Genomic DNA, 72,089 nt, shown 5'->3' on the forward strand with positions numbered 1-72,089 from the left:
ATCAAGCTACTGCCAGCCACTGCAGCATGAGTTCGATCCCCAGCCAGACAGGGAGCCAACCCACATGGCGCAGCTCCCCTCAGCAGTGTATTTCAGTGGATCTGCCTGTTCTGCTCCTCACTCTGTCTCTGATGAATCCTCTCACCCCCCCACACCTCTGGCCTACACCCCATTTCTTGTATGCATACATAAATAAATCTTTAAAAAAAAAGTTCCACCTTGAAAAGTGACTACAGAATTGAAACATTTAAAATGAGAAAAGGGTGAGAGAGGAGCAGGAAGAAGGAAGGAAGCACAACAAACTATGGGTGATTGGGTGATGATTATCCTGTGGTGGTGATACCTGATGGAGAGAACCCTAATGCTATCCCAATTAAAAGAATTACTATTTTAAAAACGGAGAAGAAAAAGAAACCAACATTAAAGCTAATAGAAAGCTTTAGGCTTTGAAAGACTTGTTGACTTGAAGGCTGCCTTGGATGGGGTTATATAGGTATGATGGTTCACTTTATGTGGTCACATAAACTGGGGCACTGGGCGCCCCAGTTATGTGGTCAAACATCATTATAGGTGTTTCTGTGAAGATATTTTTCAATGAAATTAACATTTAAATTTCTAGACTGAGTGAAGCAGATTACCATCCAATTGTGGGTCAGGTTGCTTCATTTAATCAGTTGAAGTTCTGAACAGAACAACAAAAAATTAATCCTCCCTTGAGTAAGAAAGAATCTCCTATCGCACTCCCTGAGTAAGAAAGAATCTCCTATCGCACTGTCTTCAAACTGAGACATTTGCGGATTCCTCTTTGAGGTTGAGACTGAAATATCAGCTTTCCTGGGAGTCAAGTTTGCTTGTCTTTAGACTATTGATACAATGTCTATACCATCTGCTCTCAGTCCTTCTAGGTCTCTAGCTTGCCAACACACCCTGATGATCAGTCTCCATAACCATGTGAGCCAAGTCCTTGTTATCAATCAGTATAATAAATCTCATATATTTACATCAGATTTATTATATGATAGATATCTATACCTCCTATTACTTTTGCTCCTCTTGAGACCCCTAACTAAAACTGTGCATGTGTGGCATACCTACTATTTAGGAGGATGTAGTATCAGCGAATAACAACATAAAGTGGGAGTAAGGGGCAACAAAAGCAAATGAGGATGTTGAGTCATTTTCAAGCTTTTTTCCTTGACACTCTTCCATCTGTTCTTCAGATAATCAACATGGTCTGCCTGCAGGACTGAGTTTTCTTACCTTTCTATGTCTGCAAAATCCTCTGATTTTACATTTTGTTGACATTTTTAAGCTCACCTCTTATGTATCTTGTTCTTCCAGTTCTTGAATATTTTCTCACTTTATTACACATCAGTGATTTTCAGCCTTTTGACATATTTAAAAACCTAATTTTTATTGAAAGTGTGTTAAAATTTTTCCCCTGAAAAATATCTATGTTACACCTTTCCTAGAATTTCAGGGACTCCCTAAATGCTTGAACTCTTAGGAGCTTACGGACTTTGACATAAGGGCTCTGGTGTGAGGTAAAACCACTGTTCAATAAATCTTTTGTTCAAAATGTTTAATATTTGGGAATGGAAATACTTTTTTTAAAGAATTGGGGGCCTATATTTGTGAAGGAGTAAGTAGTTAGATCTTATAGATGATGGGAACTGCTGAGAAGAAGGAAATTCCAACGCTCTAATTCCAGCCTTCTTTTTTCAACACAGCTGGAAAATAAATTCTCCCTAGCTTTAGAAAAGTGAGTAGTCCATGGAGTCATTTCCGTATCAATTTCTCTTCAATGAAAGAAATTTAGCATCATTAAGACTCTACACCATTACTTTATTTTTTACCAGCTAATAATATAGGAATTAGTATTCAGATGAAAAAGTAGTTGTTAGATAAGTTGTTCAAAGTCATGCACTAAGATTATGGTACAGCCATTCAACATTGTGATTCTCAGTCTAGCATTCTTTGAGTACACCACGTGAGTGCCTATATTCATTCATTCACTTCCATACTCATCCAACAAATATACATGGCATGCTCAGTCTACATATTGACAATGTTCAATTCAATTATATTACATGCATTTTTGGATGTTAAACCTCTCAAATGCCGAAAGTTTCATTCTATTGTGAACAAAACAGAGTTCATTTCATTCACTCATTGAATATTTGTCGAATTCCTATTATGTACTCAATATTAGGAAGATTACGGTACCACAAAGCAGATAATTTAAGAATCTGGCAATGAGGACTTTAAACATTTAAGTATAGTATACTATTAAGGAATACCATAAATATCTTTTAAAAAGTTGGTGTATTCTTGGGTTCAGCAAAGACTTCCAAATCAGAAGAGATACTTTGATATCTGGAACATGCATAGAATTGTCTGGTTAAACAGGCAATGAAAGGTAAAGGGAGACAGATGAAATAACCTGTCTCGGACCTGACAATTTATATCAACATAATAAGAAACATCAAGTTACTGAAATAATTATTAAACTTATTTGATATGAGGGGGGAACACTAAAAAAACACAGAGGTGGGACATTGTCTAATTTGAACTGGAAGAATAAAAATAGAAACTGTCATTTAAATTTTTCTAAAATGAGTAATTAGAACTTTTGACACAGAAAAACTGAATGAACAAGCATTCCAATAAAAATCAGTGGTTGATACCCCAGAGACAGGGAAGTATAGGTCATGTGTGAGAATGAACTGGGATAGCCAAAGCATAAAGTCAGCAGTACCTGTAGTGAGAAGAGAAAATGTGTAAAGCAAATACATTATTAATCTTGACAGCAAAAGGAAAAGTATACTAAATGCAGTTGAACAGTTAACTGATAATTGAATTCACATCACAGCAAAGAATAGCATTGTAGGAAACCTAAATTTTATTTTAATGGCAATGAGGCTTCAAAGTTTTTGAAGAAAGAATAAAGGTATCTTATCTCCTTACATAAATCCATTGGTAATGTGGAGGGTTATTGGTCAAGAGAAGAAAGTGGAATCAAGGAGTACATAAGGAGTCTCTTGCAATAATTAATGCAAGAGGTAAAAAATCAGAATGTATCAGTAATGATAACAAAGGAATGGGAGAAAACGAATGAAAGTAGTTTTTCAGGAATAAAATAGACCTGAGTTAACTCACTGAGTTGAGAGGAAAAAGTTGAAAATGTGTATACACTTGAGTTAAAAGAAATTAGGGAATCAAGAATGAGTTTAAGGAAAATGAGGGGCTTGAGTGTATACAGAGTGTGTACAGATAGAAATAAATGCCTAGTGAAAGTCAAATGGGAGGACTGGAAAGCCAGGAAGTTCTTATGGAATGCACTGCCTTTCCTCTAGAATTGGTCCTGGGAACTCATCAGCAGGTAATTAGAAGAACCTTTATTGGTCTAGCATCCTATAGTTTAAGACTTAATGATGACTTTAGATCAAAGGAATATTCCACTTCATAATCAACATTGCTGAAATAAAAGTATTTATAATAAATAAATCTGAAAAGTTAACTCATGTAAATATAAACCACACAACATGAAACATTAAAAATTGGTGAAAAAACACACCTAAGTTACAAAAATACATTGTGGGATGAGCGGAGCAACATGGCGGCGAGGAGACGCTGCGAGTAAGATCTCCCATTAAAAAAAGTTAATCGGGAGGAAAAGCGGCAGGTCCCAGTGAGAACTGGGACACGGAAGATAAACTGGTGACGCCAGCAAACTACCCGAAGAAGAAAGTGGCCATAAAAGAGGACTAGAAGGGAGGGAAGCGCAGAACCCTGCTCCCCTCCCCCGCCCACAGAGGCGGCACTCTCCGACCGGCAGAGAGGAGGAAAAAAACAAACCAAAACAACCAACAAGAACAAACTAGGCAGCAAGCGGGACTGTGAGTGGAAAGGAACTATTGCAGCCACCACACCCCGTGAACGGGAGCTGAGGCGAACCCTGCAGGATCCGCCGCGGGGGTGAGTGAATGGCTCCGGGCACCATTAGAGAAGAACAAAGACCCCGGAGACGCGCACACAGCCTGGGCTGCCGGTAAGCTGGCGCGGAAACGCGGCGCGCTCGGCGCACTTGAAAAGCAAGTGCAGACCGGAATCGCGGCTGCCCAGGTACCCGCGCCTGCGACCTAGGCTTGCGGGGAGACGACCTAGGCTTGTGGGGAGACGCGCGGAGGTCCTCACTGAGGTGAAGGTCCCTCCCTGAGTGAGCAGGAACCAGGCGCCCAGGCACGGGAGCAGTGCAAAAGGCTCCATTCCTGCGCCACTGAACTGGGCGACAGCCCGCGTCCTGGAACTGAGGGCTTTGAACTGAGACCCAGGGCACGAAAATTCGGGGCGTGGGTTCTCCACGACGGTGGGGCACAAGGCAGACACAGCACCCCAAAGCTGTTGAGGTGTACCCTACCATTCCCGCTCTGCTCCCTGTCCCACGGGGTTGGGGGGACGAAAAACAGCCCCCCAAGGACACTAGGAGAGATCTCTGGCGCCACCTAGTGACCAGGAAAAAAAAAGTCACTAACACCCCATAGAACAGGAAATTTCTTAAGACTGCTTGAAAAGGGCAGAAGGCTTCTGCAGTGGCCAGCCGGGAAGTTATTCCACGCCAGGCCCCTTCCGACCAGCAGTCTGAGCCCACAGAGGGAGCAGGCACTCACGTCCGGGGCAGACCGGGGGCGCAGAAGAGTGTGCCTGAAACCGGAGGCGCAGGGACTGCATCCCGCTTCGCCATTTGAGAACAGGGACATTTCTTCAGTAAAAACTGCCTAAAACCAGCAGAAAGCTCCCCCAGAAGGCAGAGATGGCTCCTGGAAGAGCCAGAGGGGAGCGGAGAAGTTCACCCAAGATGCCAGTCAGTCCGAGCATCACAGTGTCCCAACGCATACGACAAATTAGAAAACAGACAGTAGGGAGTAGAAGAACCACACGCAACCTAACAACTCCTCAGGAAAGAAGCACACCACAAAAAGAAAACCACTCCCCAGATTGCAACGACAGCAACTTGGAAGAACTTCTGAGCCTTCCAGAAAGAGAATTTAAAATTGCCATGATTAAAAAAGTGATAGATCAGAAGAAGGAAATTGAGTCCCTAAAGAGGGAAAACAATGGTCAGAAGAATGAAATTGAGTCCCTAAAGAGGGAAGTAAAAGAAATGCAGGAGATCAAAGAATTAATGGAGGAACTAAAGAACTCCGGGAAAAGCAAGGAAAGCAGAATAGATGAAATGGAAGAACGAATAAGTTCTCTTGAAGACACAGAAATAAAAAGAACCAAAACAGAAAAGGAAAGAGAAGTACGAAGGAAAAAGAATGAAGAAAGACTTCGAGAACTATCTGACTCCATGAGGAAAGGAAATATAAGAGTTATAGGAATTCCAGAAGGAGAGGAGAGAGATGTAGGAACAGAGAAAATATTCCAGGAGATAATTGAAAAGAACTTCCCAAATGCGAAGAAGGAGCTGAAAATTGATATACAAGAAGCAAGAAGAACACCAAACTTCCACGATGAAAGGAAAAACACAGCAAGACACATAATAGTAAAGCTCCCAAGAATCCAGGACAAGGAAAAAATAATGAAGCTGACAAGAGGAAAGAAACAGATAACATTCAAAGGAAAACCAATCAGGCTGACATCAGACTTCTCTGAAGAAACACTACGGGCAAGGAGAGAGTGGAGGGACATAGTCAACAGACTCCAAGAAAACAGATGCCAACCAAGAATACTCTATCCCGCAAAGCTCTCTTTCCTCCATGAAGAAAGAATATGGACCTTCCCAGACAAAGAGAAACTCCGGAATTTCATTACGAATAAACCCCCACTCCAAAAAATACTACAAGGAATCCTAAAGCCAGAACCTCAGAGGGACGAATAACAACGAAAGAAGACAAAAAAAAAAAAGTTATTAAAAGAATAAATAAAATCAAAGGAAAGACAAACATAATGGCAAATACAGATGCTAACATATCAATATTAACTCTAAATGTAAATGGACTAAACTCTTCAATAAAAAGACACAGAGTTGCAGCCTGGATTAAGAAACAAAACCCAACCTTTTGCTGTCTCCAGGAAACACATTTAGCTACAAAAGATAAAAATAGGCTCAAAGTCAAAGGATGGAAAACAATCCTACAAGCAAATGGGCTAAAAAAGAAAGCAGGAACAGCTATACTTATATCAGATAAAACAGACTTCAAACTCAAAAAAATAAAAAGAGACCCCAATGGTCACTACATTATGATTAAGGGGACAATACTTCAAGAAGAAATAACACTCATTAACATATACTCACCAAACGAAAGAGCACCAAAATATATCAGACAACTGTTGTCCTCTCTGAAAACAGACATCAGAGAAAACACATATGTAGTGGGAGACTTCAACACACCACTATCAACAATGGATAGATCAACAAGACAAAAAATAAGTAAAGAAACTAAAGCTCTAAATAAGGACCTAGAGCATTTGGGCTTAACAGACATCTATAGAACACTAAACCCAAAAAAAACGGAGTACACATTTTTCTCAAGCGCACACGGATCATTCTCCAGGATCGATCACATACTGGGGCACAAGACAAACATCAACAGATACACCAAGATTGAAATCATACCAACCATCTTTTCTGACCACGAAGGCATCAAACTAGAAATAAATCATAAAAGAAGGCAAGGAACTATCCTACCTCATGGAGATTAAAAGCCACACTACTGGAAGACCACTGGACTAACGAGGAGATCAAAGAAGAAATTAAAAAATTCTTTGAATTGAATGACAAGGAGGACACCAATATCCTAAATGTATGGGATGCAGCAAAAGCAGTAATAAGAGGAAAATATATAGCAATAGAAGCTCACATCAAAAAACAAGAAAGAACTCAAAGAAACAACCTAATCTCGAAGCTCAAAGATCTAGAAAAAGAACAACAAAAAAACCCCAAATCCAGTAGAAGAAAAGAAATAATAAAAACCAAAGCAGAAATAAATGAAATTGAAACTAAAAAAACAATCCAAAAGATCAATGAAACCAAGAGCTGGTTCTTTGAAAAAATAAATAAAATAGACAAACCCCTAGCCAGGCTCACAAAGGAAAAAAGGGAGAAGCACAAATACACAGGATCATAAATGAAAGAGGAGAAATCACAACGGACACAGCAGAAATCAAAAGAATAATCAGTAACTACTATGAACAGTTATATGGAAACAAGTTCAACAATCTAGAGGAGATGGACAAATTCCTACAACTCTACAATCACCCAAAGCTAGATAAAGAAGAAATAGAACACCTAAACAGACCAATTACAAGCAGCGAAATTGAAATGGTAATCAAAAACCTCCCCAAAAACAAAAGCCCAGGACCTGATGGATTTACAAATGAATTCTACCAAACATTCAGAGACGAATTAGTGCCTATCCTTCACAAACTCTTCCAAAAAATTGAGAAGGAAGGGACAATACCAAACACGTTCTATGAAGCCAATATTACACTAATACCAAAACCGAATAAGGACAACACAAAAAAGGAAAACTATAGGCCAATCTCCCTAATGAACACTGATGCAAAAATCCTCAATAAAATTTTAGCTATCAGAATCCAACAATGTATCCATAAGATAATTCACCACGACCAAGTTGGATTCATTCCAGGGGCACAAGGATGGTTTAACATCCGAAAATCAATCAACGTTATCCAACACATCAACAAAAAGAAATATAAAAACCATATGATAATATCAATAGATGCTGAGAAAGCTTTCGACAAAGTGCAACACCCATTCATGATAAAAGCCCTTGAAATTCTTGGGATACAAGGAACATACCTCAACATCATAAAGGCCATCTATGACAAGCCAACAGCCAGTATCATTCTCAATGGTGAAAAGCTGAAAGCAATTCCATTAAGATCTGGAACAAGACAAGGATGTCCACTCTCACCACTGCTTTTCAATATAATACTGGAAGTCCTAGCCAGAGCAATAAGACAAGAGAAAGACATCCAAGGAATCCAAATAGGAAAAGAAGAAGTCAAACTATCACTATTTGCAGATGATATGATAATATACATAGAGAACCCCAAAATCTCCACAGAAAAACTAATTCAACTCATCGGTCAGTTCAGTAAAGTGGCAGGATACAAAATCAACATGCAAAAGTCAGTAGCCTTCCTATACACAAACAATAAATCTGAAGAAGAAGAAATCAAAAAAACCACCCCTTTTATTATTGAAACAAAAAAAATCAAATATTTGGGAATAAATCTAACAAAAGAGGTAAAGGACCTATACAAAGAAAACTATAAAGCACTGTTAAAAGAAATAGAAGAAGACACAAAGAAATGGAAAGACATCCCCTGCTCATGGATTGGAAGAATAAACATTATTAAAATGGCCATCCTTCCAAAAGCAATATACAGATTCAATGCTATTCCAATCAAAATTTCAATGTCATTCTTCAAAGAAATAGAACAATTATTGATGAAATTCATATGGAATCACAAAAAACCCCGAATAGCCAAAGCTCTCCTGAAAAAAAAAGAAGGGAATGGAGGCATCACACTCCCAGACTTCAAACTCTACTACAAAGCCATAATCATCAAAACTGCATGGTATTGGAACAAGAACAGACATACAGACCAATGGAATCGAATAGAAAATCCAGAAATAAACCCACAGATTTATGGTCAACTAATCTTTGACAAAGGAGCAAAGACTATGCATTGGAGCAAAGAAAGTTTGTTCAATAAATGGTGCTGGGAAAACTGGGTCGCTACATGCAAAAGAATGAAGCTTGACCACTACCTCACACCATACACAAAAATCAACTCAAAATGGATTAAAGAACTAGACATAAGACCTGAAACCATAAAATACATAGAAGGAAATATAGGCGAAACACTACGGGATTTGCACATCAAAGACATCTTTACAGACACATCACCCAAAGCAGTGATAGTGAAGGCAAAGATAAACAGCTGGGACTACATCAAATTAAAGAGCTTCTGCACAGCAAAAGAGACAATAACAAAAACAAAGAGAAACCCCACCAACTGGGAGAACATTTTTGCACCCAACACTAATGATAAAGGACTGATCACAAAAATCTGCAAAGAGCTGATGAGACTCAGCAACAACAAAGAAAATAATCCAGTCAAAAAATGGGCAGAAGAGCTAAAAAGAAACTTCTCTGAAGAGGAAATGCAAATGGCCAACAGGCATATGAAAAAATGTTCAACATCACTTGCAATCAGGGAAATGCAAATCAAAACTACCATGAGATACCATCTCACACCAGTGAGAATGGCACATATTAAAAAAACTAGCAACAACAAATGTTGGCGAGGATGTGGAGAAAAAGGAACTCTTCTGCACTGTTGGTGGGAGTGCAAACTGGTCCAACCACTATGGAGAGCTGTGTGGAGATTTCTGGACCTACTAAACATAGAGCTTCCATATGATCCAGCAATTCCACTCCTAGGTATTTACCCAAAGGACACAGAAACATCAATTCCAAAGAGCACCTGCACCCCTATGTTTATAGCAGCACTGTTTACAATAGCTATAATTTGGAAACAACCCAAATGCCCAAAAGTAGATGACTGGATCAAGAAGATGTGGTACATATATATACCATGGAATATTACTCAGCATTCAAAAAAGATAAACACATGCAATTTGCAGCAACATGGATGGCGCTGGAAGGGATCATGCTCAGCGAAATAAGCCAAAAAGAAAAAGAAAAATACCGGATGGTCTCACTCATAGCAGGAATCTAGAAAACTTAAATAAGGGACCAGGAAAATGAATATAAGAAAGTGAAAATCAAAATCAACAAAAAACTATGAACCAGAGACACTTTTTGGGGGTGGGGGCGGGAGGGGAAGGATTGGGGTCAGAATGGGGCGTTTGCAATTGTATGGGGGAATATAAAAATAAAAAAAAAAAAAGAATTCTGAAAAGACATAATAAAATATATGTGAGATGAAAAAAAAAAATACATTGTGTTATATACTTTTGCCTGTAAACACTTGTGGTTACATTATTACCTTTAACTGAATCAACCACCTTATTATGCTGAAGTAGATAAAATATAAATCAAAACTAAATTGACAGAGGATAATAATGACTATAAATAGAAGACTATTCATTCTAATTCTGAGTTTTTCCTACTTGAATCAAAACTATTCAGGATCAGCACAAAAGATGGTAGGTTCCCAGGAACTCCAATTAGATGGATGCATGTTAACAGATTTTATCCCCAAAACCCAAAGATGTCCATCTTATTTCTTTGTTTGGCATGTACATAGGTACCTACAGAGGTAAATAAAGAAGCAGCTTTATTTTTGGGAACTGTGACTCATATAGACTTGATTTTGTATGTGTAATAGAAGAGGCTACATCCCACTTTCCAACTCTGGGGGATGCTGGTAGTTTTAGAATCATAGAGGGGAACATGACAAGGTGACAGTTTAAAAGGTAAGAAGTTCAATTTAGCTGGATAGTGGCAGTATATGGTTATACCCACGTCACTCAACCAGGAGTAGACGTAAAACTGGAGCACAGCTGAGAAATTACATGTTGGGATAAAGACTTGGAAACCATCATCATACATAAGGTGGGAGCAAGTAGGTAGAGAATTAACTGATCAGATTTCAACCCTGGACCTTAGAAGAAGAAACTATTAACTAGAATATAAAAATAGCAACTCAAAATGCTGATGCATGAAAAAGGATTCAAGAGAGAGGTAGTCAGATGGCAGCTTACACACTTAGAAAGTTTAGACCACTAGATTTTGCAGAGAGGACTGGAGATTTTTGAAAAGTGGTACATGAATGACTTACTCTATTTTCCGAAATGTTAGGATAGGAAATACTGTCTATTTCTTTCAAAAAAATTTTCAGGAAGGCCTAGATCAAGATGAGGTTGATTCTATCTGCTGTGTTGAACTTAGACTCTAGTATGTTCATTTAATAATGAATCCTTCATAAGAAAGGTGCTAAAAAAAAAAAAGGTGCTAAAAACATTTAATGATTAAGCTGAATGTAGTATTCATGTAACATATACATTTCTTCTTGGTCCTCAGAAGACAAGATGAATAAATCATGGTTCTTGTTCTCAACTGGTTCATAGTCTAGCTGCAGAGAGAAATATGTATAAGCATAATGCAAAGCCAAACATGTTGTTTTATTGAATATAAACAGACCCCTCCTCTGGTTATAATATGGGAAATGAGGTACATTGGATGAATTGTGGAGAATTTCAGAATTGATGGAGGCTGCAGAACCAGACTAAAGCACTGAGAACCACTAAGGTCAGACAGGAGGCTAAGATGTAGAGCTCACAGAGGAGTTGGAGAAGAAGGCTCTGATGAAGGCTGTGCCTGCTCAGGTGAAATGACATGTTCTGTGTAGAGAGTCAGCACATGACTGGACTGCAGTAGATCAGGTACTCTTGGAAAGAGGAACAGAATTCAGAGGACTATTCAGAAGGAGCAATGGATATTGGGCTGATGGAATACTGATCAACATATACATTTTGAAAAAGCCACCTGAGACTCAGTAGAACATCTCCAAAGAGATTAGAGGAAATATTGTAGTATCTGGAACTTATAGATAGGAAAGGGGTCTTGTTCTCTCTAGCCACACTAGAAAACCTCATAATTTATGAGATACTCAGGTAGGGACTCAGCAGAACGTTGTCTCAGTCACTAGCCATAGGCTAAACTCTGTTCCTGTATTCCCGAACAGTCCTAAAAGCAAGAACGACAAGGATATGTCTGTTTCTAAATAATTTAACTGAAATATAAAGTGCCTGTGCCCAGAAATCCAAGCGAAGTTTTCTATTTGGGATCAGTACTGGAAGTCCAGAGGCAAAAGCACAAATACATTACAAGTAGGCAGCCCAGGTTCCCATGTCCGTTATCACTATTGTATCTCATTCCTATGGCTTCATGCGGGTTCCTTTATGATCTGATAATGCAGACAGAAAAGATTGGTTTTGGTAAATATGGACTGAAAATGGATCATTATTTGTGTGTAACCAGGTGAAAATGGACTGTCACTGAGAGAAGACCCTGAAAGACAATGTAAGGGGAAATCCTCACATTTCAGTGGTATATTGGTGATCTACATTGTGTAAAAACAGATGTTTCAAGATAAAAATATATATGGATCCATATATACCAGCAGTGGAGAACGTATTGACTGGCTGGTCAAACACCTAGAAGAGAGTACATGTCCCACAGAAGAAGGACTCAATAATAGTTGGGACAGAACATCTCGATTGTATTCAGCCTCTACCGATGGCCACTTCAGTGATGAGACAATGGGTGCAAGACTGGAGTAGCTAAGATGGTGGAATGAAAATTATGCATGGAGCCATCATGGCTATTCTTTTCACAAGGCTGAACCTAAACAGTGCTCCTACTGCCAAATGTTCAGCCACCCAGTAACAGACCTACTAGACTGTTGAGAAATGAATACTGGTCAGATATGGCACCATCACTCAAGGAACGAAAACAGCCACTCAGTGTCAAGTTTTTTCTTTGGACCCTTCTACTCTGGAAGGACAGTTATCTATCTTGACCAGAACGAATACACATTCCAAGTATGGGCTTGCCTTATTATCGTAGGGCTAACAGAGTGTTTGACCTATCAGGATTAAATTCCATCTAACCTTGCTCCAGACCAATAAACCCATCTGACAGGAAAGGAGACATGGCAGTGATTATATATGACTATGGGCCTATCACACATGCTGTACCATTTGGAAACTATTGACTTGATAGATACAAGTTTTTTGAAGGTACCTCTATGAGATGATTCCACACATGGTTAGGACAATATCCATCCTAAATATGAAAAGCTTACATTGTTGTGCCCTCAATAAATAAAACATACGCATCGAGAAACCAAGAACTAGAAGTAGAAGTGGTCCCACTTAGGGAAATTATGCTTTTCATTGTTCAAACTCTTGGTTTCAGAGGTTTAGTGTTCTAGTACCCAAAAGGGGTTTGCTTTTACTAGGTAACAAAACAAGAGCCTCACTCAACATTAAGCTAAGGTTATTATCTGGTCACATCAGAGTCCTCACATTCAGAGGTCAGCAGGGAAGGAAAGGCAGGGTTTTATTGTTAGAGTCAATGGGCACTAATAAATAGGAAATGATAAGGCTTCTTTTAAACAATGGGGCATATGTTTGGTATTCAAGTGATATCCTCAAGTGTCTCATGTTATTCCCTTGCCCACTTTATTAACAAACAGATATGTGGAGCAGTCAAGGGTATACAAACCAGAAGTCTGATTGCTCGGAATTAAAGTCTCGATCGTCTTTATCAGTTCAAATGATCTAGACCAAAAGAGACGATAACCAAAATTGGGGAATGGGTGGCAGAGGGTAGTTAACACAGTGAATATCAGCTGCAGTCCTGAGACCCATTGCAGAAATGAACTCGTGATGCATCCTCCTGCCCCCACCCTCCAATAAGAGACCAATCAGAATCCTTCAGGAGTTGTTTCTAGAAATTAGGCAAAGCAAATGGATCTAAGATTAATAGTGGACTGTAAAAATCACTTTAACACTCATTCCTTCAACTTCTGGGAGCCTCAGTTAATAGTTCAAGATGTTCAGATAAGTTGTCTGCTAGTAATTGCTCTTGGCAGAAGAGAGCATTGTTCTAAGGTCACCTCCCCAATCATAGTGTAGGGAGGAAAAAATGTCAGGCTTTTCTGCCCTCCTGCCATCAGGATAGATGATGGATCCTTCCGGTCCTGATTGCATGCCTGATGGCGGGCACCTGGAGTAGGATGTGGGCATAGGTAGATGGGATTCACCTGGGCTGAGACTGGGCTTTTAAGGGCGGCATCATGGGGACGCGAGGAGAAGCCAAAAGAGAAGACGAGAAAGCAGCAGCAGAAGCCGAGAAGTGGAAAAGCAGGAAAACAAAGAAGCAGAGAGAACGCCAGAGAGCCCAGATAGAGTGAGGATTTGCTGGGGGCTGGGAGGACTACCAGCCTCCCAGGCCCCCAGCACCCCTGCCTGCCATATACCCAGTAAATCCCCAATAAAAGCCTGAAAAGCCACTGAGGACTCTGACTCCTCCTTTACCCAGTCTGCATGGGATCAGAAAACCTGCACTGTGCCCATTCCTGCCCCTACACAGAGAGCCCAAACAAATCACCATTTTGATGGACTGTACTACAAACCCACCTCTGAAGAACCATCCCAACTCCAGAGCTCCCTTTAGGATCTCCTGAGGTTTAATTGTGAATGTATCACAAATCAAGCACTCCATCTTCCCATGCTTTCGCTCTACCACAGCTGTTGATCCCTCAATACTCCTCAGTAAACCTCCTGTATGTCAACCTCTAATTCAACTTTTATTTCCCAGGTGACTCAATTTAAGACAGTTTTCTCTTTAGATTCAAAAACCAAAAAAAAAAAAAAAATAGATATATTCTGGAAAAGTTCATTATTTGCCTTCTAATGACAAATGATATAAATTCTGCTTACATTATGAAGGTGCTCAAGGTTACAGACTCAAGGTGCAACTGACTTCCTCAATCAAAAGATTTGTAACTGCACTTGGGGTATTTTTGCCCCAGGTGGTAGTTGGTATCTTGATGAGAGAGATCTGAGCTGTCAAAATGCTCCAAAGTGTGATTATATTAAAAGATTAATATTTTTAATTCACAAATAAAAAGAGATGAGAAAAACTATTCTCCTGCAGGATTCTTAAAGCTAACACAAAGATAAACTTTAAAAAAATTAAAACAGAAATGAATTGCTAACATAAACATTTCCTTCTAAATCACCCTACTCTCACACAGGAATCAAACTGCTTTCAGCATTAATATACTTTGGTTTTTCACCAAAATCCTTCTAGACAGCCTTCATTAGCTGCCAATATGTCTCCATCACAGACCCAAGTAGTCTGTTCACTCTGATTAGACTGTTGGAGCTAATTGAAAGTATGGCCTTTATTATGTCTACAGCAGCCTAATCAGCTAGGAAGATGACTTTGACACCCTGGCATCCAATCCGTCTCCATGTCACTGAAGCAGAAAGACAAAGATTATGGCCATCAAAGTATATCTTCAGGCAGAGATATAACTCTCCAAACTAGTGCTTTCAAATTGCCATGTTTTAAAATCACTGCAAGGATATTCAGATTTTTGATAGAAATTCCAGGATGCTCAGAAGTATCTCAGTTGTCTCATCTTGACTAGGTAGCAGTTCCCCAACTAGAGGGTAAGCTCCTTGAAGGAAAAGATCATAATCTTCTCAATATTCCCTACACTATCTTACAGATAGCATGGATTAATACATATTTATGTAACAAGGCAATTTATTGAGAAAGTTCCTGGCTGCCTTAATTTTGTTGTGATGCAATCTCACCAGAAAGTAAGGAAGTTCTTCTCTTACATCAGTAAGGATAGACTAGAATAGTGCTTTGAAAGTTTTAGGTTCTGCCTTACCACCACTCCTTCCCCCTGAAGGAGAATACTACTTCTTCTGAGACAGAAGAAAGAATGTGCCTGGCAAAGTTTGGCTCTTTAAAAAAAAAAAAAAAAAAAGATTTATTTATTTAATTAGAGATTTATACAAGAACTGGGGTACAGGCCAGATATGCGGGAGGGTGAGAGGATTCACCAGAGACAGAGCAGGGGAAAAGAACAGGCAGACTGACTGAAACACACTATTAAGGAGAGCAGCAGGTGAGACAGGAGAGGTCTGCTATGCCACGTGGGTTGCTCCTTGGCCGGCCGGGGGGATGGAACTCGTGCTGCAGAGGCTGCGGACTGCTCCACAGTGCAGTGCTCAACCCCCTGCGCCATCACAGAAGCCCCAAGGTTTGGCTCTTTTAAGGAAAATGCTCACAGAGGCCTGTGTGTTAAGAAGATGCAGGCTGAGCTATCTAAAAAAAGGTGGAAACAGAGGGCTTGGAAGAGGGGTTGGTGCAAAGTCAGAATTCCTGGGTTGGAACTTTATGACTAGGTAAGAAGAACTTTGGATTTGAGTTTCCTGAATTAGTCATGGTCTGACTCAAATAAAATGATAGGCAGAATTTGACAGAAATTGCTGCAATTTAGGAAGTGCTAGAAAGCCTTAAAGAGGCCCAATTGGGGAGTGGAGCCACCATCTCTGCAGAGCCCACAAAGGGCTGGACATAAGCAATTCCTCTCCTCTAATTTAGGAATCATAACCTCTAAACATATATATTCTAAAGGGTGGGAGTGAGACCTCCAGATCAATCAGGTTTTTTTTTTTTTAAACCAATCCTTGAAATGGGTCCAACTTCATTTACAATAAAAGTCATTTCTTGCCTCTAGAATAGGGAAGCAATTTATACCTCTAATATTTGTTTTAAAATGATAAACAAAAAAAGCTAACATTTGTTGGACACTCACTATGGACTAGTCACCATGTTGATACTTTATATATGTCATCTTGTTTATTACCCACAAGCTCAGAAGTCATTATTATTATTATTATTATTATTATTCTCATTGAGTTAACCAAGACACTAGAAGGTTAAAGAATATTTCTGCATTTATCTAGTTGATGGCAAACATGATAATGAAACATAGTGTGAGCCTAGGATTTTATCTTCCTATTTCTCAAGTAAGGGAGAATCTCTCAGAAGATTCTCCAAAAGTAGAGGGGTTTGCTCCTGGATACAGCACAAGGAAGTAAGGGAACTTCTTTCCTGGGCCACTTATTGTAGATTAATTTTTTTTTAAAGATTTATTTATTTATTTATATTTTTTATTTATACAAGCACTGGGTACAGTCAAAAACGCAGGAGGGTGAGAGAATTCACCAGAGCCAGAGCGGGGAGCAGAGCAGGCAGAAGGACCGAAGTACACTGCTGAGGGGAGCAGCGGGCGGCAGGAGAGGTCTGCGCGCCATGTGGGACACTCCTCAGGTGGCCGGGGAGCAGCCGGGGATCGAACCAGCACTGCAGAGGCTGCGGGCAGCTTCGCAACCCAGCGCTCAACCGCTGCGCCACCAGGGAGGCCCTTGTAGATTAATTTTTAATCAGAGAATGATGAGGATTTTAAACCAAGCCCTTCTACCGATGTTTGTCAATTTAACTAAAATCTAAATGTTAGCCCTTCCCTATTCACGTCTTCCCTGCTTCACCTTCAGCTATTTTTTTTTTTTTCTCATTTAAATTGTCTTCAATCCCTGGAGGTGGCATGGTATACAGCAAAGAGCAGGAACCTGGGAATTGGAGGAGCCTGATTCCATTACTGATTGTACCATTTACCAATTGTGTCCTTGGGCGTAGTATTTAAAATATTTGCATTTAGTTTCCTGTCAGATGAAGACAATAATTCCCACCACACAAGCTGTTTTGATGATTAAATGACATGGCATACATAAAACTCAGGGCCCATGGACAATACCCAGCAATTGTGGGTTCCCTTTGTCCTGTTTTGATGGCTTTATTCTCCTGACGAAAGGATATGTGTGCAATCAGGCACCAAGTCTTAAAAGTCTTTCCCTACAGCAAGGAGCAAGGAAGAGCTGCTCAAGCTGGAAATTAAATATTTCCTATGTCCCATCTTAGAATTGCTTTAATTGAGTAATTAAGAAAGGCCCTCAATTACATTGAAGTACTTATCTTGATACTTTAAATACTTGTGTTAGTGCTTTTGTGTTTTAAACCAATACCTTTATTGTTTCAGTATTTGAATTTGGGGATAATGCTTAGGTTTAGAATTTGATCCACATTTTAGAGACTTTAGGGCCCATTAGGTCAGATTCTATAGGTTTCTTTCTAATAGTTCAAAAGACCAAGGTCCTTATGAACCTACTATAAGTCAGAGGTGCTACTTTGCTTGCATCACTGTCCAATAGTCCCTCTCAATGGATTCACTTCATCTGTATCTCTCCAGTCTATAACAATTCTTTCTACAACTATTCCTTCATCCATTTTATTTTCCTGTGAAAGAAATTCTCCAAATGTCTACACTATAATCTAGTTTAATACTTACACATCTTTGTATTGCTCTTCTGAGTTTGACCCTTGCTCATTTTCAACTTTTGCCAACTACCTTTAGTTACATCATTAAAACCACAAGCCTATAGAATAAGTCTATAAAGAATAGTTTTAAGCAGAAATATGTAACAAGTTTTCTAAACGTAGTTGTAAACTGACTTCATAATCTTCTAAATCTCTAAATTTCTTTCTTCTAAATCTCTAAATTTCTCTACAAATTTTCTTTTTTATATAACCTCATTTATAGTTTATTGCCAGATCTAATATTTAAATTCTCAAATAAAAATAAGCAGACACATCTGGCCATACATAAAAATGGACCCTATGTTCACTAAGCATTCCACTCTATAATAACTACTCAGTTATTATATATAAATACACAGAAAAGCACTACTAATCATGTGTTATTCTTTTTGCTAAAAATCTCTTTGTATATGAAATGAATTTATAAGTTATTGCTAAAATCTAGCTACATTTATAAAGTTACCTGCATAGACTTCATCTTCAAGGTTTCTATTACTAATATTTGAAGATAAACAAGCCTTTCCTGGCACTGAGAATTTCAAATTCCTCTCACTTTTATGGTTCTGTATATTTCATTCACTCAAGGAAACCTGGTGAGTAAAGAAGAGGACAGCCTCAAATCTGTATTATCTGCAATATACCCTTAGTCACTATGGAAGTTAATTACCGGCACTGTCAAATCAACAATATAAACTTCAAATGTTAGTGAGCAAAGTTCTTGCATTTATATTCAAAGAAAAAAGGCAAGAAATATGTAAAGAATAGAATATCTAAAAAAAATAATGGTACACATGAAGAATATTAGAATATGCTACCCCAACATGCTGCTCTAGTATATTGACTATTTTGTGCTACAGATCCTTAGAAATAGCAAATGCAAGATTGGGATTTCTCTGAACTCCTCTTATCTGCCTCAAGACAGATTCTCCAAAAGGAACTCAATTGTCTTTAATCCCTCCCAGGGAGTCTCATCAATCAGGCAATACTGACTCCAATCACAGCAGAGGAGACTAGAAGTCTGCCCACACCCAGACAAACTATCACAAACCTTTAGCACCTCCCATCTGTTCTTCTAAGGAGCCACTCAGCTTTCCACAATATTGTTCGCTCTCCCTTAGGAGTTCTACATCGCTCCTCCCCTTTCCCTATTGAGCCAGTATTTAGTCCTGCATATTAAGCCACCTGAGGAAGTTACTCACTTTCCCCTGGGTATCGCCCATGCATACTCAAAGCGTACAGTTAAACTTATATTCATCCCTTGTTAACCTGTTTTTTTATTACAAGGTCTCAGCTGAAAACGCAAATATGGAGGGAAAATAATTTTTCTTCCCCTAAATGTAATTCAAAAAAAGGTACTATCAACTATGAAATGTAAATTTCCTATCGTAAATGCTAAAACATGTAGAAATAATCAAAATATTTTCTTAAAAATAACCATCTCGAGGGCCTCCCCTGATGGCGCAGCGGTTGAGCACTGGGCTGCGAGGCTGCACGCAGCCTCTGTGGCGCCAGTTCGTACCCAGGTCGCCGGAGAGGGTCCAACAAAAAAAAAAAAAAAAAAAAAAGGCTAGGCTTCATCTTGAAGCCTAGAAAAGTCAGGTAAACGTGAATCTTGCATTTATTTGAACTTAAAAACAAGGTTTACCAATTTGTTGTGTCTGACCTGTGAAGTCCACACTTTTAGGTTACAAAATCATAAATCTGTATACCCGAAACTAAAAGTTAGTAGCTAGGATAAGTGACCCCCAAAGTAATAAGAATATTGTAGCCTAGGGACCCTTAGTGTCTTTGGGGGGCACTAATATTTCTTTTGATAGAACTAGCAGCTCCTCTTTCTTGCAACACCATTCCTAAGCCAAACAGCATGTTCTTTCTGATTTTATTTTATTTGGGTAAGAAAGGCATTAACACCTCATAGTTTCCAGAGTTGGAAGTCTAGGTAGGGGGAAGAAATTTTACAGCAAAACATACAACACATAATAATAAATATAACATTTGGATCACATTTTGCCACTTAAAAAGTTTACACCATTCCTTTTAAATGAAGATATTTAAATGTTAAATTGCATACTGCAGACTTTACTGAGGTAGAAATTTGGAGAAGAAAAACAGTGTGAGTACTTGTAGTTTAGAAAGCTTTCATTCACGGTAGATTTTTAAATGAACCTTGAAAAATGACAAAAGGATTGCCCTGGCCTAGAACGTTTGCAGTCTCTGAAAGGCATTAACACTGGCAAAGACATCTTTTAAAACATTTAGCAAAGCCGCAAAGATCTAATGTCTACAACTGAAAGGACTTTTGTTTCCTCCAACCTTATGGTGCATTTGTTGTGCAAAACATCTGCTATGAGAGGCGAGACACACACACACAACCTGGAGTATTAAAGCTTGAATCTGGAGAGATTTTGGAACTTGAAAAAAAAAAAAAAAAACACAGGCAACTCCTTAGATCTACTGAAACAAATCTCTGCAGGGGTGAAGAATCTTTTTCACAGTCCCCTGCTAATTACAGTAGTTAGGCAGGCAGACTTGGAAGTTACTGGATTTTAGGTTAAACTATATTTGCTAAGGTTTTCTTAAAAGTGACAACAAATAATGAAATTTGGACAAGTTAACAGGACCATTGTCAGGAACCTCACAGTTAAACTCACCCTGTCCGCACTCAGCAGCCTTGGACTTCCGGCCTCCTCAATGTCTTCAGGGGTGTCCCAGGTGAAGGCAAACAGCAGAACTTACCTTACATGGAAGCTGAAGTTTAAACATCTGCAGCTGTGTGAGTGAGGGCCCCAGGGAAAGCAAGGCTTGGTTCTGGGAGGGAGCAAATACATGATAAATAGAGGAATAAAAAAGAACTGACTCCCCTCAATATAATTCCCTTACTTTAAAAAACGTTACTTCAGCAAAAATAAATACAATTTAATTTTATTAACAAAAGAATGACAATATGTGACAGTTCTAAAGGAATAAACCAAAAACACTTAAGTACTTTGGCTCAAAACCACATACTACCAACAACTAAGTTGAACTTATAACTAGCAACATGGATGGAGCTGGAAGGGATCATGCTCAGTGAAATAAGCCAGAAAGAAAAAGAAAAATACCGGATGGTCTCACTCATAGCAGGAATTTAGAAAACCTCAATAAGGTGATGGAGGACAAGAATAGAAAGTCTGGAAAGGAGGTGCTCCAAGACCAGAACCTGACTCACAAGGAGGTGGGGGTCGAGGGGAATAACAGGATCATTAACCCAGCTGTAGAGTTCGTGACCCTCAGGCACCAGTGCCTTATCACAGGGCATGAGACCCAAGCATGATCAGATGCCATAGGAAGTGGAGCACAGACCTGAGTAAAGATATGGAGATTGGGCCCACCCTGGAATCTCTGTTCCTTCCTGGTTTTGCCTAGTTATCCCAAATCAGCAACAAATGGGTCACTCCACGGATGAGTGACCCCTCACAACGAGAAAAGGACGGTCTCAGTGCTGTCTGAGCACAGGCTGGGGGCAGCACTCCCGCTGCCCACCTGTGACGACGCAGGTGCTGTCTTTTCACCAACTCTCTCCCTCTGCAGGGCAGCAGCTTCCTGTCTGCCGGTGACCTGTCAAGGCCCCCGCCTGCAACCACACAGGCCTCTCCTAACAAAACCTGTCCCTTTCCCTTATAAACCTGTTCTTTAAATATGACTACTGTCTCTGTCTCGTGGAGAAACGCGCCTGAAGAACTCACCGGGAGCTCTGGTGACACCTTTCCCAGAGTGAACCCAAGGACCCCGCACTCTACAAAACCCCATCAAAGGCACCAGGAACAAGACTAATTAAAATAACGTAAAAATCAAAATCAACAAGCAACTATAAACCAGAGACACACTAAGGGGGGTGGGAAGGGGAGGAGAGAGTAGGGTCAAAATAAGGGGGGTGGGAACTGCATGGGGAATATAACCAAGATGAAAGTGTATACACTGTGCAAAAATGAAAAATGATGTAAAAAATAAAACAAAGGACACACAGAATCTAAAACCACACCCGCGAGTAGCAACAGCAAGAAGGGTTGGATACCACACACCCGGAGGAAGGAGGTGGGGCGGCGCGGGCTAGACGCTCCTGCTCCAGCCGCCCCGCGGCCTTTAAAGCTGCTGCCGCAAAACCCGCGCGTGCAGCGGCGCTTTCCGGCTGCCGTAAAAGCGGAAGTTTCTCTGGATTTCTTGTCCATTAGTGCAAACAGGTGAAGTCCCTCTTTCATAAAGGGCTGAGCGACTTAACTTTGGAAAAGGGAGGGATTTCAAATGTGGGTAGAGTAGAATGCCAGGCTTTTTTTTTTTTAAAGATTTATTTATTTATACAAGCACTGGGTACAGTCAGAAGCGCGGGAGGGTGAGAGAATTCACCAGAGCCAGAGTGGGGAGCAGAGCAGGCAGAAGGACCGAAGTACACTGCTGAGGGGAGCAGCGGGCGGCAGGAGAGGTCTGCGCGCCATGTGGGACCCTCCTTTGGTGGCCGGGGAGCAGCCGGGGAAGGAACCGGCACCGCAGAGGCCGCGGGCTGCTTCCCAACCCAGCGCTCAACCGCTGTGCCACCGGGGAGGCCCGAAACACCTTATATTTTTTACATAAGACAACAGGGCCACAGCTTGTACTAGGTAAGCATCATAAAACTTTGCTATCATGCACACACTTTTCAGAGAACTTAAATTCATTCTGATTTAAAAAAAAAAAATGCTGCAGAAAGTAAACCTTAATGTTATGTCTACCAGACGGGGATAACCTTACATTCATTCATTCATTTGGCAATTGCTAAATGTCTTCTATGTACAAGGAATTACATGCTGGGGATGCCAAGATTAAAGACGCTATTGATTGCATAGTCTAGAAATGGAAATAAAATGTAAACAAATATTGGCGACATTCTATAGTGTCCTAGAATGACAAACTATAGTGGTTGATCCAAAAAGGAGGAGGCAATCCATACTTCCTTGGGAATGTATGGAAAGAATTAGAAGTAGGTGAGCCATTTGAGATGTACTGTAAGGATAAGTAGAATTTGCTTTCATATCCTGGGGAAGGGGTAAAAAAGGATTGTAATGCCATGGGTACTTAATACCAGTCTTTCTCGATCAGATACCAATGCTGGAATAGTTCTCTCATCAAACTATACAGCCATTTGTTGTTCCTGGAGTCATAAATACCTGACCCATTAAAAAGTGGGCGATTTGTTCATGATGGAATTGTTATGGATAAACCAGTAAAATTCTTGAGCACTGGATAGATGTCTTTTCTGGTGAAGCATTCATAGCATGCAGATAGCTGTGAATGCAAACCTTTCCTTTCACAGGTACACAAGCAACAGCTAACAAAGTTCCTGACTAATTAAACCAATAAAGTGACATGGTGGTCACCAAAACAGCAAAGGAGCATCATTAGGCATCAGCTTAATATCTTCACAAACCAGGCTTGAAAAACACCAGTGATAATGGTTGTCTTGATGGTAATTCTCTGACCTCATCCACTCTTCTCCCTCCTTTCCTTTTAAATGACACTCATTGATTAGCCACACTACTCATGCCCAAATTAAGGACCTCTACCACCAACACAAACATTAAGGGTAGAAGGCTGAGGAGCCCCCTACTCTATTTCCAGTTTTTTAGCATGGCATATACTCTAGGTTCTGGTTCCTTCAGAGTCCTTTTTTCTTAAATCTCAAGAGCCCTTTCTTCTCTCCATAAAAATTGAATCTTCCAAATAAGAAATACTATTTTCAAAATTACCACTTTTGATGAAAGTTACAAAATTCTATTCTGGAAGTCAAAAAGGAAATGTTGGTAGGTTCTTTCTCTAAATTCTCTAAATGCTTGTTATCTACAATTCTAACTCTCTTCAAAGCAATGAATGCCCCTGACCAATTCCAACCAAGCAGAGATAAGGACAAAATGCATTTTTCTAAATAATATCTCACTATATTTGTCAACATACAAAATGGTAAAAAGGAAGCGTAGGCGATCGGAGTGGACCACTTATATTATCTAGTATATTTGATAAGCTTAAAACAACTTTCTCAGGTAGATTTTATCATGTCCCACATTGTAAATGTATTTGTTAAGATTTAGTTGGGCCCATGCTCACAGTTACTGGGTTGGACTCATGCCAGATGTTCTGACTTCAAGTCTAGTGTGCTTTAAGCACAGGACATGTGAATCTGGATATTCACAGCTGTGTGATTTATAATAGCAAAAACTGGAAGCAATCTAAAGCTTTATAAACTGGATAACTAATAGAGACATATTAATGTAGTAGATTACTATGGAAAACTAATAAAAGAACTATACCATTAGGTTCTGACTGGGTTTGAGTTGACAGTTAACCAATACAGTATCAAGAAGTATAAACACACTATTAATGTTTAAGAATAACAACTATTTTTTTGGGCTAATGACATAGGAAGGAAAACATGAGGGTGTAGGTAACATAGTAAGTACAACATTCCTATCCCACACTGAAAAGGTGGGCTAGTTCTAAATTTGGTCAACTATGCAAATCAGGGTTAGAAATCCATCGAATTATGTTTGGTGGCCTATTACTTTAAGTAACCTAGAAGTCAGTTGAGTTCCAATTGCTCCAATAACAAGCAAATCAGGTAGAACAGTGACTGGCTGCTTTCGATCCTGGGTGGCCTATGGCTGGGGGCTTTGTTTCACCTCCTTCCTACATAGGAATGTGTCTGAGCCTGCCTGGACATGCCTGGGGCCTGACAGTGGTTTCCCATCAGTTTTAGTTATCCAGAATTAATTGCATATTTCTTGTCAAGTTTCATCAAATTTAAGACCTGTATAAACAGGAAGGTTTATTCCTGATTGAATGGTTTCAATCAGGAAGTTTGTAAACTATTGACATCCACTTGGATTTGAGGGTCATGGGGCTGAGAAAAGAAAGGAGACTAAGATTCCAGACATTAAAACCCTCTTTCATGTCCTCCTTTGTATGAAATGCTGCCTCTCTGCTGATGATTGCTATACTCGAGTCATACTGCTCTCCATACCAGAGCAAGGGGAAACATGTTCTACCAGTTTGGAGCAGCTTGACTTGACCTGACCCATGGAACCATAAACAATAGACAAATCCACTTAATTATTTCAATTCAGTAACTTCATGGTGTATATGATTTTCTGTGAGTAAACAGGAAACTTAACCACCACTTTCAACATTGTTTTTAAGGCAAGTTGTGCTCTTGCATTACAAATAACTGACTTAATAAATGATTGTTGGGATGAACTGTTGGTGCATTGAGTAAACAGACTATTTGTTTTCATGTTGAAGCTAAAACTCCTTTGGACTCTTTCTGTAATTGGAGCCAGCTGCTGGGTAAGCCATCACACTATCACTTAGGTGTCACTGTGGCTAATTATGAAAATGAATCCAAGTCTGTGGTATTTACAATTCCTATGAGGTCTCCATTTCTCTTCTAAAGTACACATGGCCCTTTACTGGACTCACTCAATTTATGCAAGAAGGTTCAGAGACTGTACCAATTCTCATTCCCTCCCTACTGCTGTTGTGTCCAGGGTTCACCCATGTTTTCTGTTTAAAGTGACTGCATTCTGAGATACAGTAGCTCAGTGGATGGCCAGGCCTTCTGTTCATTTCAGGAGTCTCCATCCAAGTCTTCTAAGGTTGCCCTCAGCCATGACGTTTCCTCACGGCACATGCATTCTGAGTCAAGGATGTAGAACTAAGCGTTATGATGATGCTTGGCCCGTGCCAGTGCCATTCAAAGTGTTATCTTCAGACCAGTGCAGATCTATTAGCTGTTGACAGTCAATGACAAAGTATATACTGAAATTGAGAATACATATTAAAAACTTTTCTAGTCCTCTCCGACCTTGCCCCATAATGTCATGTCCAAGAACATAATTGGTGAACGGGTTTCAATAAACGGAATGCCCAGTTTTGGTGTTCTCAAACTCACGAAATGAGTTTTATGTTGTATAAACTGCAGATTGGTTATACACAATAAGGCCATATATTGATCTGCAAGAGATCAGAAATGCAAAAAATATTTTTTAAAGCTAGTTTTTTTGGATTGTTTTTGAGCTTCTGTCTAGGCTGCTAAGAATGGAGGCAGGGAAAGTCTAGGACCACTACAGAAGTCGTGATTCTGCAGTCTCAGAGTAATTTTCAACTTTGCCAGGCGCTTGTGTTTCAAATCAGAGCACTAGGGCGGAGGTGTGTGGGATCCTGCGTGGATGACATTCCATTGCAAACTGCCTCTTCAGAGGCTGCAGAGTGCTTTCCTTCTCTCCAGCAGAGCAGAAATAACTTGTGTGCACAGCTCTGCTGTCCAAAAGAAAAGCCACACAGGGACATCTAGTGGCAATGGGAAATCACCAAACTGCGCCAAAGGAGTCCAAACCAGGAGCTGTTTGGAGACTTTCGATTCATTTGTTGAACTTTACCTCACACCCTAGTAATCAATCACTGCATTTGTAGGCATGCAGAAGTTGAGGGGAACTGCAGCACCTGAAATAAAGCTGGGCATGCTGGCCTCTACCCCACCCTAGTGGCTGCGCAGCCAAATGAAGCAGAGTGACAGCAACAGGCAGCTTCTTCAGGTCAGTGTGCTGAAAGAAGACAGAGAAGAGACCTCATTTTATGGGCAATTGCTTCAATACTCTCTTTCTAGTTGGCTGTAAAACAGACCGTCCCCCTGAGAGATAGAAGAGAAACAAAGCTCCAAAGTAAACAGAATACATTAAACACAGTCCTCAAACTTGCTGCTCTATTAGCATCAGCATAACTCTTGATGAGAGTCACTTGTGAGTTACAGCAAGATGACAAAGCCAAGCCAAGGCTAGCCGCTCAGATTACTAACACAAGGCCCTTCTCCCCGCCTTTCATGGTAGGGCTGAAGCTAAAGTAGACACAGTTGCAGCTGATTTTCATGTCTAATGCTAATTCTTTCACAGGCAGACAAATGTACATACTGAGGTCTAAGTTAGGTGGTAAAAATCATAGTGGATTTTATGATGAGAAAAATATTGAAAGTCTATAACCACTGATTTTTGCCATTTCTAGGTATAGCAAGGTCAAATTTTATATACTGTTTATGCACCCTAAAGTAGCTTTAAAATGTTATCTAACTGATATAACCTCAAAGTTTTGCCTTAAACTCTCCTACCCCCATCTAAGGACAACAAAACTCTTGTACTTGCTCATTCATAATCAGCAAAACCCTTCTTGATTAAGTGATTTCATACCTCCATCTCCTTTCTACCAGGACTCAAATCATTCTTTTCCATGATGCCAATATAATTGCTCATTTGTTTTATCCCACATTACGTAGGTAATGGTTTCAGAATAATATTGACAACACTACCAACTATCTGTTTTAAGTTCTTTTGCTCCAGTAGGGATGCATAATCAGACTATTACCTTTTAAAGTCACTTCAGATAGTTCCTCGGTGGGAGGTTATGCCATCAACAGAACACATTTTGAGATTTCTTTTCCTTTTTATTTTAATGTATAAAAATTTCTCTTTGCATCATATTGCATTTTATTATACAAAATACTTAGGATTTCCAAAGTCCTATCTTCAAAAAAAGGACAGAAAAAAAGGTATTTAAAGAAGAAAAAAGAGAATACTTTTCTCCCTCTCCCTTTCATTCTACTATGGTTTGGTTTGTCTTTTCACTGATTTTTAAAACATAAGTATAAGCACACCACACAGGTACACAAACACAAACACACACACATATTCTTATATTTTAGAGATTATATTGTACTGCGGTAACATGGGTTTTTCTCACTCTTTTTCATAGCTGCATAATAGTCCACAGTGTGAATATATCATAGTTTATTCAGCCATTTTCTCTTGGTGAACATTATTTTTCTAATTCATATTTTCAAATATATTTAAAAATTCTAATTCCAGATTTTAAAGATAATGGTTATTATTTTTGTTTTTGGTAAAAGGATTTAGGGTGATTTTTGAATTAGTGGATTTAAAATATGTTTGTGTGGTAGAGCAATGAGAAATTGTGATTTTCCTAGTGGAACAATATATTCTTTCTCCATAAAACAGTAATAAATTTAAAACCATCAAAGAAAGTAGGAGCAGTTTTAAAAGCAATAACTATGACTATATTATATATGTATGTGATATAAAATCACCACCATGAACATAAATGTCCCAGGAAAAAATAAAGATGTTAAATTAGACATCATCAGTTGTTTCTCGGTTTTCCATTCAGCTTCATTTGGTCAGAGTTCATTCTGCTTTCTGTGTAAACTATTTGGCACTGGGTATAAAGCAATGAAACATTAATGGTTTTAACTACTATTTCTGAGAAGTGAGTGATTGAAGTGTTACACTGGAAGGAATCATGATATATATATATATATATATATATCAATGAATATATATTCATACATATATGAATATATATATATATATTCCAAGCAAAAAGAGACTTTTCTAGCTAACGACTTTTAAACTTCAATATCCATCATAGTAACATCCAGAGTACTCAACCCGGAGAGAAAATTCAGCTACCAGAGTAGCACATACAGACTCAATACAGACTCAAAACATGCGGATCAGAAGCTGTGTTTTCACGGAAGTTGATTATCAATATCTCAATCCTTTAAAAATTAAATAAATGCTTAAAAAATGATGAAATACTCAAGCACATACCATATATAAGACATAAAAATTAGAATGAAAATACACAAATTAAGTAAAAATAATAAGAGAATCAATGTTAAAAAATGTTATTTTCTTAGTAATTTTTATGAGATTCTGGCAAGGTATTTAGTGAAAAACAACTAGAGAAATTTCTGTATTAATTTATATCCCTTCGTATCCAATTGTATAAATCAGGAATTGACTTTTTTTTTTTTTTTCTATAAAAGTCCAGAAAGGGCCTCCTTGGTGGTGCAAGTGAGTTCCATCCCTGGCCAGGGGGATAATTCACATGGCGCAGCAACATTCCTCTCCTGTCTCACCTGCTTCTCCCCTCAGCAGTGTGTTTCAGTCAATCCGCCTGTTCTGATCCCCATTTTGTCTCTGGTGAATCCTCTCACCCCCTGCACCTCTGGCCTATACGCCAGTTCTTGTCTGCATACATAAATAAATCTTTAAAAAAAAAAAAAGTCCAGAAAGTAAATATTGAGACTGTGAGTTAAGAGGCAAAGTCAACCGTGTTATATAGGTGCTTACATAACAAGAGAGAAAACGAATTTCCACATTATTGATGAAATTCAAAGGATAACAATAATAATGGAGCACAATATTGTTTTTGTAATTTAGATCTACTAATGAGAAGAATGAAAATTTTATTCAAAGGATAACATTTTGCTTACTTGGAGTTCAAGATTAGTATACCCAATGTATTGCACATGTTCGTTAGTAGAAACCATTTTTAGTTTGTGGACCAGAAAAAGTAGGTAACAGGTCAGATTTGGCCCATTGATCGTAGTGGACTGTCCTCTGGATAGGTAATTCCCATTATAGTATAAGTTCAGTTCATTTAACAAATCTTTTTACAAGCTCCAAGTTAATGAATTCCCAGTAGAGTGGAAACTATACAAGTCAGGGCTTTGTAGGACTATTCATTGAAGCATACCAAGTACATAGGATACTACCTGGCATAGAGGAGGTCCCCAGTAAATATTTCTTTCATGAAAAAATGAACACAACATTTCCTGCTATTTTATATACAGATATTTGGAGTTAGGTAGAACATAACTAGTTCTCAAAGTCTAGATCTAGGAACCCAAACTTAAAAATACCATGGAACCCTATATCACTTACTTTGGGCATTTGTCCCACAACCAACCAACCAACCAACCAACCAACCAACCACTGTTACTAGTGATTGGTCTACCCAAGTGATAGCATGTTCAATATTTCAAGAAAATTTAACAGGAGATCTTAAAATAAGGGTGAGCAAATGCGCTTATTTATTTATTTTTCAGAAAACTTGCAAACTATTACTTGATTTTGGTGCCATCACATTAGTGATTTAAAGAATATTAACTTAAAGATTAACATTCTAAGACATTAGGCCACAAAATGCTACTTAACATACACATTTAGCTTTGGCCTCATTAATAGAGGTTATAAGTTTTTCTACTCTAATTATTCCCACATCTTGCTCTTCATACTTTATCAGTGGAGAAAGAGGATACATACCAACACCTGCCTCTGGAACAAACAGAAATTTTAGACTCAGAGGCTATTTCAAATACATTTTTTTAAAGATTTATTTATTTATTTATACAAGAACCAGGGTACAAGCCAGATTCGCAGGAGGGTGAGAGGATTCACCAGAGACAGAGCAGGGAACAGAACAGGCAGACAAATGAAATACACTGCTGAGGGAAGCAGTGGGCCAACAGGAGAGGTCTGCTCTGCCATATGGGACCCTCACCAGCCAGCTGGGAATGAAACAGCACTGCAGAGGCTGTAGACAGCTTCACAGCGCTGTGCTCAACCGCCTGCGCCACCAGGGGAGGCCCTATTTCAAATATTTTTTTTAATTCAATCTTTATTTTAAATAGGTAGAAATGAAGAGAGCAAGAGTCTATGATTTGCCTTTGTGTTTAATGCAAGTTTCTGGCAAAGCTATTGTTAGAACAATTACAAAAGTAAGTTACATTCCATTAGTTTTCAGGTTTATAGATTTAGTAGTTCAGACAAAGATTTAGTACACCCCTTATTTTCACGATTAATATACTCCACAGAAAGAATATATATATATATATAATTATTTAAGCAAATACTAACACAAAAATTTTACAGATGAGCCAGAAATATCGTCTGTTCTACATTCAATGCGCCAATAGTCAGAAATTGATTAATTTTGATGAACCACTTGTTTGGGAGCAGGGTACAGATGATAATTTCAAGAGAACAGACTGGGCACAGTTTGGGAACCAACTTGATTATAGAGGCGATAAGGCTATCCAAATATTTGTTCCTTGTCCCATCTGTCTCCCTAAGGCAACACATTGCAAATAAGAGGGAGAAGGCCAAGTTCACAACCCAGTATCACATTTTTTATTTAGTTATAACCATTGCTATCATACTAAGCATATAACAGATTACCACCAATATGACACATTAAAATAAATGCTTTTTTAATCACATAATGATATAGAGTTTATAAAGATGCTTTGCATGTGCCTGAATTGAAGCTCATCACAACATCATAAAGTGGGCAGGTGTGATAGATTAATTGCACAAATAGCCTAAATTTTTCATCTCTCCTGCGTCCATGCAACTGTACCACAAGACTTTGCAGTTCCTCTCACTGATAAGTTTGCGTCAGTTTCCCAGCATTTAATTATGGAGTCAGTCACGTTGACCTTCTTTGGCCAATGGCATGTTAGTGGATGTGACATGCAGAATCTTCAAAAGGCGCTTACATGTTTTCATTTCCTCTCTTGCTTGCTTATTGTCATATCATAACACACCCTGGCTAGTCTACTGAAGCAAGAGTCAGCAAATTTTTCTGCAAAAGACCAGATAGTAAATCTTTGGGGTTTTTAGGCCACATGGTCTCAATTGTAACTACTCAACTATTCAACTCTGCCATTGTGGCCTGAAAGCACTCAAAGAAAATCTGAAAATGAGTACACACAGCTGTGTTCCATAAAACAATATTGATATATTAAAAAAAAAAGACAAAGGCAACCTAGGAGTTGGATTTGGCCAGTGAGGCAGAATTTGCTGACCCAATACTAAAAGATGAGACACATGGAATAGAGTTGAGTTACCCTGTTCATTTTAGTTGAGATCATTGCAAATCAGTCAAGTGCTGATTCATTCCCAGGTACAGCAACAACCTGGACACAAATCCAGGTTTACAACAGACACAGGATCAAAATCAGCCAACCGCAACTCAACTCTGCAGAATCATTTGCGAAGTCATTAGGTGATTTGTTTACAATTAGTGATGCGACAAAGGGTTAAATACCTTGGTCATTATATCTTGGGTGGCCAGGAAGTGTCAGAGCTCAAGATACAGATGATACAAATCTAGTACTCTATTCACTATAAAACACTGCTTCAATCTTTTACTTTTCTCTTTATTTTGGGTAGTTTTCTTTATATAGAGACATAGAAATGTATAATTTAAGCTAAAAGATCAAGAATTTCAGTTAGCTTCTAACTCTCTACTAAATCTCCTCTTAGCCGTTAGCTATTAAACATTATGTCACCCAGGCTTAGAGTTTGAATTATTTTCCTAAAATTGCTAACACAGACCTCTTCATGGTGTCTCATAGTCTATATTGCCCTGGTTCATATTTTTCAAAACTCCGGTAAAAAGGAAACAACTTAAATGGCCTACTCTTGCACACAACCTCTCTCTCTCCATTTTACAGCTCCCATTTTATGCAGGGTTGTCGGCGCTTTCTGAATGAAATGTGACTTAGGGCCTGCGCTTTCTGACTGAGGAGGCTCATAGGTCCTATAGCTCATCGACAATCTTGTACTTGAGCTGCCAAGTATGAGCGATGGGCACCAAATTCAAGCCAACATAGCCCTTCCCAGAAGTCTGCCTTTGACAACTCCTCCTTGTCAAATCCAACAGTTTACATAGGATATATAGTGAATAAAGGGCTCTGAAAGATGAGAATGTAGAGGTGCTGTTTCCGCTGATAGCAGGAACACCTATCAACTTCCCACAGGGCTGACATTTCAGGCTGGCAGGGGGGAGATGATCACAGAGTTTGGGCGCTGCTGTTTCTGAATGGATGGCAGAGACTCTCAAGGCAAATCGCCTCACTTCTCACCACCTGCCTCCAAGAAGAGTAAGCGCTATGCAATGATACAACTCAAAAAAAAAAAAAAAAAAAAAAAAACCTTTAAACTTTTTTTTTTTGAGGATGTGGGGTTATTTGCAAAACAGGATCAGGGCCCTCAGGTGAATGGTTTATGGAACTCATGCAGGATTCTCCAGGCTTGAGCTTCTAGGCATTCAAATTTAATGCTTTAGGCACCAGAAACTCCATGATTTTTTTCCCCACTTCTGGAGAAACAGTTGGCTTTAGAATCACCGAATGCAGAAAGGAAAGGTAGTTGCAAGCAGCACATAGGTGCGCCCCCCCCCCCCCCGAAGCAGAGGCAGTACAGTTACCCTTTGATAGGAACATCCTCATTGAACATGCATAGGTAGGCCAAGGTACTAGCTTCCAGGCAAATAAAAGCCAAGACAAAGCCTCTTTTTGTGTTACTATGATGGAAAGAAGAATGCTTTGGTCAGAAAAGAGATTAGATAGTTAAGGAAACAGAAAAAAAGGACACAGAGATAAGCATTGACTGTACTTGTCTAAGTACCCCAAAGGTGAGTGGTTTGCGTCATTATTCTTGGTCTTGCCAGTCCTACTTGCAAAACTCCTCCATGAATGGACATGAAGGCAAGATGCTGTCATCCCGTTTTTAGTACCATTCATGATATCATCTCTATCTTAAATTCAATTATCAGATTATCTTAAGTCGTATATCATTTACATTTCACTAGTCTTTCTCTGGTCTAAATCCATGCGTACCAAACATGCTTTTGTTGCCACAAAGATTACTATCATGTGCAGAGCAATGGGTCTGGCATAACTTTGGTGATTTTCAGAGAAAATCAACAGAAGCTTCCTGATTATGAGTCAGTTTCCACTGGTAGTTTGCCCACCAGGGCAGAATGGCCTGAACCTGGGATTCAGTCACCTGATAACAAGAAAGTTAACACAACAGAGTTTCAATGAATTCCCTGCCATTCTGGTTTATACCTCTGTCTCATCTATAGTTGGTTTATTGTAAGTTTATCTCTCACAGACTACCACACCTATACCCTGAAAGAGTAAGTCTCTGAACCTTCAAAGCAGAGGGGTTCATCCCTGTGGCATTAATTAGACAAGATTCTCCTCAACCTTATTTTAAGCACAGAGCCTTTGAATAATATATGAAATTCTGAGGTTTCACTGTCATCCTTCAACAGGCCCAAGTCAAACAAAGGTATCTTATAGATGTCACTCACTACCTGCTAAGAAAACTCTATTTTGCATGGTACTATATAAAAAAATTGTTTTAAATTATATAGATCTGATACACACACACACACACACATGCAGAAATACACACACGCCTGTGTATACCCCTCAGTTTCAGAGATTTTGATAAAACATGCTCCACCTGGTGATGGTGATGGAGCTGACCATATGTGGTTGTGGGTGCATGCACACACAAACATGATTTCTATGCCCCTGAATGAGAGTGCATGTGCAAAAATAAATAAAACACAGGGAGAGAAGAACACAAGGGACTATGGTGATGGTGCACAGGTAAATCGGTGGTGGGAATTTTATGGGGGCAACACCTGAGAGGAGAAAGCAAACATTGTACAAAAGAGAACAAGGATGTAAAATATATATAAATAAATAAATTTAAATAAAAATAAATGAAACAAAATCTTTGCTTTCAAAGAGTTCTAATGAAGTGTAGATACATGCATTTATCCATGATACCACTCCCCTGCTCTGCCCCACATAGGCATCAGGGCAAACCGTGCAAAATCTTTCCACATCTTCCCATCACAGGTCAGATGCACTTACCATACAGCTGTCACTCTAGAGCCCAGGGTATCATGTGGGCAGGTCCCTTGGTGCAGGAGACTACAGACCAGTAAATGTTCTTCCCCTTCATCTGCTTTTTCCCCCTAAAACAGCTCCATAAGGACTCCAACCATCTATCTTGTCTTGTCTTGAGAGTGAAAATATAGTTAGAAACCATTTAAAATTTTCTTTATAACTATTACTCAAACTTAGAAATTGAAGCAGGAAATCTCTAGACACTTTCAATGTTTTCTTAAGCATTTTCTGCATAGTTCTTACCTCTGATAACACAAAAGTTAAGTTTCCCTCTCCCCCTCACCATAACTGTATTAGTAGGTAAATGGATAATCACTACCATAACCATAATCTATTCCAAAACTGTTGTGAAAAGCATTACCAGGGAAGTAGAAATTTAAAAAAAAAATGAGAGAAGTAATGATGGTTAAACAAATATCTCTTACAAAACTAGCATAAACTCAGTTAATCAAATCTTTATGACTACTTATTCAAACAACTTGTTCACGGAGAACATTTCATTGTTTAGAACACTTTTTTTAAAAAAAAAAGATTTATTTATTTATACAAGAACAAGGGTACAGATGTATGGGAGGGTGAGAGGATTCACCAGAAACAGAGCCGGGAACAGAACAGGCAGACTGACGAAATACACTGCTGAGGGGAGCAGCGGGCGAGACAGGAGAGGTCTGCCACTCCTTGGCCGGCTGGGATTGAACCCATACTGCAGAGGCTGTGGACAGCTTCACAGCACTGCGCTCAACCACCTGAGCCACCATGGGAGGCCCTAGAACACCTTTTTAATATGCTTCACATACGTAGTAGATCATTTAGCCTTCAAATAATGTTACAGTTCAGACAGGCTGAATAGGTTGTCCCAATTGAGAGCAGGGAGGAAGCATGTGTATGTTGTTGGGGACGGGGGTTATGTGTGTGTTTACAGAGACAAATCTAACCTTTGAATTTTGAACTTTCACTTCTGACCTTATGGTCTTTTCCATTTATCACACCACACAGCTTTCCGGAAGCCAGACCCATGATCTGCAAAGTGCTTTCAATAGAGAGTAACATACCAAATCCTTTCTAGTCTATTTTCCAACAGATTTTGTTCAAAGATTAAAGAGTTGATCAAATATGAAACATTACACAATGACTGTTCCCTTGTGTGGTAACCTAAGTCAACAATTATGAGGCCTACTAAAAGCCCAATTAAAGAGAGATATATTGAAAATTAAGACTAATGAAGACCTAGAAAGAAAACTAATAATATAAATTGGATGGGAAGCATAAGAAAAATATTGATATTTTCAAAGATCATTCTTTATTATAAATACACATAATTCCACTTAAGACAAAAAAAGATGAAATTTATATGACTTATTTGTGCTTGTAGGTTTGTGTACTTATACATCTATTGTGAATTTTTTTTTAAAGATTTATTTATTTATTTATACAAGCACTGGGTAGAATCAGAAGCACGGGAGGGTGAGAGAATTCACTAGAGCCAGAGGGGAGCAGAACAGGCAGACTGATGAAGTACACTGCTGAGGGGAGCAGCAGGGGGCAGGAGAGGTCTGCGTGCTGTGTGGGACGGGGATGGAACTGGTGCTGCAGAGACCGTGGCAGCTTCGCAGCCCAGCGCTCAACCACTGCGCCACCAGGGGAGGCCCTATTGTGAATTTTTATGTTTACATATTCATGTTTTAATGTAGAAGCAAAATGAAGTATCACTGGATGTTAGGTCTAAGTCTGAGGAACATTCTCAATTTATTATTCCACATATGATTACAAAGGTGTAAAGATACCTTTACGATGATGGCCAATCTGGTGATACTATCTTACTAAGTGGATCAAATTTTACATCACAATAATGTGGCATTCTGAGATTATATATTTATGATATACTGTAATGTGAAGGACACATGACCAAAAGTGGTTTATCTGAATCTAAGAATGAAAAGATAATAGATAAGACAAAGACAAGTCAAGGTCTGTGAACCAACCAACCCATACTCTTCAAAAAAAAAGCCAATTATATAAAAGAAAAAAATAATGAAAGATTGCTTCTGTTTTATTGAAAGCTGGGAATGATAGTAGAATGTAGTGTTGGTCTTTGTTTAATTTCTGGATCAAAACCAAAATAGTTATAAAAGATATTATTGGGAAAATTGGAGGAATTCAAGTAATGACTACATATTAAAAGTATTGCTGTATTACAATCAAAAAAGATAAATACATGCAGTTTGCAGCAACATGGATGGAGCTAGAAGGGATCATGCTCAGCGAATTAAGCCAGAAAGAAAAAGAAAAATACCAGATAGTCTCACTCATAGCAGGAATTTAGAAAATTTGAATAAGGGACCAGGAAAAAGACTAATTATAATAAAGTAAAAATCAAAATCAACAAGCAACTATAAACCAGAGACACACTATGGGGGTGGGGAGGGGTGCAGTGAGGGGAGGGAAGAGGAAGGATTAGGGTCAAAATAAGGGGGGGGGTACAATTTTATGGGGAATATAACCAAAATAAAAATGCATACATTGTGCAAATATGAAAAATGATGTAAGAATTATATAAAATAAAATATTAAAAAAAGGTATTGCTGTATTAATAGTAAATTATGGGATATAAAAATGGATTTTGGAGATTTGGAGATCATCTTGTTATAGGAGATCATATTGTAGTATTATGGAGTGAAATATCATGAGATCTGCAAACTTATTTCCAAACTGTTCAGAAAAATCATGGATTAAATGAGTTAAAACTAAGATGGCAAATTGTTAGCAATTGGTAAATCTAGGTGAAGATATGTAGACAGCCACTGAACTATTTTTCTACTTTTCCAAAACCTTTAAAAATAAAAGTTGGAAGAAATAAAACCAAATAAAATTATTATTTAGATCCTTTATTTATATACCCATTTCACCAATATTGAAATGTAGGCTTGGAATACATGAAATCATTCTTTTTATAGATTTAGAATGTGAAATTCTAAATGAATGTTACAAATCATAATAAAAATTTACAACACAGTATATAACAAAAGACTGAAGCATTTTAAATTTCTAGTGCACAAGAATAAAGGCTGTTGATGATATTAATATTCAAAATATATTTTCCCCAGTTCTTAATTTCTCTGCTCCCCCTTACTTAAAATCTAAGAAAGTATTCACTATAAATTGAAAATAAAGAATTGTCAGAAAATAATTGGTTCATGAGTTGTAGGCTTCTCCTTACAGGTACAATTTATTCTTCAGCAAACTGTAAGCCATTGAAAGGGTCACTCCATATCCAACAAAAAAAGCCAAAGCTCTATTTGGCTGGGGGAGGGGTAACAAATACGAAATTGTGTGGTAGATCCTGGCTCCCACGAAGAGTCGGAAGTGGAGAATGGCTGTAGACAGATCTGGGCCACTCAGGGAGTACAGAAGGCCAACACCAAGGAATGGCACGATGTTTTCAAGATCATTCAGGTGAGCTCTGTGGAAGGAGATGAGAGTAAAACACTCATTTTAGAAAGTATCAGCAGAAACATATTCATTTCCCTTCTTCTAAAGCTAAATGTAAGAGTGAGTGGATCTTAAAAATGCACAGTAAGATTCATTTTATTTCTCTCAAATTGCTTTGCTTCCTTACTCACTTGGCTGTTATTTAGACTATCTCATTATTTTTGTTTCTTATTATTTTTAGTGTATCTTGACAAACAATAGATAAACCATTTACACTTCTAAGAATATCAAAACTACATCTATATAATGATACTCCATTTTTTTCTTCTAAAGTTCATACATTTATCAATTCAAAAATCCTTTTAGTTATGATCTTTCTAAGACTCTTTCTTCAGTTCTGCTAGTCTGTGAAATGATTATGGAGACAATTCTAGCCCATTTACCCAAACCACTACATTGGCAAGATTTGATTCCCCTGCCGGCCAGGGAGATAACCACATGGCACGCGGCAGACCTTTCCTGTCTCACCCACTGCTCCCCTCAGCAGTGTTTTCGGTCCGTCTGCCTGTTCTGATCCCGGCTCTGTCTCTGGTGAATCCTCTCACCCCCCACGCCTCTGGCCTGTACCCCAGTTCTTGTATAAATAAATAAAAAATATTTAAAAAAAAGATTTAAATCAAGAACTACCAGTTTCTGAATAGAATCAAAAACAGAGTGTGTAAGTGTTCCTTGTCCCCTCTCAACAACACAAGGGCTCCTAAGAATCATGTTGTCCAAAAAGGAGACATTTACTAGTAGTTACTATTAGAGAAGAATCTACTCCAGTTATATGAAGGCATTTGCTTTGCTCCTCTGAATTGTTTAAGCACAGGTGTATCTCCACCTCCATCTTGGTCATGTTAGTTTTCTCCCTCACAACATTCTAAAAGGACAGAAATACGAATATTGGTTAAGAAAAGATAAAAGTGAGACACTGTGGAAAATAATACCCACCTGGAAGTCTACATTAAGCAACTGGCAAAAAGAATGCAGTGTTAAAACAGAAAAGAAAGGCAAGGGCATTAAGAGGTAAAAGCTTCCTGGGACCTCCACCATTGCTCAGAGGTTACGCTCATCACTATCACTGCCACAGACTGAGTTTGATTCCCAGCCAGGGAACTGACCCACATGGCACAGCAGACCTCTCCTGTCTCGCTCAATGCTCCCCTCAGCAGTGTATTTCAGTCAATCTGCCTGTTCTGTTCCCCACTCTGCTCCCCACTCTAGTGAATTGTCTCCCCCCCCTACACCTCTGGTTTACACCCTAGTTCTTATATACATAAATAAATAAAAATAAATCTTTAGGGGCCTCCCTGCTGGCACAAGGTGTTAAGATGCAACCTATGAAGCTATCCATAGCCACTGCATCATGAGTTCGATCCCGGGCAAGGGAGCTACCCATATGGCACAGCAGATCTGTCCTGAGTGGCCTGCTGCTGCCCTCAGCAGTGTATTTCAGTCAATCTGCCTGTTCTGTTCCCCACTCTGTCTCTAGTGAATCCTCTCACCCCCACACCTCTGGCCTGTACCTCAGCTCTTGTATGCATAAATAAATAAAAAAAAAATTAAACAAGGGCCTCCCCTGTGGCGCAGCTGTTGAGCGCTGGGTTGCAAAGCTGCCCGCAGCCTCTGCAGCGCCGGTTCGATCCCCGGCTGCTCCCCGGTCACCGGAGGAGGGTCCCACATGGCGCGCAGACCTCTCCTGCCGCCCGCTGCTCCCCTCAGCAGTGTACTTCGGTCCTTCTGCCTGCTCTGCTCCCCACTCTGGCTCTAGTGAATTCTCTCACCCTCCCACGCTTCTGACTGTACTCAGTGCATGTATAAATAAATAAATAAATCTTTAAAAAAAAAATCCCCTTAAAAAAAAAAAATTAAACAAAATCTTAAGAAAAAGTGGCAAGAGCTTCCTGGGGCAAAAGGTTTGGAAAGTCAAGTTTTCCTTTAATCTTACTGAACCCACCATTTTTTCTAGCCACCCTCTCTCTATTCTATTTCTCCTTTCCAGTGCTCTCCCTTTCCTCCACCCCCAAAATGTTCTTACAGATAATACTCCTCATTGTCCTAATAAGGCATGTCATCAACCTACCCTCATCCTCTCTAAGTTAGTTGATTTAAAAGGTGGTCTTTCTAGAACCTGCCCTAGGCATACCTTACCTCATAAGCACCTGCTCTAGGTCAACATCACACATCCACTGTAAGCCTCTCTGCTCCAACCACAGCTCACCTGATAGTACAGCTTCCTTCACTTTTGTGCTATTTCTAGATGACTACTAATATCGACTATCAGTGGATATCAGCCTTTATGTATGATGACATTTTTTACATGGATCTACCTCTCAGAACCAAGATTTTGTGTTCCCACTTTATCCTTTGGACAAATGCCTCTTGGCACAAGCTTGCGCTGCAGCATATCTCCCTTCCAGCTCTGCTCAGTGCTCATGGGGTTCAAGCCACACCTCCCTCCCTCAGATCAGAGCCACTGAGATCTCAGCATCAACCTGACCTGGATCAGAGTTACCAGGGTCCTTTGAGAATTGTCAAGAGTTGGCCAGCAGCAAAAGGAGTTTCACACTAGTCTTTTTCTGACTCCCTTATCCAGCCAGAATGCTTCGTTCTCAGCATAGAGTCTTATGTCCAAATGCCTAGAAGGAACTTTTCTAAATTGACATGATTTCTCCTCTCCAATTTCTCCTTCCATCTCCTACTAGCCTTCATGTTCTTCCTTCATGAAATATTCCTATATCCTAGGAAATTATATTTCAAACTGCACAAATTTAACCCTGGCGGGAAACTGCTTTACATCATTCTCTAATTACAACATGCTTTTGGAAACTCAGTCTTAAAGTTCATTTATAGCAGCATCTCAGTAGAACTGGTGACCGTGAGACACACACAATCACCTCTCAAAAAATGATTTATTCATGCATTGGGGCTAGAAGGGTAGTCACCTACTTCAACTCCTAGCCCATGTTGCTGTCCCTTGACACAATCCCCTGGGATTATCACCCAGTCTCCACTGAAGCGCCCAGTGAGGAGGTTGCTCTTCCTTTGCAGGCTGTGTATTCAAAATGTCTTTCTCTTCCCTCAATACCAAACCTAAGCCCTCAGTTATTTTCTTTGAATGGTTCCCTTTATTTCTCCAGCTGACCTGAATGCCTTACGACTTTCTTTTTATTGTGTTATACTGCATGGATATATTCTTGAATTCTTTCTAAAACAAGATGAGATAGGATTAAATAAATAGGCAAAATGCCTTTTAACCATCACTGATTTGTACCTGTCCAAAACTCAACTTACAATTATATATACTATTTCAAGACATATTACCTTATGTCTTTAAATAATTGTCACAAATATGTATGTGTTAATTTTCTGAATATAGCATACCTGGAAGCATGCCTGTCATTTTATCTGTAGCCCCATTCAGTCCCTGGAATATGCTAATAGAAACATCTTTACCATTACATGCTGAAATAAGAAAAACGTATTAAAATGTCTAGATAAAAATAAAAAGAGATTCTGGAAAATACATCTCTTAAAAGAATCTCCAAAAGCAAATTGCTACTAGGAACTTTTTTGATGAGTCCAGTAAGGACTCAAAAATTACAACAGGAAACCAGAACCCTTGTCTTTCTTGGCAACTCTTTCCTTGCCACACTGAGAAGCCAGTGTCGGATCACCAGGGGGCACTGTGCACACAATCACAGCATCTCAAGGACACCAACTCCTTTCACAGCAAAGGTCAATTGTTCTTACTGAAATGTTACTTATTTGTTCATAACTTGACTAGATCTGCTTATATAATGGCTTTCTCCTTGGGAAGAACTATCTCATGGACACAGGGTGGGTGGAATTAGGACATGCGAAAGGAGAAGCTGGGAAGAATCTAAAATCCCAAAATAAAATATCTTTTGTTAAGCTTTCTCACATGGGACTTGAATCTCCTTTCAATCTTACAGGTAGTACTGAGGGTTAAAATGTTAACACTTTCAAGTCCTAGGCAATTTTATGACCACAGGGTTATGATTAGCATCATCTGGGATGCCTGCATAGGAGGCGATGCACAGAAAGGACAAGGCAAAGCTTTAAACTGCTTGATGTCTCTTTAATGGTTCTGGTAACCCAACAAAACTTTATTCATCTTTGCCAAATTCTAATGTGTTTCATCGTATTAAGACTTATGATTTCTCTTGTGATAGTGTTTGTAAATTTCACACTTAATTCTTTGTTTTAAACTATTTTAGATCCATATTATTGGCATAATTTTTAGCACTGGCTGATTTACTCAGTAGGACTGCCGCAAAAGCAAACATGTAACTAAGTGAAGCCAAAGTTAAAATAATATTCTATCTACAGACTTCCTCTTAGAAGAAAAACATTCCTGCATGATAAATAAGTTGAAGTTAAATACTTTTGCATAAGTAAAGCATCTGAATTTAATTTTGGTACTGGCAGAGCAGAAGAGTCCATGAGGCAACAATCCATATAATGAAGTAACTCTGGGTATTACCTGAGGTGAAGAAGGCACAGTGCAACCTCCCAGTGGAAGGATGTGGAGGACACTGGCAGAGAACAAAGTCTATCACACAACTTGAACAGTTTGTGTTGACATAGTGTGAACACCTCTGCACCTCAATTTATTCAACTCTATTTCTAGTAATTTTTTTCAGTTGATTTGTCAAGGGACTCGAGAAAGAGGCTAAGTTTGCATGAGCCTAACAAAACTCTGCATGTTTGCAGAGTTTGCAAACATGCACAAATAGGGGAACCCAGCTAGAGTTCAACTTGAGACTATATGCCATAAAGAAATCTACAGAAGTGTTAGGGTCACCTCAGATTTCTATAGGAGATAAAAAAAGGGGTAATGCTGTTATCTAAATCCTAAAGAGATGAGAGAGTCCAGATGACATTTGAATTATAGAAATAAAATTATTTTCCTCCAGTATCCATTCCACTATCTATTCACACTCACCAAATTGGGGAAGTTACTCAAATATATGCTTGATGTTTTCTATATTAAATATTCATCAGAAAACTAAATATCTGTATGTTTAGTGTAGCTAAAACAATCTTGTCTACAGTTTCTTTAATTTTATGTAACTTTGCCTACTCTTTGAAATGTGCCTAACATGAATTGTATCATCTAATTTGGACAAGCATCAGAAAATATTAGGTTAGAAGATGCAATATCATTTCGATTATTCTTTATTAGGAAAAGCTAACTACTGGATTGACAATAGAATATCAATAACAAAAAAATTAACGGTGGGAGTAGGGGGGAAAGTCAACCAAGATGGAACATAGGAGGTTCCGGAATTCTAATCTTTCCAAAGATACACTGAATGCAGAGCTATTCATGGAGCAGTTACTTCTGAAAGAAATCCAGAAACTAGCTGAGCAACTCCTACGCAAAGAAACAGTCAATAAAACAAATAACCTACAATGAAAGGGGTAGGAAAGGTTGAGACACACTCCTGCTATAAATCCCAACTCCCGGCACAGTATCATAAAATTGGGAGGAAATTCTCAACTACCAGCTTCTCCCCAAAGAGCAGGGTTTGGATTCCATATTTAGTGCCCTAACGTTTATGACTCCCATCTAAAGGACAGGCTTCCAAATCACCTAAGTCTGAAAGCTGAGGAGGATTGCATCCATGAGACCCACACGATTATAGTAAATAAAAAAAGTTAACAGGTGCACAAGACTTGCTGTGGCCATGCACAGCACATAGAGAGCGGGCAATTTTGCCTACCAGTCTGTCCCTGAAAGGTGTCCGTCCATCTACATTTGAGACCTGCTGTCTGAGGGTAATGTTTCTAAACTAGCACACATGTAGGGCCTGGCTGCAGTGTACCCAGAAATGGAGAAACTGACATCTACCTTACCAACCATCTGTAGTCCATCCGAAGTCACTTGTATTTCCCTGGAAAGGGCCTGAATACACAGCTGTAACCCAGATTTTTGCTAGCACCCTAACAAAGATTTTTGCTAGCACAGCTGTACCCCAGATGTTTGCGAGCACTCCCTGGGTGTCCTAGATCTGATAGCAAACAGGGTTTCCATTCTCAAATCCCAAACAGTGGAGAAAAAAAAAGGGGTTCTTAAATGGTTATCTCTCCAGGGCTTAGCACAGAGGAAACAGGCAAATTTGTCTATCTTCCAGTCTTTTCCTGAAAGGGATCCATTTGGACACTTTAAAAGCTGCTACAAGAGAGTGGGTTTCCAATCGACACACATCTGGTGTCTGATTTTATCCCAGGGAGCAAGGAATCAACAGGACTTCCTTCTGTAGTAAATAAAGAAGCATTGTTAATGGGTGCAGGGGCACCCTCTCACAACAGCTACACATGTGAGCCCAGCACAGAGGGAACAGGTAAAAACACCCAAATCCTGGCTTCTCCCTGGAAGGGGATTTACTCTGTACTTTTCCAGCTGCTGTGTGAAGGTTCAGCTTCTGCTAGGTCTTGACTGCAATCCTCCCTTTCCATACAGATGGAAAGTAAAGATATGGAAAAAATATTTCATGCAAATGTAAGTCAAAAGCCAGCAGAATAGCTATACAGTTGACCCTTGAACAACACAGGTTTGAACTATGTGGGTCCACTTAGAAGAAATTTCTTGTAAATAGATCTTGTAAATATTTTCCCTTCCTTAAGATTTTCTTACTAAAATTTTCTTTTTTATACCTTATTTTAATATAAAAATAAAATATATAATACAGATAACAAAAAATATTTATTAATGGATTTCATGTTATCAGTAAGGCTTCAGGTAAACAGTGGGCTCTTAATAGCTAAGTTTTGGGGATTCAAAAATTTAGATGTGTAATTTTAACCAAACAGGGGGTCAGCACACGTAGCCTCCACATTGTTCAATGGCTAACTGTATTTATATTAAACAAAGCAGACTTTAAGGCAAATACTGTACCAAGAGTATGAAAAGATTGATAATAATAAAGGAGGGCATTTCCACAAAGGATATAACATCAGCAAATATTTATACATCCAATATAGGCGCATATGAATATATAAAGCAAATATTAACAGAACTGAAGGAGAAATAACAATAGGGACATCTATACCCCACTTTCAACGATGAACAAATCATCCAGAGAAAATCAACAGAGTACATTGGATTCAAACTACAAACCAGTCCAATGGACTTAACAGACATTTACAGTATTTCATGCAAAAGCAGCAGAATTACATTCTTCTCAAGCACATGAGGAACATGATCCAGGACAGACCAAAACAAGCCTTACTATATTTAAGACATTTGAAAAGTATATCAAGCATCTATTCCAACCACAGCAGCATGAAATTTGAAAGCAATTTTAAGAAGAAAATTAGAAAATTCATAACTATGTGGAGATTAAACATCATGCTACCGAACATCCAATGGGTCAAATAATAAATCAGGAAAAATTAAAATATATCGTGAAACAAATGAGGACAGACACAACATTTAAAAACTACGGAATGCAACAAAAGCATTTCTAAAAGGCAAGTTTATAGTGACAAACCCTACATTAGAGAAAAAAGAATGATTTCAAATAAAAAACCTAATTTTATATCTCAAGGAAGTAGAAAAAGAACAGATGAAGGCTAACATTAGTAAAAGGAAGAAAATGGCAAATATTAAGAGAGTACTTAGATGAAATAGAGACCAAAGAGATAATAGAACAGATCAGGGAAACTAAGAGCTGGTTTTGCATTGTACAAAAAGGAAGAATGATGTAAAATAAAATTAACAAAATAAAAAATGTTTAAAAAATAAATTAAAAGAAAAGAAAAACAAATTAGACAAACTTGCAGCTAGATTTGCCAGGAAAAAAAAGAGAGAGAGAATTCAATAAAGTAGAATGGAAAAATCTAGCCAATACCACAGAAATATGAAGGCTCATTAGAGACAATATACAAATTAGAGGCAATATACAATATACAAATTAGAGGCAATATACAAATTGGGCAACCTAGAAGGAAAAGATAAATTCTTAAAAATGTACAACCTAGCAAGATCAATGATTAAGAAACAGAGTGTGAACAGATTATTATTAGAAAGAAGATTGAGAAGGTAATCAAAAAACTCCAACAACAAAAGTCCACGACCAGCTGGCTTCATTGGTGAGTTCCAACAAATATTTAAAGACTTAGTATCAATCTTTTCACCCTCTTGCAAAAAAAAAAAAAAAAAAAAAAAAGGATAGAGAGAGAAAAAAGAAAATTTCCACATTTATTACCCTGATGCCAAAGCCAGACAAGGCCAATATATGCACTAAATGAAAAGAAAATTACAGGTCATTATCCCTGATAATAGATATAAAACTTCTCAACAAAATATTTCCAAAGCAAATGCAACAGTTTAACCCATTGGGATTTGGAAAGAGATTGCATTAAGTCTGCAGATCAGTTTGGGAAGAACACTATATTGAGTGGAGAAAGAAATCTTGTCACTTGCTACAACCTGGGTGAACCTGGAGGGTATGATGCTAAGTGAAAAAACAGGAAAGAGAAAGACAAATACTATATAGTATCACATATCTAAGGGATCTAAAAAGGAAAAAATAAGTAAAACTCATAGAAATAAACAGCAGAAAAGTAGTCACCAGGGGCTAAGCATAGATGAAAGAGTATAAATTTCAATTATAAGAGGAATAAGGTCTGAGGATCTTAAGTGTAACATGGCAACTACAGTTAGCACGTACTGTATAACTGCTGAGCGTAGAACTGAAATGTTCTCACCCAAAAAAAAAAAAAAAAAAAAAAAAAGGTGGGGGTGTAAATACATGCGGTAATGGATGTCTTAATTAACTCCATGGGAGAATTCTTTTATGATGTATATGTAAATCAAATCATATCTTACCATTTTGTCAATTATACCTCAGTAATGGTAAAAAATAATTTCTTTTTAATTTACATGACTTCATGACAAGGATTATGACATCAAGAACTAGGATCCAACATTCTTTAAAATAAGTATCTTAATTGTATTGATAAGAGGCTGTGTAGATTAATTTTCAGTACATTAAACATTATCTACAAGGAGAGAGAGGAGATACTCCCAAGTTCATATTTTGCATCTTATGCAAAATAATACCTACTTCTTAAACACTAGCTCTGGTGAAAGACGACAAAATGACAAAATCTACCATTTACCTATCTGTGATTACTTTTTATATATCGCTATACAGAACAAAATCACTAACCTCAACAAAATGCATGTAAAATATAGCCAAATGTAACATTATGTGCAATTGCAGCAAGAGTTGGAGACTTTTAGAGCCCTAATTTCTTATGATTATTAGGCGGACTAGGTAAGATAACTGACTTTTCTTTCTTCATCAAGACCCCAACATTCTCACTGAACTCCTTGTCCAAAATTGTTTGATGGAGAAAATAATTGCAGGTGATAGTGGGTTTACCTTCGTACACGTTCCACGCTGTCATCTGTCCGAAGGTACTTCTTGGCATTTTCTCCTTTGCCAAAGCTTGCACAGTCTTCTGGGTTGGCAAAAACCTGTATCAAATACCAAGGGGCAAAAGTTATTTCAAATACTAAATAACACAGGGGCATATTACTTCACAAGTTATTTGCATTTTAATGGAAGAAATGCAGGCATTCAGATTGGTCTTTATGGAAAGAAAATTTGGAGCAATAGATCAAACACAGAAAGATAGGAGAGAATCTGTAGTTTAAGCCTGAGTTTTTATTAGCAGTGTGAAATTTTAAAAGAGAGAAACATAAATCAGAATTTAAATTAAAACCAATCTATAAAAATAGTGAAAATGAAGAAAAATGGAAAAAAAAGGGCATAATTCCTAGTCACCACCGACTATTATGGTGGCAAGGTGGCAAGTTATCATAGTGATGGTGATGCACTTTCCCTCCAGGGTATCAGCATTTCCAATCCATTAGCTCATCTGAAATTCTTACATTTTCTGCCAAGGATATAAGGGAATAGGCAAGAAATATAGGGAGTGTAGGATATTATGGAAGAGACTAGAAGCATAGAGTGAAAGGCAGGAAATGTATTTGGTGCCTTGTTGTTACCTCTTTTCTTTTTCTGAATTAACTAAATCTTTGGGTTGAAGTGAAATGCAAGTGGTTATATTACTTTCCTTTAATACCATGTACTCAACTCGAGCAAATGTTCATGTATTCCTTCTTGCAATGACTGTGCTGTTTGAGATGATTTCTCATTCCTTGAAACTTAAAACATGTATTTAAAAAATATTTAAGTATGTTCCACTGATCAATAATCTAATGTAAATTGAACTACAAAATTGGCCTTAATGTAAGCTTAAAAATCTCAAAATAGGACCTCTCCTGGTGGCGCAGGTGGTTGAGCGCAGCGCTGTGATGCTGTCCCAAGCCTCTGCAGTGCCAGTTCGATCCTGGCCAGCCGGCGAGGGTCCCACATGGCACGCAGACCTCTCCTGTCCCGCCCGCTGCTCCCCTCAGCAGTGTATTTCATCAGTCTGCCTGTTCTGTTCGCCACTCTGTCTCTGGTAAATCCTCTCACCCTCCCACGCATCTGGTCTGTACCACGGTTCTTTTATGAATAAATAAATAAATAAATAAATAAATAAATAAATAAATAAATAAATAAATAAATAAATATTTTTTAAAAAATCTCAAAATAGTATATTTTTCTTAATATAAGCATCTATCCCAGATAAAGAAGTTGAGAAGACCTGATGGGCAGGGATGTGATTCTGCATGAGCTGTTGAGGTCAAGTGTGTCTCTCTTGTTCTCTAAATAAATGCCAGCAAACACTAGATGCTCAATAAATATATTTTAATATGTAAATAAGTGTGTTACAGTAGCAAGTGTGCAAGATTTGGATATAAACCAAATCTTTGCATTTCAGCCTCACCCTTTAGTGATATATAATCTTGGGTAAGCTATTTAACATCTCTGACTTTGAGTTCCTCATCTGTAAAATGGGGAGACTAATGCCAACTTACATGACAATTCTGGCAACTGTATACAGTGATTCCATGATCTGGTGCACAGACAGCTTCATGGCTCGTAGCACGTCTCACAAGCACTCCACAATTTTGAATTAATTTCTTTTTAAAAAAGATTTATTTTTATTTATTTATGCAAGAACCAGGGTATAGGCCAGAGGTGAGGCAGGAGGTGGGGGGGCGTGTTGAGAGGATTCACCAGAGACAGAATGGGAAGCAGAACAGGTGGAACTACTGAAATACACTGCTAAGAAGAGAAGTGGGTGAGACAGGAGAGGTCTGCTGCGCCATGTGGGTTAGCTCCCTGGCTGAGGATTGAACTAATGCTGCAGTGCTGGTGATAGCTCGATAGCACTGACTTTAACCCCTGAGCCACCATGGAGGCCCTGAGTTAATTTATTTTCTCATTCCTGCTCTCCTTAGTGCCACTGCTGTTTCCAGAGGACATAGTCTGCTGCTCTAATGCCTTGCCCCATTAGAGATTTAAATAAGTGAGTGTATAGCTCGTTAAATAGATATATCCTTGGGAAACAATTATACCATAAGGCAGTAAAAAGGAAATATCTCAGGGAGGATTGTGACCTCTGGATAAAAGCAGACTGCTGTGGGGCAAAACTCAGGCCAACTAAGAAGAGAAATAGGAGGTTTCGAGGAAGAAGAAGTTGCTGCCTAGGCACAGGAACCACATTGCTGAAAATCGTTGACCTGTACCCCTTCATTGTGTTATAAACCCTGTTGAGTACAAGGTATATCCTCCATAATCTTTCTACCACTTTCCCCAGGCCTCTGTATTTTTTTTAAGATTTATTTTTTTTATTTAAATATTTTATATAATTCTTACATCTTTTTTCATCTTTGCACAATGTATGCATTTTTATCCTGGTTATATTCCCCAAACAATTGCATCTCCCCCCTTATTTTGACTCTAGTCCTTCCTTTCCCCACCTCTCCCCCATAGGGTGTCTCTGGTTTATAGTTGCTTGTTGATTTTGATTTTTACTTTTCATCTATTAGTCTTTTCCCTGGTCTCTTACATAGGTTTTCTAAATTCCTGCTATGAGTCAAGAAGATGTGGTACATATACACAATGGAATATTACTCAGCAATCAAAAAGATAAACACATGCAGTTTGCAGCAACATGGATGGAGCTAGAAGGGATCATGCTCAGCGAAATAAGTCAGAAAGATTTATTTATTTATTTATTTATTTATTTATTTATTTATTTATTTATTTATTTATTTATACAAGCACTGGGTACAGTCAGAAGCACGGGAGGGTGAGAGAATTCACCAGAGCCAAAGCGGGGAACAGAACAGGCAGACTGACAAAATACACTGCTGAGGGGAGCAGTGGGCGGCAGGAGAGGTCTGAGCGCCATGTGGGATCCTCGCCCGGCAGCCAGGGATTGAACCAGCGCTGCGGAGGCTGCGGGCAGCTTTGCAACCCAGCATTTAACCTCTGTGCCACGGGGGAGGCCCAGGCCTCTGTATTTTTAAAAACATCATTCTTACAATGCTGAGTAGAAACATTATCATTTTAAGGATTACATAAAATTCACATGCCTTGTGTCAATCATAAGTGACTCTATTATGGAAACAAACTTTAATTTTATCCCCAAAGGTACTATCTTTGACCTATCATAGAGTTGAACATAGAGTTGAACAGCTAACTCTCTGGAAAATGACTCCTTTTAAACTCTAGTTGACAAGATTAAAAATCAGAGATTCCTTGAAAATGTTCATACTTTAGAAAACTCACATGCTAAGCAGCATGACAAAAAGGTAAAAACCACAAGAAAAAAAAAAAACATTTAGCAATTTCAGGGAGAGAGCACCTCGTCCATAAATATATCAGATCCATCTGTACCAAATGACTACACATTTATTTACAGCATTAAACAATATGTCACTGGGCTTTACCAAAAATAGTAAATTTAGTGGCATTTTTCACAATAGTCAAGTAGTCATGGAACAAACCCAAATGCCCAACAACAGATGACTGAATAAAGACATTGTAGAATATATATTGGATAGAATTACTCAACTACTGACCCCCTTAGGGACGAAATGGATTGATCTTGAGGTGATTATGCTAAGTGAAAGAAGTCAAAAAGTAAAAGACAATTAATTACCAGCTAGTGGTACTCATTTGTGGAATAATAATTCTTAGATTCTGGGAAAAATATACTGGTTAGTAGAGGAGATGAGAGAGGAGGCACGAGGGGAGGGGGGGTATGCACACTAGTGAAGGTGTGCACATATGGAGGTATGAAATTGTTATCTCAAAATTATCTAGATCTATAAACAATTAGCAAACCTATAAAAATAATAAAGGGAAAAGAAAATTGTCTCTCAGAATTCCAACTCTTAAAAGTAAGAAAACACTGCATCATGTGTCTTACCTTTTTTGTCATTCTATAAAATGCAGTCGCAGTACTCATGAACATCATTTTTGAAAGGACGATCGTTGTATAGGAGGCAAAGGCCATGAACACTTCATTTTCCATTATCTGGGTGATGTCAGCCATTTTTGCAATGTTGGTCTGGGATTTTAAAAATGACTATAGACAAGATAGGAAAAAGTAGATACTATAAATAACCCAATAACTTGATAGCCACTTGGTAAGCTTATATTGCAGCATTAACCATACTATTCTTTAAAATAGCTTGGGCTATTTGCAGAAAAAAAAATGATCATTGAGATTTAGAACTTCAAAATAAATAGTATTATGTTTCTTCTAGTTGTATACCATTAACCTTGAAGACATCAAACAAGTATGGAGAGACAATGAAAACGCAAGGTCTGTTGCAAACAAAAATAAACAGGCAAAATGCTAAAATGCCATATTTTTGCATCAAGATGAGGCACAAATTGGACACACAAGACCAGAGTTGATGGAATTCTTTAGAAACATCAAAACCACATATTATACATCACAACACCACTAACATTGACTAGGAATGCCAGAGTGCTAAATTATGTCCTGCTTCAGAAACCCATGATTTGAATTCCAGTCCCAACACTTGACCATTAACCTTGGTTGAAAGATTTAGCCTCTCGAAGACTAAATGTCATCATAAGATGCAGTAGCTTCTCACTTATAGGATTGTTGTCAGGATTTAATTGACACAACATGTGGAATATATTTAGTATAGCATGCGGCTCAGGAAAACCCTCATTAAAATTTAGTTTACCGTTATCATGATCATCATTATCACCACGATCAGGCAACATTAATATTAACACAAGTGAAGAAGGAAAAGCAGGATAATGGGAACATAAATAACAGGCTGACAAATACAAGGTAAGAAATAGACATTTATGGTACGTTCATAAAAGGTATAAAGGAAGGATTAGCTTTATTAAATCCTTTAGGTTATTTTATATTGCACAGAATGTAACTGAGTCTGGAATTGAAATTATAACAGGACATGTTCTCAGGTGGAAAACTAAGGTTTACGAAGCAGATGGGAACTTAGAGTATAGCTTAAAATTTGAGCCCCCCCCCCATGATCTGGTAGTTATTCTTTTTAATCATCTCCTATATTATCAGTCCTGCTCTCTGCTGCCTCTATCTCTTCCACAGAAACACAAATCTTTTCTTGCACTCATGCTTAAGTGCTATTTAACTTGCTTAGTACAGAGTATTGTCTCTTCGAGGTGATGTCCATTCCTGCCTTTAAAACTCAATCTCTATAATGGGTGCAAAAGAAATCATGCTACATCCTCCCGAGTTCTCAGGTGTATGAGTAGTCGAAACAGCATCAAACAAATCAGCAAAAGAAAAACAATTTAACGACATACGTATGGAGAATTTACATGGTTGTAGATTCTAAAGAATGATGAACATACCATAAGTACGTATCCTACATTTGGGATTTAGGGCATCAAGGAAAAAGAGGGGGAAACATTACGTGACAGACAAGGAGCAGGTGACCTCAGACTTACACTGAGCGTAAAGATGAGATTCTTAGAGAGAGCATGTTTACTGACAAACCTAGATTTGGTTAAGATTCCCAAAGTAGGTCATAAAAGGGGGAGCAGTGATTGCTTTTTCTATTGGAAAAAGGGGCAGAAGCTTAGGAAATGATGATTTCTTCCATTAGGGAAGGGCAAAAAAGTTAGGCAAGGGCAGAAGCTTCTTCTAACCTTCAGCCCCTTGCTGCTCCCAACAATATGATTCTTTAAGTAAAAGAAATAGCACCCTACTCCTTACAACACCCCAACACCCCATATACCTGGGACCTTGATTGACCTCTAGATACCAAACCAAGGTAACAAGAGGTCTACACTGGGCCTATCGAGAAAAGTTTGGTGGGGATGGAGGGGACTGACCCCACACCTGCATGCAATCTTATTAAACTGATATCTATCAAACTGTGATCATTTTATCCATCTACCTGTAATCCATAAATTTATATATTTTTCTGCACTGTTACTGGTCATATAGCTGTCTACGTGTTGAATATTATCTAAATCACATATGTACATATATATTAATTTAATTAGTTAAATATGTGTCCAAATATGTACTTTATATGCACTGCCTTACATAGTCTTCATAATGCTAACATCATGATTCTCACCACCATGTTCAGTTTACAAATGGAAAAAAAAAAGGAATTAGAGAGGTTAAGCAGTTCATCTGGGACAGAAACCTGAGTCTCTGACTCCACATCCTGTATACTCAGCACACTGCACTTTCTTTTTTCAAGACACTGCCGACTGCTTAATTCAGATTCATCTAACAGGGGCTGAAGGACCAGTGGCAATACTGGCACTCCTGATTTCTTCTAATTAAGCCAGACGGCGGGTATCATTATTCCCATTTTGCAGATAAAGACACCTAGGCTCCCTAAGTGACCCCTGTTTTAAAGGGTAGGCTAAAAATGCAATCCTTCACTTTAGGCAAATAGAAACTATATGTTCTAGTTTTAAAAAACAAAACAAACACACATAACAAGTTAATCCACCTCGAGAATCAGGCGCCTTGAAAGCACAGAATGTTGGGTAAATTTTCAGAGCCAGGTAATACTTCTAAGAAGCTACTCTTGGTCTACCATTCAGAGGGGTGAAAGACTAAATAAATTGTACTATTCTTTTCAGCTCATGGAAAGTAATTAACTTAATAAAGGATTCCTTAGTCTTATGCTTCTGAACAGGGATTCGAAGAAACACAGTGGGGATGACAATAATAAAAAATTAAGAATCATTTATCAAGTTGGAAGTGCTACTATTTAGCAATTATTCTGAAACTAAAACAGTTTCTATGGGTATCTACTAATGTTCCCAGAATGAAATTAATTTAACAATGGAATAAATCCAAAGATTGTTTTTCTCGGTGAAAAATGAAAGCATAGAAAATAAGAGGAAGCCTTCCAGATCGGTGGTGCGAACAAAACACAAAGATGTCAGCAACTGGAGGAAAGGGCAGTGGGAGGCTTTCTCTTTAAATGTGAACCACACATTGAAAGGGCATTTCACAAAGAGAGTTTCTCAACCACCAGGAATGTGGCTAAGCTCAAGCTTGTGGCTTGGGAGACGGCCAAGGCTGATTCTCTGGTATCACACCCTCTAGTTCCAAGAACCGCCTCTCTGGGACCAACACTCCCAGCATATCTGAAGGCCAGGAGAGAGGGAGTAAAAGTAAAGCATCAAAAATGAAAGTCATTTATGGAGTAAGGTGATGGTCTGGACTTGTTTCTTCCGCAAATGATTTGTTATTAAGTTGCCTTGAGTTTGCATGATAGCTGGGCACTGCAGTTAAAATAAAAATTACTGCCAGGAAAGATGGTCAGGGAAGAGGAGAACAGTAATAATTATCAAGAGGGCAGATTATTAGGGCATTTGAGGATTCCAGGAATGAGATAGAAACAATCTAAGCAAAGTAAGCAGAGAAAAACATAAAACTTGGTTAAGAATCATGGAAGAGAAAGTGTGACAGCGATGAATTATGTATGCACAATGTGTTGTTCCCTTTCTTGTCCATTGTTACCTGGCATGGAAGAGAATATCTCTGTCTATCTGGGCATAGTCCAGGGTTCAGTTCTTGCATGGGGAGGTAAATCCTTTTGCAAATAGCAAAGTCTGAGCACGTGCATTCTGCACTTGCCTGCAGGATCTCCCCCTGCCACTCAGAACTGCGATTTACCTACTCTGGATCCTCAGTCACCTGTAAAACAAGGTAAATAATACCTATATTTCACAGGGTTCTTGCGAACATTCTTGTTAGCATTACATGAGTAATGTGCAAAGTGGTTAGAAGAGCACTGGACTCAGGTACACTTAGAAGAATTGGGTAAATTAATAAGCTCCTACTTTGTCCTGTCCCAGCCACCCAGGATACAGTTTTAAGTTGTGAAAAAAACATTTACATTGTTCTGAAAGTCTCTAAGGTAGTCAGCAAATATAATTTGTCTCTACCTTTACCAAATAAGCAAACTGAAGGTTGGGAAGGTAGAGTGAGTAATATGACCCAAATTCCTACTGAAGGGCCCAAGACTGGAACCCAGTTTCCTCAAGTGTTTAGTATGTGGGTTAGTCACCATCAAGATTAAGAATTCCAGACAGCTCTGACCTTTTGGGGACCTTTTCCTGTCAAATTCCATTTCTATCTTTTGTCCCCCCTTCTCCCACCTAGCCCCCAGAGTACTATCACAGTCGAGGCTCATCAGAGGAACAGTCTTGTGCTCTTCACAGGCTTTTGGCCAAAAAGAGCAAAGTCCTCTTCTTTTTTTGTAATGGCAGCCTGTCTGTGTCAATATTGAAAAAAACAGAAAAAAAAAAAAATGGGCACATATCCTTAAGGCCATGACTCTGCAATTTTGCCTCTTTGGGAACCAACTCAAAGAAACCACAAGATAAAGAAGAGAGAGAAGCTCATACAAAAGTAGGAGCTTATTAATTTACCCAATTCTTCTAAGTGTACCTGAGTCCAGTGCTCTTCCAACTACTTTGCACATTACTCATGTAATGCTCACAAGAATGTTCGCAAGAACCCTGTGAAATATAGGTATTATTTACCTTGTTTTACAGGCTACTGAGGTTCCAGAGCAGGTAAATCGCAGTTCTGAGATTGTTTATATGTTCTAGAATATCCTGGCCACCTAAGACTGGGCCTCCTGTGCTTCAGAGCTCAGGGGCTGGGAGCAAACAGCTGGTGACTCTGGGGGGTTGTGAGGTGAGGCAGTACTTAAAGGACTGTACTGACTTCCTCTTTCAGTTTCAGCGATTAAGAAACTCCACTCTAAAACACCGTTAAAAAAAAACAAAACTGTACTTAATCTGCCACAGAAAGCAACTTTCAAATTTCGATCAATTTACCATTTCAAAAAATGACCAAATATGATCAACATATACAGTCCAATTATTCTGGGAACAGTAGAGAACAGCAAAGCCCAATATCATCTGAGCTCCCAGGAACTGAAGCCCCAGGGGAGGCAAAAGGCACTTGGTATTGAGCTGCCCAGGTTCCTGGGGGCTCCAGGCTTGACCATTTAAGGCTGTTCCTGGAGGACCTGGGGAAGTTTCCAAGGCCCTACATGAGTGCAAGATTAGAGACCACTTGGCACTCATTTGGAGAGAAAGCAACCGAGAAAAGAGACACCGAAAGTGGCACTGGACTCTCAAGAGGCCTTGGGACTAGATCAAGGGGAAAAGGGAGACTGAAGTGACCAGGGCATCTTCTCTCTGCTGCCCTGGCCCAGGGATAGCCAGAATATCTCCCAAATATTTAACTCCCAAAAGTTCCCTCGCTCCTTTACTTCTTCCAGGAGACTCCACCCCTCCTGACTAGGGAGCTGAGAACCTTCCAGAGAGTTTCATTCTTAGCTTTCCAGTCACTTGTCTAGAATAGTATCACAGGAGCGAGCGCTATCTTTCAGTAGGTACAAAGTCCATCTGTCCAGGAAAGCAGAGCTGCTGAGGGATTTTACACCCTTGGGGTGAACAGAAGTGGCTTAAAGGAGAGAGACTTCATTTTGTCACACCATTTGCAGGCCCTCTTTCCTCCCTCTTCCCTCCCCTCAAAGTTCAAGGGTGCACACTCAGAGCAGAGGCCTTGAGAATCAAGAATGACTAATCATCCCTTAAACGTGAAAAGACACTCTCTCAAGTTTCTTTCCTGGAGTTTGCAATGGGAAAACTTAACCTACAGAGGGGTGGACACACGACTGCCTTTCAAAGGCGATCGACTGAAAAGCAAGCAAGCGTTGAAGTGAAAAGTTTCAGGGTGGCAGGGCTCTCTCCTACCCACACAGGGCTTCCCCCTCCCCCATCCGCCGCCCACTGCAAACCCTCCCAGGCACTTACAGCGAGGCCGGCGAGCGGGAGCGAAGCTGCAAACTCGTCCTGCGCGCGGGTGGCGAGAGCTCTGCGGGGACTTTGACAGCGCGGCGGGCGGGCGGGGCGCGGGCCACGCCCCCTCGGGCTCAAGTTCCATTTCTTCGCTTGGCGGAGGGGGGCTGGAAGCTGGACGCCCCACAGCCGCCAAGCCCCTCCCCTGCATCGCCTGACCTCTCTCTTGAGCAACCGCCACCTACCAGTTGCCCTCTCCAACCCCTACTTTCTGGCGCTAGTCGAAGCTGCCCCTGCCTAAACGCTGCTTGATCTTTTCCGAGGTCCATGTTCGCCCTGGCTCTGGGTGTCTGCAGCCTCCAACATTTCAGCTTGGAAGTGGGAAAAAAGGATGAGGCAGTTAACTTTAATGCAGCTGGAAGCAATTAAAAAAAAAAAATCTTAATGTTGAAGTTTGAAAGCATTAAAAGCTTTAGAGAGAATTCAGATCTCTAGGGGGAAAAAACTGAAAGTCATTGATAAAATTACCTTCCATTGAGTATCTGTGACCCTCGACAGTTTGCTTTCTCACTCTTTCTCATGTTCACATACAAAATGGAGCTGGAGAGATGACACTGAATCAGTTCATGACACAATCGGCTTAGAATGGTTTTGACAGGGCCTTGCGGGGGTGTGCTTTAGGAAGGCACGGTTCCTTCTAACGCTGCTGCCTAGATTAGACACGTGCCCAAGCTTCACGGTCCCTGCAATACTTATGGATTCAGCTTCTATAACTTTAAATAAAAATGTTTAAACATGTATGTTTCTGCTTTATGTTGTCCATGCGTGGTAATACTTCTTAAACATTTCCCACCTGCTCTCTGTGGTGTACTTGCTTTTGGTTTGGGTCCTAATTTTACTTCCTTCAGCAATGCCTCCAGGACTAGCTGTCTGGGATTGGATAGACAAATCCACTGTCTAACCAAAAAGGAAGAATTGTTAGTTTGTGCTAGGAAAAAGAAATGTATCACAAGCCTGATAAGAATTTCCAAATACACATATCAGCAGGAAATTTGGAAAATCTGGCACCAGAGGACATTCGTGTTTCATTTTCACATCTGTATCTTTTGAAAACTACATTTATTCACTTATCTCAGTAAAGTACACTGGAATCCTGCCGTATCACTAACTGGGAGAAGGAAGAATTTGAGATAAAAGACAATGAATGCCCACCAAAAGATTCTAGAACTATGAGTATTTAAAAGACTCTTCATTTATCATGAAGTGATAGAGCTCAAATCTTATGGATAGCATTAGAGAAAGGTAAAGAGAACTACAATTTAAGTAATTTGATCTTTAGAATTTTAGTGAGTGGTTCTAAACATGTTTTTCATAAGAAAGGAGCACTTCATCCAAAGTTCTAATTATAAAATGTGCCCAAACTATTAAGTAATTAATGAATAAATACTGAGATTCTGCCATGAAAAAGCCATGAATTATTGCCTATCTGTTCTCTCTCTTTCTCTCTCTCTCCCCTCTCTCTCTAGATACACACACATCTATACATACCCCATCTTTAACATATTAGTACTTGATTGCAATGAATTTATTTTTATTTTTTTTTAATTTACCACATTTACTTATTTTCTTCTTTTCAGTGGAAACAACTCCCAAAAGACCACTCTATGTTACAGTATAAACATCCAGGTACACTTATAAAATACTTCTGCCCTATGAGCTCACTGAACTCTCATAGCATCCCTGTGCGGAAGGTATTGAATTCACAAGATTGTAATGAACTTAATTTAATAGGCATTTATAGAGATACCTACAAGGTACTGGAGTTGATGCTAAAATTTAAAACTAAAATAAATAACATCAAATAACTGTGCTTGAGGAGTCTGCAATTTAGTAAGCACAAGGACCCAAAAAGTAAGAAGTTACACCTAAAGTCAAAAAAAATTCCAATGTAGAAAACAAAATTGGGCATGGATAGGGCACTAAGAAGAAAAAGGCTGTGAAAGAATTTATACTTTCTATTCAACTTTGTATTAGCAAGAGGCGCTGAGGTGAGTGAAGAAGAGAAAGCATTATTATTCAGCTTGTTTTAGTTTGGGTAAAGGGAAGGTTTCAGGCTTACAATCTTTCCCCTCACTACCATTTTAAACCTCCAATGAAATCTTTCTGGGTAACTTGATTCAAGGTTCAGAGCAAGGAATTCCTTAGCAAATTTTAAATAATTTCAAAGATCATTGATTTGGAGTGGTGAGAATAAAGGTCAATCAGCAAAGAGTAGCTACAACAACAAAGAAAAGAGAGATCAAATCAGAAAGGTCTGGAAGAAAAAAGCATTACAAGTCTAGTAGTTCTTACCTTTTAAAAAAGACAAAGGAAATATATTAGAAAGTGTCACCATCAACAGTAAGCAAGGCTTCCCATAGGTGGGAAGGAAGTGGGGACATGGGTGTCCATCACTCTCAATTGTCTCAGATATTGGTTTTTCCCCTAAATTTGAAGAAGAGGTACAAAATCTAAAACTTGAGTGCATACCCTTCTTGGATATTTCAGGAAATGTACTCGAGAACATGACTTAAAATTAGAGGAAGCAAAAAGTGAAATAAAAACTCACATTCTAAATTTATAAATTCTATTTTAGAATAATAATATATATATTTAAATGTCTAGAAAATTGTTTATTTCTTCCAAAAACCCTACAAAGGAGTTCTTATTTCTCCTGCTTTATAGATGAATATTCTGAATCCAAAGTGGTTTGGAAGTTGCACTAACTTCTGAATTTGGTACCTACAGGAAGTAAAAGTACCTACAATGAAAGGGAAAAGACTAGAAAAAGATAAACTAGTGAATCTAATTAAGAGAAAATGGTAAGCATACAGGATGGACAAGTAGATCAAAAAAACAGAAGAGGGCCTCCCCAGTGGCACAGTGGGTTGAGCGCCGCACTGTGAAGCTGTCTGCAGCCTTGGCAGTGTGGGTTCCATCCCAGCCAACTGGCGAGAATCCCACATGGTGCCACAGACCTCTCCTGTTGCACCTGCTGTTCCCCTCAGCAGTGTATTTCTGTCGTCTGCCTGTTCTGTTCCCCACTCTGTCTTTGGTAAGTCCTCTCACCATCCCGAGCCTCTGGCCTGTACCCCAGCTCTTGTATATATTTAAATAAATCTTTAAAAAAAAATAAAAAACAAAAAACAAAACAAAACAAAACAAAAAAACCAGAAGAGTTGAGATATGGAATCACACTTGATTGGTCAATTATATTCAAGAAAGGTATCAAGGCAATTCAGTGGAGAAAGGCAAGTTTTCAATGAATGGAAATGGAAAAACTGGATACCCATAATCAAGAAAATGTACTTCAATCCTTTGTTCACACGGTATACCAAAATTAATTCAAGATGGATGACAGACTAAAAGTCTAACATTGTAAATCTCCCAGAAGAAAACAAAGAAGAATGTCTTCATGACCTTGGAGTAGGCAAAGATTTCTTAGACTGGACAAAAAAGCATCATTTTTAGAAAAGAAAAAAAACTGACATATTGGACTTCCTGTAAATTACAGTGCTTTGCTCATCAAAAGACACCCCTAAAAAAATGAATGGACAATGAAATGACTGGGAGAAAATTCTCAATACACTTATCTGACAAAGCACTTGCATGCAAAAGATATAAAAAATAACTATAACAATAATTAAGAGATAAAAATATACTGTTAAAAATTATGCAAGTGATTTGACAGACACTTCACAAAAGAAGCTATAAGAACGGTTAAGAAGCATTTGTAGGGCCTCCCCGGTGGTGCAACGGGTTGAGCGCTGTGAAGCTGTCTGTAGCCTCTGCAGCGTGGGTTTGATTCCCGGCCTGCCAGGAAGATTCCCACATGGCATGGCAGACCTCCCCTCAGCAGTGTATTTCAGTCGTCTGCCTGTTCTGCTCCCCACTCTGTCTCTGGTGAATCCTCTCACCTCCCCCCCCCGCACCTTTGGCCTGTACCCCAGCTCTTGTATAAAAATAAATAAATCTTGAAAAAATTAGAAAAGAAGCATACGTAAAGGTGTTTAACATCATTTGTCTTCAGAGACCTAAATCAAAACCATAATGAGTTACTTCTCCCCAGACATTAAAATGGCAAGAGTGAAAAAGACAGACAAAACTCAAATTGATGAGGGTCTGAGGCAAATGGAATTTTCTTATGTTGCTTGTGAGAATATAAAATGCAACACCCACCCTAGGAAAACTGGTAGTTTCTTATAAAAATAGACCTATGCTAGATTTCAACAATTCTACTCCAAGGTATTATTCAAGGGAATTGAGGACATATAAACACAAGAAGGAATGGTGAAGAATTTCTTCTCAGCTATATTTGTAATTGCCAAAAACCGGGAAAATCTAAATATCCTTCAGTAGAATAGAAAAACAAATTGTGGCATATTCATATAAAACTACTAAACAGATTCAGCATATGTGAAAAATAACATGGATGTACCTCAATACTATGTTAAATAAAAGAAATGAGGCAGAAAAGAGTACATACTGTGTGATTCCTTTTGAAAAGACATTCAAAAATAAGTAAAGCTAATCTGATAACAGAAATGAGAAAATCAGTGAAGACTGGCTGAAAAAGAGCTTAAGAAAACTTTCTAGAGCAATGGAAATGTTCAGGATATTGGTTACAGGAGAGTATACATTTGTCAAAACTTAGCAACCTGTACACTTAAAACCCACACATTTCACTGAATACAAATTATGCCTAATAAACTAATTTTTAAAATTCACAAACTATATGAGACATGACAATGAGTTAGAACTAAAATAATGACTGACTTATCGCTACCAATTTCATGTCAATATTGGTTTGAAAGTACGGAAGGAAACCATAGGCAAACATGTCATAGAGGAGTTTGAAATACTAGATTATTTCTGTGTCTCTCCCTCTTCCAAGGAAAGGATAGATACTTGTTTTTCCCAGAATAGGGAAATTTTTAAGAGCAATAGTCTACCAAGGGTTAAGAAGGACCTCATCCTTTTCTTTCAAACAGTCAAGCAGCAACACCTAATCTTGCCAAGATCTTTTGACAAATGTTTCTGACAACACGGAGACAAAATTCTTCATTTGTGGGACCCATGTTGGTTTTTCCAGGACTTCCCATGACACTGACTCATGGAACCTACCAAAGGGACACCTCATGCTACTAGAGTCACAAAAGATTTAAAGACTCAGATAATGTAATCAGTGCCTTCACTCTAGGTAATATATCGGAGGCTTCAAAAACATTGAATTCATAGAGGCAAACCTAAAAATATTTCAATTTTAGAAAACAAGGACAATATCACCATAATTGCTTTTGCTTCTTTTCCATCATATACACTTACTGACAAGTACCAGAAGTACTGACAAAAGTTACCATCATTTCTAGAGCCTTTTTGAGAAATATTAGATTCTTCTATGTGCTGAGAGAAATCACTTGATAGATCTCATAGAATCTACTTTTTTTCTGCCAAACCTGTTTAAAGTTCTTCTTTTTTCTCAGTTTTGATTTTGTAACTTTAGATCTCTGCATTATGTTGTGTTTTGCATGGGAGCTATTGACTTTGGCTAAGGAACCGTGAACAACAATTATTTTGCATGACTAAGCTCTGGTATACCATTGTTAGACAGGCACTTTACAGTACCACCTGTTTCAAAATTTAGAACAGAACTGTCAAATAACTGAATGCTTACACCAAAGACTTCTATTTTCAAGCGACAGGCATGAGTTCTATGATGTGCAATAATAGAGTGAATCTTTGTGTTCTTGTGAAAACTTCTGATTTGACAGTCCTGGAAACGAAAGCCTATTTCTTTCTAGAGCAGATATATCAGTGGCAGCAACAGTACACATTTTCAACCAAGTCTGGGTACAGCACTAGTTCTGGGAAAGGGAGACTCGAGTGCTGAGGTTATTAACTGTTATTAAGGAGGACTGAATTTATGGAGAGTAGAGAACAACTTATTCCCAACTGAGAACATCTGACTTGGCTCATCTCAGTTGGACATCTTTCAAATCATTCAAGAAAACTCTTACCAATTTATACTCCACTAAAATTTTTATCCTAGAAATAATGTAAATCTAGTGCAAATGCTACTCAAAATTTTATAAAGCCTAATAATGCAATATGTAGTAGCAAATATTAATAGACAGGACAAATTGCACATAATTTTTTTACCCTGTTGATATAGCCAGGTATGGCCTTTTAAGAACATAGACCTGAAAGATTTCTGTTTACAAAGTTGACCTTTTATCCCTTAATTTTTTTATAACACTTGATCATGTTCCCAGTGTCTTTTCTTCTACTGATGATTTGATTCTTGAAACACTTTAAGAGAAGTATTATCTTCCTTTCATACATTTGCAAACTGAGGAATATAGCTTAAATGACCTTGAAATATCATAAGGCAATTACCCAAAAAATTGGGTGAGAAGTACGGCTGTTAAAATGCCTCCCGGATGCCTCTGACTTTTTAAATATTTCATAATTACTGTATTTGATATTAAAATATGTTAAATATTTCCTTTTTATTGACCCAGGCAAGCATACATACTAATAAATTTATTATTTCTGGTTTGTAAAGCAGAGTATTAAGTTATTAAGTGAAAAGGGAGAGCTCTGCTTTTCCATTGATCTGACTGCTCCTACAGTCCCTTTTACAAGATACTCCCTTCCCAGGTGGAAAACCAAATGAGAAATAACAGTTGTCCAGAGAAAATGAAATATTTCATCCAGGCTTTGGCTGAACTTTGAAATTATCTCAGTTTCCCTTCATAGAACACCTTGCAAGTGACCACATAAATGGTACCACAAACTTTTAACTGAATTCTCCAATTTTAGGTCCTCTCCCAAATAGCCATACTACCCAGCACTTCCTGTTTGGAGTTTCTGAAAGCACAGCTCTGATTAAGTCACTCCTCTGCTAGGAAATTGTACTGTAATTTAAGGAACCTGATTATTACAACTGGTTTATCTTTCCAGTCTCATCTGTAGGATGTATCATTTTGAAGTGAAGTGAAAGTACTAGGGAAATGGAATTGGGTTTTCTTACCTGGGTTGGCCAACTTCTGGGGTCTCACAATGTTGACTAAAAGTTAAGATGGATCATTAAGGTATGATGGTTTTACTAAGATGAGATAGAACATGCACCTAGTTACAACACCCAATTATAAACATTCATCTTTAAATGAAGCTCTCCACCTTTGCCATCTCTTTATGAGGTCCACATCCTTCTGTTCTCTTATTCAAAAGGGAAAGGAAAGAGAGGGGTTGGGTTTAAGCCCCCTATTTTGACAAGAAGTGTTGCTTCCTGCTTCACGAGAAATCTGAAAATAGAATGTTCTATGTTGACAATGGCAGGATACTTTCTGTCAACACCAGGAAGTTTCCATCCTCTGTAGTCTCTGTCAACAATAGCTTAGTAATTCCAAAGTATTTTAACAGCTTAGGGGGGCAATAGAATATTGGTATCTAAACTGTCAATAAAAATTCAGACCAGGCAAAGAAAACAGAAGGCCAGGGGAGGGTCTGAATGTACTGCTCCCTTTGGGGTTGGCTGATAGACACATGTCCTATCTGTTTCCATTGCCCTATCTTTCCTGATTGTTTTATCTGAGAATACCTTCTCTTTCACTTCATTCTATCTAAAACCCATATAGCCTAACCTATTTCTTAATTTTCCCTTTTTCTGAAGCTTTTACCCAATTGAAAATGATTTCATTCTTTACTGAACTTTTGTAGCAGCTTTATGGCATGTTTACATTACCTTGTATGCAATTTGATTTCTTTTGTAATATCTTAACAATCCTAACGGACTATTTCTACTCACCTTCACTTAAACAGTATAGAATTATAGGGCTCCAAGTTTGTTGAAAATGTGTATGCAGACACACACACTCACACACATTCTAGTACTAGAAGGAAATAAACAAAACTGTCATATTCATCTTTCTGGCTTAAAGGCATCCATGATTTCTACCTCTTTCCATGTATTTATTTCCACTTTTGAAAATGTCCACCATAACTTGTATTAATTTATAATGTAAAGTAAAATAATAACAATATTTGATCAGAAATTCAGATATTTGGTTACTTCTTTACCAAAAAATACTTTAGGCCCATCTATCACAAGATTCTCAAGTAGTATCAATGAAACACAAATAAATCACTTACCATATATAGTTGTTTGCTAGAAGGATAGATACTCTTGGTTGTCATGTTTATATAACTATACATTCCCTAGTGGTATCAATTCAAGTGGTTTTCAAACTATTTTTACAGCAGAAATCTGTTTTCCAATGAAATTGTATATAGAATCTTAATATTTAAAACAGTTTACACCAAGGTATAGGGTTCTCAGGTAATCCAACCTCTTTAGTGATTGCAGCAAATACACACTTCCTTGGTGAGCAAATCCCTGAGTACCCCCTATGGAACCTTGGGGTTCATTTAGTTCAACACTCTCATTTTAGTGAGGTACAGAGTGATTATAATATCTATCCAAGATCACTCAGCTAGTCGCTAGAACTTACATTTTCTAAGTCTAAGGTTCTGGATGATATTGCCCTGATTCTTGGCCATGATTATTTTAGAGCAATGCATTTCTCTGACCTAATTTCAGTTCGTGATGTAGATCCAGTTTAGATCTTAGAGTTTCTACCCTTTTTTAATACCTTATTCTTCAATGTCTATAGTCCTACTCATTCCCGACACCAGGGAAGGCTTCCCTGCCAAGAAACTTTCCCCCAGTGGCTATCTTCTGGCTTCCCAGGGCTTTTCCTCAGTGCCTAGCCTGTTATTACACCATGTGCTCATGATCACACTGTTCCTCCTTTCATACACAGTGAATATTTGTTTGAACTTGGAGCTACTTACATCTTTTCTGACTATCCCACACATATGACCAGATTATGCAGTTGAAAGTACTGCAGCCTCCACATACCTATCTCTAAATTTACCACCCACAGGCTGAGCAATATATGTAGATTTCCCTCCTATTCTGCTTTCTCTGCCTTGCTTAACCCATAGGGAATACTCCTGGGTCCATTCCATCTTGGTTATCTAAGAATGAATTGGAGTGATGGGTCTTTCTCTTTCACACACACAAGTCTACAAGGTAATGAGGTAAGACAAGTGACTAAGTGCTCAAATGAGCAGAATAGGCAAGACCAGCTTCATTGGTTTAGAAAAAGAAAAATCAATGCTGGTGGAAATGCTTTTGAAGAAGACAGTCCATTTTGGGAACACAGGATAGTCAGGAGTGGGATGCTATGAGCAAAAGAAACGTCAGAAATCAGTGAAACTGATCTGAACCAAGAAAAAAGTGAAATGTTTGTATAGGAAATATTTGCCAGATTATATTTCACTGGAGTTTGAGATGAATTATTTTATTGAGAACCTTAAGACAACTTTAGACACAAATCCTTCAAGATTTCCAGTTTTAGCTGCTATATAGCCAAATCCTTCTCTTTATTGGCTAGGCACTAAGTAAGTCTTAGGTGAAACCATGAAGTAGGCAATAGTTTATCTGTCAAAAAAAATAAATAACCAGGCTTTTCTGTATGCCTAAGAAAACAAGAAAATATCTGCAATACTATCCTGAATATGAGTCTACTGTCACGGTCTTTTCATGAAAGAGCATGGTAGCTGTCTACAACCTAAGGGTGATCTCAAAAAGTTTGGGCTCCTTTCCTACTTACCTCTTCTCTATATATTTGGTACAATTTTTTATGTTGTAAGTTCAGAATACCCAACCCAAAATCAATTAAAAGGACATACTAACTTGCAGAACTGGGTAGTCCATTGCTGTATCTAATTTCTGTTAACAGCTTGGATCAAGTTTCATAAAATGATGTCTGTTCAGTACTTTGCTCTGCTTCTTTGGTTTTGACTGTATTCCTGGCCACTTCTATCTTCTCACATTTTCAAGATAGTTCCATCTCTGGAAAAACATTAAGTCACAGAGCTACGTTTTCTTGGCCCTAAATAGCTTTATTTGGATTAGGTGTCCATTTCTGAAATCAGATTAAATATACTGAGTGACTTATACAGTTGAGATGTGTGAATTTAGAAGGTGTTTTTGGATGGAATGCATATTCAAATTGGTGACTGCTGAATAAGCATATTGTCCTCCATAATGCTGGTGGCCTCATCCAGTCAGGTGAAGCCTAAATAGAACAAGAAATCTGGAAATCCATAGCAAAAGGAATCCTCCAACAGACTGCATTTGGTTTTCACCTGCATGTATCAGTCTGCATGTGTACCACCGGCTCTCCTGGACCTCCAAGCTACCAACTTACACTGAAGATTTTGAACTTCCCAGTAGTCATCATGGCATGAACCAAGTCCTCTCTTGCTATCTATCACTATCTGTCTGTCTGTATGTCTCTGTCTACCTACCTGCCTGCCTACCTGCTTGCCTATCTGCCTGCCTATCTATCTCTCTGTCTGTCTGTCTACCTACCTACTTACCTACATACCTCCCACCCATCCCACTATTTCTGTTTCTCTTGGGAACCATGAGTAATACTACTGCTGACTGGACCAACCTTCAGTATTGGGAATAGAAACCAACCTCATCATAATGCTGATTGGAAACCTTGGGAATACTTTTAGAAATGAGGTATAGAGACCTGGCTTCTAACAAGACAATGAACAAATATTCAGTGATTATCTATGGTCTTCATTCCCTCTGATTCCTTTTACAGCTCATTTCTGAAAACAAGTCACTGTGCTTGAATATCAGTTTAGTCACTTATTAATATGCAACCTGCAGAAAGTTACTTGACCTCTTTGTTGTTTATTTTCTCCTGCTGCTCATTTAGAAATAATAGTATCTACCTCACAGCATTGCTGTGATGATTAAAAAAAATAAATGCATATATACATAAAGATTGAAATTGGACCTGCCACAAAGACAGTATTCTATTGTATTATAATATTTTTTATTATTATTATTATTATTATTATTATTATTATCACCTTTGACCCTATTTCTTGCCCATCTATTGTGAATTCCCAGTTTTTCTACACAAATCTCTCAACTGAACTTTCCCGGTCTTTTCCTGCTTTGTTTTTTCTTTCCCCCAGGTTCCTTTTGGTTCCTCTATCAGAATTACCCATGCCTACAAGATTTTCATTCATGGATTATTTCTATAATCTACAAGGTTGAACAATCTAAAATCTTAGATTTTAGAACTTGTAGGCACTAATGGAAATCATCTAAGCCAGTAGTTTCATTGTAGGGTGTAAAAGAACCTTGATCTATTTAATTAAAGGAAAAAATATACTAGGATTTAAATTTTTATGTATTTTACCATGACATTTAAGATAATTTATTATGTAATGAATGTATTCACAATAGTGTATGTACATTTATACACACACATTTATAGGAGTTAAAATAAATAAATATGTTAGACTCTACATGTTCAAATACACACACAAACACACACACATATTATTGATAGCAGAGACCTGTGAACTTTTCCTCTTACTTCACAGAGGAAGCTAAATGAACCCAACGAAGGAAACACCTTGTATGAGGTTTCAACTATGAGTCGAAGAGTGACACTGTGGAAGAGATGGTCTCAGGTAAGTTCTTAAATGGTGAAATTATGAGCCCTACCAAATAGAATTGTTATGTTAATTTAAATGAGAACATATTTAAAAAGGGTTAGAGAGTGGCCATCTAATTTAAGAGCTAATAAATGTGAGTTCTCTTCCTTTTGTGTCTCAGAGTAGAGGTCTTTGCATTGAACAATAATAGCACCTTTCAAAAACTAGAGTAAAGAGTACTATACTATGTGGTGCTAAGAAAGATACATGTCTTAAGTAATATTTCTGCAAATTAAATACTGTTTACTTACTGTGTACTTGCTTGTAGCATTTTTAAGGGGCTTGTTCTATTGTTTCTCCCTCCCCCAACCATCAGTTTGTTGCCACCGGCTGTCACTTATGCCCATATACTTAGCCAAACAGTCTTCCGTTCCTCCTCAGAATCCTATCCAAACAGTAGTAAATCTCCTTCATATTCACATGCACTCTAAATAGCTGCTATACTATGCGAACTGTTCACTTTCAACTTAATAAGTCTTCCCATCCCTAAATCAAAACTAATTAGCTTTGTTTTTCAAATTGCTGACACTGGGGGTCTTCGCTATAACAAACCTGTGTGTGATTAGTGATATAACGGCTGGTGCTGAGCTTGGGCAAATATTTATAGAGTAATCATATTGGATAGGGTTGAATAACCTCTTGGATTAAATGTGAGCTTCTGCCAGTTGATGCTGCAAAATTGTACTAATTTAATGGTACAGTCCATTGTTCTGTCTGCTGATACAACCTCTACAGACACTGATATAAATATAATCAGGGATATTAGGGCACAGTATGGCTCCTTTATTGGCACTCTTAGCAGTAATGTGCCAGAAGAATCCAAATATCACTTTGCAAATATAAATTATGTGATAGGTAAATGGAAGTTCATAGAGAGAGAAAATCAAATATATATATATATATATATATATATATATATATATATATATATACACCTGCACAGGGATGAGCCTAAAGTAATCATATTGGATTTGTAGTTGGATATATAGTGGATATATAGTTGTCACGTTACTAGCATATGGGAAAACAGAGGAAAAATTTTGCTTTGGCTTACTTGCAGGAACAGTAAGCAGATCTTAATCAGGCAAGCCAGTTTTAGTGCAAAAGGAAGATCTCTCCTATATTTGTATTAACAGGAACTCTTCAACTTCTCACGGACTTCAATTAAATTTGAATAGAGACAGCATGTAAATGTGAAATTTTTTTTAATATTATTTTTTTACCTTAATAGCAAATCTTCATATGGCATTAAGTTAATAATACATTAGACCCATTCTTCTCCCAGAGGGATGCATGATTAATACTATTTTTTTAAAGATTTATTTATTTATGCATACAAGAGCTGGGGTACAGGCCAGAGATGCAGGGGGTAAGAGGATCCACCAGAGACAGAGTGGGGAACAGAACAGGCAGACTGACTGAAATACACAGCTGAGGGGAGCAGTGGGCTAGACAAGAGAGGTCTGCTGTGCCATGTGGGTTTCTCCCTGGCCAGCCGGGCATCGAGCTTGCTCTGCAGAAGCTGCGTATTGCTTCATAGAGAGCTTAACCCTTTGCGCCACCAGAGAGGCCCAGAAATTCTTAACATGTAGTCTTTGACCCATAGTCTGAAAGGAGACTCAGACCCTGGGAAGGAAGAGAATGAAGGCTACAGTTTTTAAAGGTTGTACAGTGAAGGGGTGGACAAATGGAGACCAGAAATCCCTTTCTCACAAACCCTGACCAGCGCTTCCTCAGTCAGGGATTCCTTAGTTGGGTACAATTAAAACAAAATACCATAACACTGACATACAAATGACTTTAGGAAACTGGATCATTTCCTTACACGTCGTCCTTCCTTCCTCGTATTGTTATATAATTTTCAATTTAATAAAGATTTTGTATTTGATATGTATAGGTAAAAAGACCTTGATCTTTATATATATATTTGCATCGATTAATTGCAACTGCACCATTTTTTAAATAAAGCTTAGCTATCTTCCTTAGACACTCCAACCAGTTAGCTATATTTAGATGTGAGGAGGAGGCAGAGTAATTCTTAAAGAGTTCTGTGTTTCTTACAACTGACTTGACTGACAATCCTTAAGTGCTATTTCTTTCAAAGCAAATATGACTCACAGCCCTTGGGTAGAGTGTGCATAGGCTAGAAATATTGATCTGTCCATATCCAAGAAACATTAGCACACAATAAAAAGAGTTTTCAGCTTCATTCTGCATAATGTAATGGCAAAAACATATGAACAGTACACAACCAACACTGGTAGTAATCTAATGTTTTATAATATCATGGATTTTATATAAACTCAAGAAACATAAATTCTTTCCAGCCTAAACTCATCCCCCTCAGGTTAACTGTGACAGCTCTTAGAACGATAGGTACATAAAGAAACTTATTTTAAGATATAAATAAATATACATTATTTGAGACACTGAGTACAAGATAACCGTCTTGTAAGGAATTCTAGTCACCAGCTCAATATCTGGAAAAGAGAGCAACCAGGAGACAGTTTGGTAAGACTTCTTTCCAGAACATGCTCTGATGATAAGAAATGCTCCTGATAACTCTATATCAACACTGGCCAGGGGTAAATGGAAGAGAGGGAGATGGTGAATGCCAGCTGGGACCCAGAGGTCCCAATTGATAGATGCTTCCCTCCCTGGTGCTTTCTGAACTGTTCTGAAGCCTCTTTCTCTACTTGCCCCTGGCCTGCTTCGTCCATGCAGCAGTGGGTACAGTACAGGCAGCTTTCTCACCTTTGGTTGCTGTGTTTCCCCAGTTCCATGGAGGTACAGGCTCATCCCCCCGCCTCTCCCTCCATGCTCTCTCTCCCCACACACTCATTTTTAGAAGTGGTTCAATGACAGGTTGCAGACTGCACTACTCTCCCTGCCTTAAGAGTAGTCCTTGCAATTAAAAAAACAATAGTTAGGGCCTCCCTGGTGGCGCAAGGGGTTAAGTACCACACTATGAAGCAATCCGCAGCCTATGAAGAAATCCGCAGCCTCTGCAGCACGTGTTGGATTCCCAGCCGGCCAGGGAGCAACCCACAT

The 72,089-nt window shown here is 38.5% G+C and overlaps 1 protein-coding gene across 1 annotated transcript; it reads right to left on the reverse strand.

The window, feature by feature from the left end:
- Nucleotides 1-37,520: 37,520 nt before the first annotated feature.
- MGST1 (microsomal glutathione S-transferase 1) lies at nt 37,521-57,492 on the reverse strand. The gene is made up of 4 exons (XM_037514284.2): nt 57,417-57,492; nt 51,508-51,666; nt 47,556-47,650; nt 37,521-38,125 (listed from the first exon to the last, which is right to left on the reverse strand). The coding sequence occupies exons 2-4, from the start codon at nt 51,631-51,633 to the stop codon at nt 37,879-37,881; spliced, it is 468 nt and encodes a 155-aa protein (XP_037370181.1). The 5' UTR covers nt 51,634-51,666; nt 57,417-57,492; the 3' UTR covers nt 37,521-37,878.
- Between the last annotated feature and the right edge of the window lie 14,597 nt (nt 57,493-72,089).

This window comes from Talpa occidentalis, unplaced genomic scaffold (assembly GCF_014898055.3).
Source record: "Talpa occidentalis isolate TD23 unplaced genomic scaffold, MPIMG_talOcc4v2.1 talOcc4.16, whole genome shotgun sequence".
In the NCBI taxonomy this organism is placed as follows: domain Eukaryota; kingdom Metazoa; phylum Chordata; class Mammalia; order Eulipotyphla; family Talpidae; genus Talpa; species Talpa occidentalis.

Bases quoted from the DNA above. Each gene is read 5' to 3' on its own strand.
- MGST1 (XM_037514284.2), bottom strand. From the start codon at position 51,633: ATGGCTGACATCACCCAGATAATGGAAAATGAAGTGTTCATGGCCTTT. The intron at 47,651-51,507 runs GTAAGACACATG...TATTTGATACAG, and splicing joins TTTATAGAATGACAAAAAAG to GTTTTTGCCAACCCAGAAGA. The intron at 38,126-47,555 runs GTAAACCCACTA...CTCCTTCCACAG, and splicing joins AGCGTGGAACGTGTACGAAG to AGCTCACCTGAATGATCTTG.